We start from the raw sequence: 72,089 nt of genomic DNA, 5'->3' as shown, positions 1-72,089 counted from the left end.
GGCAATTAGAGAGCAGGAAAGTGCCGCCGACAGGGAGCACCCAGCAGGGCCTGACCCGGGTGCCCTGGTGATCCAGCGATCGGTGAGCAGGAAAGTGCAGCCTGTAGGTAGCACCCAGCAAGGCCTGCTCCTGGGTTGCCATGGCGATCCCAGAGCAGGAAAGCGTGGCCTGCAGGCCGTCCCTGTGTGTGCCTGCTCCTGGGTCGCCTTGGCGATCCGTGAGCAGGAAAGCGCGGCCTGCAGGCAGCACCCCTACCTGGCCACAGCTCAAGGGAGAGTACAACACACAGTGGAGGCCAGGAGCCTGAGAGATAAACAGAGAGGGGCACCTGCTCCAAGCCTCCACGGTGTGGCTGGGGCAGGCCCCCAGCAGACACACACACACACACACACACACACACACACACACACACACACGGGACGCCTGCTCCGAGCCTCTGCTGCCAGACTGTGGCCGTCAGTCGGACATCCACTGAGGGCTCCCGGACTGTGAGAGGGGCAGGCTGGGCTGAGGGAACCCCATCCCCCAGTGCACGAATGTCGTGCACTGGGCCTCTAGTTAAGTATAAAAGAAAATAGGAGGTTTAAGTGGTTTTGTTCCAATAATATTATTGTATCGATAATGCCAATGCTTTCTGAAAAACAAGGAAGTAACTCTCTTAAATATTACAATGTAGTGTGTTATAATAATCAACCAAGAAAATCTTATTGTAGGCACCCTGACCTTTGAACAAAGAAAGCATTTGTAATACTTATCAATGCAATCTCTGGGTGGATAGTATGAGCAACAGAACATATCCACGGAAGAAAAGGTCACCCAAAACTGAAGTCAAGTAAATGAGATGTTAGGACAACTTTAATTCTAAATGCGTGGGAACATTTCACATTCAGGAGATGGGCTTGTACCGAGGAAAGAGAAGGCAGCGGGTGTAGCTGGTGCTCTGAGCAGCCCTCCCTCTGCGTCTGGGTGAGAGGCTGTTGGGTGAGAGGCCGCTGGACAGGGTGACCTCTCAGCCAGTGCAGCAGGGTTGCCTCTCAGGGCAGCCCACACTTTCCTGGAGCCCATGCGCCAGCTAATGGGAGGAGAGCTGTAGGCCTGGGAAAGTGGAGGAGGAAGGAGGACAGAGGGAAGGTGAGTGAGAAGCAAGTGAGAGAGAGGATGAGCCGAGTGACTACAGCCTCTGCTCAGGTCCCGTGTTTCTTTAAGTGTTTTTCCTCCACCACCAAAGGGAGAAAGCAAAACCAGCACCATTTACTCTTCCTTTTTGTCTATCCCTTACTTCCCCTTCAATCCCTAACTGGTAAGGGCTGGACCTTGGTTAAGCAAGCCCGTCTGTTCCACTTACAAGAGGAAGGGCAGGGGTTGCTTAGACAGAGCTAGGTATTATTTCCACCAGGGCCAATCTTTGCAAGTCATACATCAGAAAGAAAGGGCAGTGGCTGTCCTCGTCCCCATCCAAAACTGGAGCAGGAGAGAGCTTGCCATGGTTGACTCCCCTGGGTGGACTCATACGGGTCGCCCTGTACAACAGGTTTGACTGGAGAATAGAGGTAGTGGAGGAAGAGTTACAGCCCAGCACTGTACTGCAGATAATTTAAAATTTAGTGCTAGTCTTCACAGCTCTGAATAAAACTCTCTCAACAACTGGATCTTCTGCTTCCTGCCCTGCTGCTGGGCTTGTCCTTCTTCTACTGGCTTCTAACCCCAAACTTTCATTTCATTATTATTTTTTTAATTAGGGGCCTCTTCGTCACCTCCAGGTTGTCTCCTTACAATCCAAGCTCTCAGGGCCTCCCTCTCCGTTATTAAGAGGCTCATCAAGGTATTTTTCTAAATAAAGACAGTAATTTCTCTAGAGGAACCAGGTAAAACAAGAACCTACCTCCTCAAATACATCATAAATAACATGAACTGCACTTAGAGTTTCTGTAGACATAATTGATATTTATGATGTATTGATTTTTGTGTGATTAAAAAATAGAGAGAAGCCAGTAATTTACCTCAGATTGCTTTTATAACTGCAATGGCATAAATTACTCTAAATGTAATTTTTTGGTGGGAACATTTTTGGTTTTCAATCAATTACTCTGGGAATATTTTCCCTGCTCGGACCCTCTTTGCCCATGTTAATTAATTAATTAGATTGATGCTTAGGGCCTGAACAGTTATTGGGATATGCTACTAATCAACATGCATTGTTTTATATCTGTAGCTTCAAGCAGTTTGCAAACATAAATCAGCAATAATCTTTGAAGAAAGCCAAGCATCTTAGGGCTTCGAATGACCCCAGCAAGAGGAGGGATGGTGACACCCACTTCTCCGAGTCAGCTTGCCTTGGCTACTCTGTCCATTGGGCAGCACGTGGGTTTTGGCTGGAGCACACCTTCTAGTGATTTTGAGGTCCAATCTGTGGCCCTCCAACGGTGGCGTCTTCCCTCAGTTTTCTCTTGTAGTTAGGGCTAAGGAAATTCGTTGTTTTAAATCTCCATTCAGATTAGAGCCAGTTCCATGATCACCTGGGAGTTTAGCTCTTCTTTCAGCCCCTTCCCTCCAGTTCATTGCTGCCACCCCCATTCTCTTCAACCACAGAGCTCCCTACCACTTCTTCCTTCATCAACGTTTAGGATTTTATATATGTCATTAGTGTGACCTTTAACCTCCATCAGCAGCCCCAAGGTTACTGGCCTTTTAATGCCATGTCTATAACTGAGAACAGTCATTTCCCTTTTCAAGAAATTGCAGACATCAGTGATTAAGTAAGTGCCATTTTTTGAGGGAAAGGAGCCTTTCCTGGCTGCCCCTGCCTTCATCACACATTTCCTACTCTGTCAATGTCTGTTTCTGGGCCTTTATCACTGGAAAGAGTTTTGTCACTAGTTTCTGATGGCCTATAACTGTGCTTCTCAAACCTCTCTTTTTCAGGTACCCTTCAGGATTCTAAAGGTGTGGTCCAAAGCAGCTCACCGTGGGTGCGGAATTTTCTCTGGTGCCTTATGCTTTATTTTATGCCTGATTATTTGGTTACATACTTGCCAGGCTTCCACAGCTTTCTACCAGACTTATAACCTTATCTGTAAGTATTTTCCAAGAACATAAAGATGCAAGACACGAAGGGATGTTACATTGGAAACACAATATGACAAAACAATTTTAGGGGAAAAATGTGTTCAGTTTTGTCTCTTGCAGGAAGTCTTAGCACTTTCAATATGCAAATATATATTCAGCTTCTGTGATTTCAGATTTTTTTCTTTTGTGTTTCCCAAACTTATTTGGCCAAGGACACCCTTTTAGTATTTAGGCATATCCAGAACACTACGGTCTGCTGAAGACAGTTTGGGGAAGTGTGAACACTTCCTGCTGACCAAGGTTATTTCTTTTTCTGTTTTCACAAGGTGAACCTCCACTGGGGGTAGAGTGTCACTCAGCCCGCTTTACTTGGTCAGCATGTTTCCTTAACTTTTTCTTTCTTCTTGCCATGAGAGGTCATCTAGACTTCTTGAAAATTTCCCCATTGTTTTGCCATTTGGTATTTCACTAGTTTTTTTTTTTTTTACTAATGTCCTTTTCTGGCCCAGGGTCCAATCCTATATACCAAATTGTATTTAGTGTCCTTTTAAAAAATTTTAAAAGAGGAAAACTAACTATATGAGCCAATTTGATAATAATATCAAATTTCTCAGGGACTCTTTTCATAAGGTATAATGGCCTCACTCTAAAAATTTAGAGTTTGTAACATCCAGATTCTCCTCTTTAGTTTTTAAAAATTGTTTAAAATTTTTTTTATTGATTTTTAGAGAGAAGGAGGGAGAGAGAAAGAGAGATAGAAACATCAACGATGAGAGGGAATCATGGATTGGCTGCTTCCTACACAACTTCCACTGGGGATTGAGACTACAACCCAGGCATGTATCCTGAGTGGGAATCAATCTAGTGATCTCTTGGTTCATGGGTTGACACTCAACCATTGAGCCACACTGGCTGAGCTCCTCTCTAGTTTTTAGTGATACCAGTGTAATTTTCTGTTCTTTAAACTAGGGTAGTATTACACACAAAATCCAACATTTAAAAAGAAACAGTTTTGTTGTTGTTGTTAATCCTCGCCTGATGATATTTTCCATTGATGTTTAGGGAGAATGGAAGAGAGAGGGAAAGACAGAGAGAAACATCGACATATATGTAATGTTGATGTGACTTATATATGTAATATCGATGTGAGAGAAACACATCAATTGGTTGCCTCCTGCATGAGGCCTGACCGAGGCTAGGGCCGGAGAGGAGCCTGCATCCAAGCCACCTACCCTTGACCGGAATCAAACCCGGGACCCTTTGGTCCACAGGCTGATGCTCTATTCACTGAGCCAAACTGGCTGGGGCAGAAATAATTGTTCTTTAATTTGAATGAATAAAAATCTAATTGAATGTGTAATTCTTATAAGTGCATTGAACTCCACTCCCTTTAAAAGCTGTGTTAGTGCTAATAGCTACTATTTGTTGCATGCCTGTTACTGTTTAGTAAGTGCTTTATATGTGATTTTACAGTTATTCATCACACCAATGCTGAAAGGTAGTTACTTTTTTGTTTGCTTGGCAATTTTTCCCTTTATGAACCATCCCTCTCCAACTTCAGTAATTCTTCATGTGCTTTCACTGGCCCCCACACCCCGCACCAGGGTTTGGATACAGTGATTAGTCCAGGAGTGGGCGGGTGACTCCAGAAGTACTGGTCAGAAGCCTTTTCTGGGTTTGATGTAGAACGTTGTTGAGAGAGGGTCTTGTTCATTTTTTGGAACATGAGTTATAAGAACCATGCGAGCTTGGAGCATCTAGTGGCCATCTTGTTACCACGTGGAGAAAGGTTGTCTGAGAATAAAACTAAGCAGAGGTCTTCAGATTTCCAATCATATCATTTGCTTCTTGGATTCCACCAGAGCTGAAGGGATTCTAAGTACTTGGATTTTCCCATTAAGCAAGTCAACAGAATTCCCCAAATATTTGTTTGTTTGCTTATTTTTTATTGTAATTGGGCTGATTTCCTCATCCTGTCAACTAAATAATTCACAAAGGTATTATTATCTCTATTTTAGCCTTCAAAGTTACCTGGGTAATAAGTGGTTGAGCTGGGATTTGAATCTAGGCCTGCCTGTCTGTTAAGCCCATAGTCCTTTCAATATTCCATGCTACCTCTCATTTATTAACTCAGACATTTAAAATGTTTATTGATGTTAGTGAGAGAGGACAGGAGAGGGATAGAGAGATAGAAACATGGATGAGAGAGAAACATCCATCAGCTGCCTCCTGCATGCCCTGTCCTGGGGATTGAGCCCACAACCTGGGCATGTGCCCTGACCGGGAATCAAACCAGTGACCTCTTAGTTTATGGGTGATGCTCAACACTGAGCCACACCGACTAGACTAATTCAGACATTTAGTCATTCATTCTACAGACACATATGCTAGATGCCAGGGCTTTAGAGACATGTGACTGACTTATAATACTAGGTTTGTGTGTCATTGTGATAATCAAGGTTATTAATAATGAAAAGATAATGAAAAGGTCTCACCAATTGAATTACTGTCTAGTCTGATTCTTCCTTTACCCTGATCCCAGTATGGTTGGTTATAAAAGGCTACCTAATTGTGGTGTGGTGACTGTGAGAGGGGCATGCACTCGGAGACAAAGGACAGAGTCTCCAAACCCACCGCCACCGTCCTAGCTATGGCACTTCATAGGCCTCACTTGGTTGTTTGCATGAGTTCTTTACCTTCCATTTACTTACCAAATATTTATAAGGATATGGTATGTGGTCTAGCCCTGTGGTAGGGCTAGGGAACTCATGAAGACTATGCCCTCAAGAAGTCGGCAGCTTGACTGAAATAGACATACCAAATTAGAGCACAATGTGGTCTGTGCAACGATAAAGATGTTTGCTGAGAGATGGAGGACTATAGAGGAGGGCAGTTTAGCACAGCCTGGTGGTGCAGGCTGATGCACTGACAGCAGTGAAGACAGACTTATAGCTGTAATATCTGATTTAATCAACTTTTCATAAGTGATAAGTTGATCCCTTTGAGGAATGGTACCATATTGAGAACTCAGAATCAGTCCTTAATACTGACAAGTCAGACCTGCAGCAGCAGCAGCAGCAGCTAGATTAGCTGTAATTGGGCTCATGAATAGCCGTGATGGCCATTACCATGCCATGTTGTTCATGGGCCCACTATGTTCATGAGGTAGGTGAGGACAGAGACTGGCTGACCACCATTGGATGTGCATCACCCCATCCACACTGGCATTCAGTGCTGCCTCCTCAGCAGATGTTTTCTTTTGGGAATTGCCTGAGACACAAAAATCCATACATTTTGTGCTTACTTGCACAAGTTTATTCAGGTGCTACTTCCCCTGACCTCATAATCTTTCTATCTTGTTCCCTCCAGACCCCGATGAACCAGTCAAGTGACTTGTGATTACCCAGGGATGTATGCATATTCTTACTTAAGGTCACTTCCCCCTCCAAACTGAGCTGATGACTGCTTACCATCATCCCCATCATCATGAAACGCACTATTCGATGTTTGATGTTCTCCTTACCAGAAGCATTACCTCTCTCTACTGTCTTCACTGGATGTATTATCCTCGGTGAGGCTACAGTTCAGAGGCAGTGAGCGAGGCGTGCATGTTCCCTCTTTATCAGTGGGAAGGAGAAGAATATGCCACTTTTACGTAAAGAGTATTTTGAGCTGAAGGCAATTGAGGAGAAAGAGAGACAAGAAAAGCTCTCTGCCCTCTCCCTGTTTGCCTAAAAACAGGACATAAATTTGCAAAGGTGTTTTTCTTCCTCTCTCCACCAAGAAGGACAGAAGTTCATTACCAGAGACAACTCTAGACCTGTATTAGCCCAGAGATACCACCAGAGGAATTTATATACAAAGGTTTACTAACTAGTCTTTAACTTCCATCAGTTTCCCAACATATTTTCCTTCCTTAGAAATTTAAAGTTCTTTTCCTTTGTCTTGTCACCTGTCTAAAAAATTATTGTTCTTTTGTTCAGATCCTATATAAGCCCAACTTCTAACTATCTGTGTAGGATATTGAGATAGTAACAAGATGCATGTGTGTTAATGAAACTTTGTTTGTTTTTCTCCTGTTAATCTGTCTTTTGTCAGTCTAATTTATGAGCCCCAACTAGAAAACCTAAAAGGGTAGAGGAAAAATGTTTTCCTTCCCCCTCTGCTTTAGTCATAGAGAATACCACAGGCTGTAATTATGATCTGGGGGAGAGGCATCGGTGCAAAATGTGTAGGTGACATAGAGGTTTTGGCCACTTATTCAAGTAACACGTACTTTCTGGACCAGCTCTCGTCTGAATGTACCGTTTCCATCATGTGTGTTTTTCAAGCAGTGAATAGTTCCGTGCTACAGAATCCTAGAATCCTGGAGGTCTGAATCTAGAATCTGTCTGCCTTGTGACTCTTTTTGGGGCTTGCTTAATGTTTGAACCTGCAACAAAATTACCTCGCTGGATCAGGGCCCCTTTTAAATCTGGCAGCCTCGTAATTCATTCAGTTACTAGGCCAGAATGATATCTGCCATCACAAAAGTCTAGGCCAGTGGTCAGAAAACTGCGGCTCGCGAGCCATATGTGGCTCTTTGGCCCCTTGAGTGTGGCCACGAAGTTTCAATTGCACTGTATGTGCGCCCCCGCACGTGATATTTTGTGGAAGAGCCACACTCAAGGGGCCGCAGTTTGCTGACCACTGGTCTAGGCTCCTTGTGCCTATTTCTTAGTGGTGGGAGGTAGAAGATGCAGTAGCCTGCCCTTCACCTGGGAGCGGATACTCTGTAGGCCCCAGACCATTGGAGCCAATATTCATTGGAAGAAAAGAAAACTGGTAATACTATACCATTAATTAACTAATTCATCCTCCCCACCTAATTTAACTATCATCTTCATCCTAAATTAAATGATCTTTATGCACTGTCATGTAAATGTCTCCAACTATCCAAAGACACGTGGACAAATTAAAAGCAAGTATCTAAATAATATGTTTAACGTTATTCTATTTACATGAACATATATTTAAATGTAAAATATATGGGTTAATGGTGATATCTTTTGGGGAAAGGAGGGCAGTCCAATAGAGAAAAAGGGAGATTTTCACTTTATAATAATTAATAAAAGCTAACATTTTTTGCATGTTCCAGGCCCCGTTCTAAAGCTTTTCCTGTTTTATTTCACTTACTCATCAAATCCCCATGAGGAAGACACTAGGGGCTAAGAGTGTGGGCTCTTTCTGCTTATAGATATTTCAGAGTTTAAAATATTTCCCTCATCTTAGAAACAGACTAGCTGAGTGGCTGTCACCTTAAAACAAATTACTTAAATCCTCTGTGCCTTTAGTTTCCTCATCTGTAAAATGGAAATAAAAGTGATGCCTAAATAATAGGGGTGTTGTGAGGATTAAGAGAGATATAAAGTTTTTAGAACAGCCCTTAACACATGCTATTCACTCATGAAATTGCTTTATCATCATCATCATCATCTCCATTTTACAGTTGAGGAAAGTGAGGCACAAATATTTTAAGTAACTTGCTGGTGTGACACTAAAACTTATGCTCTTAATTATTTAGTCCAACTGCCTTCTCAATTTCCCTGCATTATTGAATTTTTTTGTAAGCATGCTTATGAAGGCACATGTTAGGTATCTTGGAGAAATTAAAACTGTGATAAGAAATATGAATGAAAAATCAGTAATTTCCTACAAGATGAAAAAATAATTTTTAACTACCACCTATACAATTTTTAGGAGAGCCTTGTAAGTGTTTTTTTTTTTTTTAACAGCATTAATGAGATATAATTTACATACCATAAAATTCACCTGTTAATGGTAATTGTTTTTTTTTTTTTTAAACAGAGAAATCTTAGAGTTTTGTTTTAGCTCATGGTAGAATTTTCAAACTTACTCTGGCATTTAGTTGAATGTCCAATACTTTGGTTTAGTTCACCCCACTCACAATTAAGCACCTGCAGAGAAGTAGGCCCTGGGGCTCAACAATGCATGTGAAAAGTCCCCGATCTTCCCTTAAGTATAATAGCTGGTGCTTTTTGATAATTTGCATTCAATTATTTTTGGCCTTTTTCCCCCTCTTGATGTAAATCATGATTAAATTAGAAATCATGCCACTACTATTTTTGGTACTAAATGCAAAGTGACATTTGGTAATAAATGCAATACTTTTGCTATCAGGATTTTCTTTTGCCGACTTCTTTGTTTTCATGAAGCTGCTTTCACTTACAGTGAAAAAAAAAAAAGGCTTCTCTCATTTTATTCTATCCTTTGGAAGTAACTTTAACATCATGTTTTATCCTGGTCATTCTAGTCTGAGAATTTCCCAAGGTATCCCCCTTGGTTAATATAAAACCCACCAGTTTTCTTTTCATCACTCCGTTTCCCACAACCCACGTCCGGCCCTCATTACAGTCTGGCCTAAGCTGACATCATACCTCCATACATGTTATTTTGTGTAGGGGATAGTCTTTTTTTCCTTAGGGACCCGAGTTAGGTCCAAATCACCTTAATAATTATTTATTTCCCAACAACTTAGAGGTTATTTGAAAAAAGAATACACATACATGGGAAGAAAAAAAATGATATTTTAATTTTATTCTTAAATAACCATGATTTCTTACTAGTGGAATGTGTGCTCCTATTGGAAACTGCGCAACTTCTCAGTTTTTGAAAATCAATCCATATTAATTTTCATATAGCACTTGCCTTTTCCACAGCAATTGTGGCAAACCCAGTTTTGCCAAGTTTGATGACCTCTAAGGAAGGTAGCAAGGTAGCGCGCTCTCATGGCGGAACTGAAAATTAGCTAGAGCTGCTACTTCATGCAGTCTCCAAACAAGGTCAAGGGTCACTGCATCTCCCTGGAAAATTTAAACGCTCCTGGGAGTTCACTTGTGCACCTTGAGGTCCATTGGCATGAAGGTTGGGAACCCTGGGGTTGGGAGACTTTCAGGGCAGAAATGTTAGAGGGATGAAGGTAATAGTGAGTGCAGTGCCTGGAACATCAAGGTGCTCAGTACGTGCAGCTGCAGACATGTGCTTGATGAGGGAAGGAGAGAGGAAATAAGGCCCAGAACTTGATCCAGTAATTATTCCTCCTGGAAATAAATTACCCTCTACAAACAGTCCTCTCTGGACCCCTTCTGCCCCTTGTAGCGACATCTGCCATGCTGCATTCTTTCTCTTATGTGCGTGCGCACATGTGCCACTACCCCTGCCTGCTTTTCTCCAAACCTCAAGCAGCAAACTCCACTGTCTTGAAGATTTTCCTACTTCCTTGCATAACAGGAGACCTCCCCATTACACACACACACACACACACACACACACACACACACACACACACACGGAAGGCAGCACACTGTAGAAAGCCTGGGAGTTCTAGTCAAGAGATCTGGCATGCTGGTTCCATTAATCTCTAGGGAAATTACTTAGCCTCTTTAATCCTCAAGTTAAGAGGCAGCACATATTAAAAAATTATGTTGTATGAGGACACTCAACTTGTATTGCATTGCCAACCAGTGCTAATTGCCAAACAAAACTCAGCCTCAGGGTTAGGATGGTGCCGCGGGAACTGGTGACTACATGGACTGGAGAGCCCACAGGCAGTCGAGCAGCGGGACTGCTGCTCAGCTGCAGCTCATTGCCACCTGACTTTCTAATTTCTCCAAAGATGCCAGAACATATTAAACCTACATGAAAATCCTGATTTTTTTAAAAAATATATTTTATTGATTTTTTACAGAGAGGAAGGGAGAAAGATAGAGAGCTAGAAACATTGATGAGAGAGAAACATTGACCAGCTGCCTCCTGCACACTCCCCACTGGGGATGTGCCCGCAACCCAGGTACATGCCCTTGACCGGAATCGAACCCGGGACCCCTCAGTCCGCAGGCCGACGTTCTAACCACTGAGCCAAACCGGTTTCGGTGAAAATCCTGATTTTTTAAAGTCTTAACTAATATAAATAAACTAGAGGCCTGGTGCACGAAATTCATGCACTTGTGGAAGGGCGGTGTCCCTCAGCCCGGCCTGTGACCTCTCACAGTCTGGGAACCCTCGGGGGATGTCTGGCTGATGGCTTAGGCCTGTGGGGAGTGAGCCTAAGCCGGCAGTTGGACATCCTTAGTGCTGCCATGAAGGTAGGCTCCCGCCACCGCTGCTGCACTTGCCAGCCATGAACCTGGCTTCTGGCTGCAGCGCTCCCCCTGTGGGAGCTCACTGACCACTAGGGGGCAGCTCCTGCATTGAGTGTCTGCCCCCTGGTGGTCAGTGCACGTCATAGCGACTGGTTGTTCCACCATTTGATCAATTTGAATATTAGCCTTTTATTATATAGGATAACAACACAAAATGGACAAACACCATGCACTTTAACTAAAACATGCCTTTTAGTTAGATTTCACCTGTGGGCCACCGTTTCCAAGTGCCAAACCAGCCCAACTTCTTTACCTCTGGTTGACAGAAGCCAGAGCAAACCTAGTGTATATGGCCCATGAGTGAGTCATTTTTTCAGACCCTCTTTCTCCTTTCAATTATAATCAGGAAATGAAAAGAATGCAGAAAGAAAAATTGTCAGTTACTGAATATTTTATATATAATGATGCTATGAAAACAAATAAAAAATATAAAAATATTTGAATATGTGATTTGACCATAGTCACTTGCAAGGAAATAGCAGAACCAGAGGTGAATCTTGTTAGTCTATCCTCAAGCCTGCATCAAAACTGTTATGCTAATCTGCCTTTCTTCTTTCAAAGCAAAATAAGACAGCGTTCTCACTTTGAAGGAGTCTGTAGTCTAGTAGAGGAGCCAGCACACTTTTCTGGTAAAGGGGCAGAGAAAAAAAATATTTTAGGCTTTGTGGCCATGTGGTGGTCTCTGTTGCAACTATTCAGCTCTTCCATTGTTGCATGAAAGCATAAACAATACGTATACAATTGGATGTGCTGTGTTTCAATAAAACCATTTACAAAAACAGAAAAAGGGGAATATTGCATTAATGTTGAAAAGAGAAAAAACACCTTTATTCCCCCTAATAACCTATCATAATAGCGAATAACATTACGGTTTTTCTTTTTGAGCTAGAACTCTATAATTGATCTTTGTGTATTCATGTTAAAGTTTGTTAATTGAAGAACATTTTTGTTCATTTTAATTTTGAAAAGTTTCTTTCACATGGAGCAAAAAATATACAAATAGTCAGGAAAAGTCTTAGACTTAAGAATAAGCTTGTCAGAGTCATTAAAAAAATCTCATTTTATGTCAATTACAGAAATAACAATGCTATACATGTTTGTTTCTTTTGGATTGAGTTTAACATCTTTCATATGTCTCTTCTAATGAAAAATTTAAAATACAAATGAAAACTCCACGTGGTCACAGGAAATTACAGAATTGATGAAATTCAAATTCTGTTTTCTCATTTTTATAACCCCATGCTTATTTTGAACCTACTGGTTAAGCCCTGGATTACAGAGACTGGAGAAACAAATGTGCCAGAGTGAGCATGAACCATTACCAACTAACTTTCAAGTGTCTGTGTGTAGCTGAGTCCTCGCTTGTCCAAGGTTCGCTGTTTAGCTAAATGTTCTCTGAATTAAGTTCTATGCGGGACACAGTATCTATTAAAATAAAGAATAAAAATGTACTAATTTGAAGGATACATATGCATTATTAAAATTCAATAGTAACTTGAGCATTTGTTGGAACATAGACTAATACAAGATTTTTAGAGGAGGAATATTTCATCCATGGTATTTTTTAGAGTTGCTGGCACATGGTGATGGATAAAGAGCAGACTGAGATTTAATCAGTCTGGAAAGATGAAGCAAGTCATCCGAGAACATAGAGCTCGTTAGCAGAAGACCAGGACTGGAACGCAGATTTCTTGTTACCGAGCACTGGCTACTGAGGGGGATCAGAATGAGCCACTCCCTAGATGTGCTTCTGTGGTATGTGGGTTGTTTTGAGCTACAAGCGATTTTAGTGTCAGGCTCAAGAGAAACTTCTGCCCCTCCCTTGACTACCTGGGAGAACATGAATCAGGGGCCTTGCCGTAAGAAGGCCAGCAGACGTAACCTCATTGTTCCACTGCCCTTATGTCCCCTATTCTGACGTAGTTTTTGGAGGGACTTGGGATATGAGGTTAATGCAAAGAGGTTAGATACCACTTGGATGTTTGACTTACTGTCCCCTGTATTTTGGAGAAACATAATTCGCTAAGGACTTGGGATTTGAAGAGCAAGGTTTAATCATTCTTCCGGCATTTTTGTATTACACGAGGCAAAAATCTCAACCTTTGTGGGCTTCAGGTACACTGCTTGCTAGGTGAGAGTAGTGACCCCACCTCCTGAGAATTAAACTCTTGGCACAGAGGAGAGGAACAATAAGTTTTTTCACAGAGACCGTGGAAATAAGACCCAAATATCTCATAGGTAAATATCATGCATCTTGAAGTTAGAATAGTGTTTTTAGATTGCTGGGATATTCTTTTGAATGTGATGAGCGTTTGTTATTGTTTGACTCCATGTCTTTGCTGCTTCCTGTGTTGACTCCATAATCCAGAGGGAAGAGTGGAGGGAAGAATTGTTGCATCCTTTGATATGGACAATCCTTAAGTTAAGCTTTGCCTGGTGTTGGAGATATGAATCCTCTCTCGGAGACCATGTCCTTGAGAAGAATTTTACCCATGAAAGAGGAGGAAAAAGTCTCAGCTCTGACCTTTGACCAGTTAGGGAGGAGATGACAGTGTTAGGTGCTCTCCGACCTACAGACTCCTGGGACAGGAAGGCGCAGTGATTTCACCATGAAACTAATAAAACCTGAACTGAAAACTTTGAAGTCATTAAAAATAAATGCAGAGATCTGGGCCACCGCTGAAGTTGGAAGCCTATCATGGACAGTTTTGAGAACATCATTTGTGGCCTTTTGATTATGAAATCCAGGCCCAGGAACTGGAAATGGAAGCAACGGAAGCTAAATGGATCTGTGTGATAAAGCAATAGGATTTTCCTATGTTTCCTGGTGCTGCCAAGGAAGTGTTCAAGGGTGTCTGAATTTGGGGAAGTGGAGGAAGGGAGAATACAGGCAAGAGGAAAGACAAGAGTCTACAGCAGCTGCGAGATTAGAGAAGAGAAACAGCCAGGAGAGGATACTGATTGAGAATGGTCAGGAAATGTTACCAGAGAGCTTTGAGGTTCAGCTGTAAGTTGTTTCCTCTTCTGTGCCTAAGCTTCCCCTTAAACCTGCATTAAATCTGCTACTCACATCAGCACTGTGCACGTGAGGAGCTGGGGTCTGGGGAAGAGGGGCTCTGTCCATGCTGGAGAGGACAGCAGGCCCAGGGAGGGTTACAAGGTCCAGGTGGCCTTGGTGATGCTCGGAGAAGAGCTTGGAGAAGTGATGATGGGGACAATTAAGAGATGATAGGGAATGTAAGCACCCCTCCCCCAACCTGGAAATTCGCAGAGGATCTGAGTGGTGATGGCGTTTGGCAAGAGGCAGGGGCCATGGGTGGTGATGACTTGAGGCCCAGTGCAGAATCCGGGCTCTCATTACTGTATTTGGATGTTAGAGAAAAGTGTGACCTCAAAGGTGGAAATGTGGAGACATTTGAGCTGGAATGCAGCAGTCTAAGCTGGCTCAAGGAAGTGTCTCCCCAGAGAGTAAGGCCAAACCGACTTGGATCTCAAAGAGGCAGACTGAGTTTCCCAGAGTTTCCCTCCCTCAGGGGAGTTCAAGAATTTGAAGAGGGAAAACCCAGTGATCCATGCACAGCCGCCTGTGGGCTCTGGAAAGGTGGTCAGGCAGCCAGCAGCTCAGAGCACCCATCCCGGGGTTTACTTAGAAGTCTGCCAGGCTCAGTTCATCAAAGAGACCGGCATTTTCAGAGGAATTCCCACCAGAGTGGTGGGAATTAGACCTGCACCAGGGGAATGAGGAAGAGGGGAAGAAAATCCCACTCAGAAACAACAAACAGCCAAAGAACAAAGGGTGCAGTTCCAGGAAGAGAGAGTAATTTTCTCTCCTGGGAAAGGTGAAGTGTGGGTGAAAATCAGCTTTTCATTTAGAGTCCTGGAGTCTATTGTTTTAGAGACAGAAAAATCAGACCCCTCACCACCAAGAATGTGGCCTATGCACAAGGCTACACATGCTGATGGCGGAGTGAGCCAAATCCCAGAGCTCAGACCTCACTGGTGTGTGGTCCACCTCCCAGCCTTGCCTAAGACAATCTTTCCCTCCTCCCAAATCTCTCAGTCCTACCCCTGTCTGCTCCCATCAGCTCTCAGAATATCCTCTGCAGAGCTGACAGCTGATTTATGCAGAGGACTAAATGCAGCTCTACCTTTATGGTATTATGAGGAGTATTTTTCTTTTAAAAAAATTTATCTTTCAACTACAATTGACATTCAATATTATCTTATATTAGTTTTAGGTGTGCAACCAAGTGATAAGACATTATATAACTTAGAAAGTGACCCCCCTGATAATTCTAGTACCCACCTGGCACCATATATAGTTATTACAATACTAGAGGCCCGATGCATGAAATTCATGCAAGAGTAGGCCTTCGCAGCCTCAGCTTCGCCCGGAAGGTCATTCGGAAGGTCGTTTGGACCATTGTTCCACTGTTTGTTCTGCTGCTTGGCCATTCGGTCAATTTGCATATTATACTTTTATTATTATAGATTATTGACTATATTCCCTAATGAAGTGAATTTTTGGATTGGAACTCGGATTCTTTGTCCACCGGAGACAAAGAATAAATCCACGGACAGAGGGTAGTATAGCAAAAGTGGAGATTTATTGAAGAACAAGTACAGACTCCCATGTGGGGAGGGGGAAAGGGTCCCTCAGACTTCCTGTTTCCATGGTTTATAAAGGCTGCAGTTCCTGTGTCCTGATATCCCCTCTGATTGGTCAATATTCCCTTTCGAATTGGTTATTATAGTAACTCTTGAGGCTCTCCGCCCTCATTGTCCTCCCATTCCTTCTGGGCTTTCTTCCTCCTACTTTATTTTGTAAATATAGTCCCTTTTTTTTTTTGACTACTTCCAGTTCCCTTGTCTTATGGAAATGTAGCTGCACTGGCTTCCTTGTGTTATGGAGATGTACCTTCTCCCAGTCAGTAGCCCTGTGTTTTTCCATGGACCCCAATTCTAAAAATTCCCTAAACCTGCCTATATTCCCCTAAAATTCCTGTTTCACAATGCTGTAATTTACATCCCCTTGACTGTTTTGTAGCTACCAATTTGCATTTCTTAATCCCTTCACCGTCTTGGCCCATTCCCCCACCCCTTTCCCACCTGGCAACCCTATGGGGGTTATTTTTCATATGTGTTTGCTCTGTGTGCACTGTAATTCTTCTCAGGGAAGGCTTAATGGCTAAGCGCACCAGACCTGACTGTGCCTCTTTTCAGCCATATGACTGGGGCAGGTTCACTTACCCTGAAAATGGAGATAACAGTAATACCCACCTCACTGAGTTGTGAAGATTAAATAAAACAACACATGGCCCTAACTGGTTTGGCTCAGTGAATAGAGCATCGGCCTGCGGACTGAAGGGTCCCAGGTTTGATTCCGGCCAAGGGCACATGCCCAGGTTGTGGGCTCAATCCTCAGTAGGGGGCATGCAGGAGGCAGCCAATCAATGATTCTCTCTCATCATTAATGTTTCTATTTCTTTTTCTCTCTCCCTCTCCCTTCCTCTCTGAAATCAACATACACACACACACACACACACACACACACGTGTGTGTGTGTGTGTGTATATATATATTTATAACACATGTAAAGCACTTACACAGTGCCTATCATATAACAAATGCTCAATAAAAATGATGTTTCACTAGAGCTCACACACTGCTGGGTGGAGTGTACATTAGGACAACCACTTTTGAAGACGATTTGGTGGTATATTAAAGCTGAGCATATGCGTAGATTATAACCCAACAATTCTCCTGGTAGGTAATACCCCTCCCCCATTGTCTTTTGTTAGCTTATAAGATCATTATCATAAGAGATATGTTCTGAGTTCTAAAGAATTAACTAGCAAAGTTTTCAAATATAACCCGATTAAAACCTGGGAACTGAATGTACTACATTTTGTTAATAGTGATGTGGTTTGGTGCTCTTTGATACTTAAATTCCTGAGCTTCACTGGTCTGAAGTTCTTGGCACACCATGGCCAGTCACGTGGTCATATTTGGGAATTTTGGGCTCTGTTACGAGAAGCATAATTAAATCTTGGGCAGGAGTTGGCTGACTTCTCCAAATAGACAAGGGTAAGTCCCACGATGCCAGGCCCCTAGGCAGGGTTTCTTGGTATGACAGGTATTACATTGAAATGCTTAACCATTTTCACTATTGAGAACATTCTTACTTGCTTAAGAATTGCACTCTCATTTAATTTTTATTTGGTGAAATGTAACTCAATGTTCTCTTAGTCTCTCCTCAGTAGAATTTTTTTCTTTTCTTTTTGAACTTCATTTAAAAAAATTCTTTATTGTTTAAAGTAGAATTTTTATACTTGATTACAATGTTTTATGATTAGGTCTTACTAAAATAATTTTTGGCGCAATTTGACATTGTCAGTCAATTCTACTTCTTCCTTCTTCCTTCTTTATATCGTCTCCTCTGTAATTGGCTTTTAGATAATTCATAAATGTATATATATTATAGGCGCACTTCACAGGTGACTCTTAGTGATGGCATTCCCAGTTTGGAAACTTGTTGAATGATATTGTTATGATAAAAAGTTTGAGTTTAAGGCTCACCATCTTGAATGCCTGTGTGCTATGGACCAGGGCTATCTAAAATGTGGTCCACAGATTATCTGCAAACTGCTTCCTTTCAGTCTGGGATGACATATCTAATAGAACGCAAGAGTAAACATTTATAAACTCTTAAAAGTACTTTCTCAGAGTAATTTTTTGGGACTACATCTGCAATAATGTCACGTGCTGTTGGTTCTTCTCCTCCTTCTCTTCTCCTCCTCCTCCTCTAGATATAAAAGTCACATAAGGCACATAAACAATTGCTCCTCTCCGTTAACGCAATGGTAACGTAGTTGGAGGTCATTTAGAGGATGTGACCGCTGGTTGACCTTGGGGCTGGACCCTGGCACTAGAGGTTCTTCCTCCCCTAGCCCCTCCCCGCCTTGGAATGTACTTCTTGTTCCTGCCCACCCTTCCTGAGCCAGGAGCCAGTTCAAAGATGCAGCATTGAGAGAGTAAGGAGTTTCTGAGACCATCTGGACTTAATAAGTAACTGAACTCAGATAAGGCCTCTATGTAAACTTTAAGATGCCGGCGGGCACCTGTGGAGAGCTACCCGTTTGTTGTTGGCTAGGATAAGCCGAAGTTCCCTTGCCTATTAGACCTGCCACCCCTCTATCTGGAGTGGCCTGCCCCTTTCCTCAGTCTCTCCTTGCCCTCTGTGTATGGGGGCCAGTTTCAAATTTCACCCAGGGACCTCCTGAGGTTAGGAACCAACAACCATTATTTAAAATACCTCCTTTACTCTGTTAGCTCAGTTTTAAAAAAGAAAGTTTACTTTGTAAACTGCATTTTTTTGTTGAATAAAGTGAAGTTCTTCAACTTGATTTTTAAGGATCTTGCACAGTGTAAGTCCAATATAACGGTCCCAACTCTTTACAATTCTTTTATACAGTTATGTTATTTTGTCCTTATTGTCTATTTAAACCATTTCTCTTTCCAGAACGTTTTCTCTGCTTATTTGTTTATTGACTTACTTACTTATCAAGGGTAAAAATGTCAAACTTCAAGGGTATCTTATGTTCTCGATAAAACTTTGGTTGTACCCAAAAACATTTGATGAAAAAATTTTATTTTGCATTGTACTGCTTCAGTAATAGATGTATTTCTGACTACTTGTCAGGTGTGGGCTTTTTATTTTTTTTAATCCTCACCTGCAGATATGTTTTTCATTGATTTGAGAGAGAGAGGAAGAGAGAGAGAGAGAGAGAGAGAGAGAGAGAGAGAGAGAGAGAGAGAGAGAGAAACATTGGTGTTGAGAGAAAAACATCAATCTGCTGCCTCCCATACATGCTCCAACTGGGGATCAAACTCACAACCTACATATGTGCCCTGGCAGGGACTTGAACCTACAACCTCTGGTGTATGGGACTATGCTCCAACCAACTGAGCCACCCAGCCAGGGCTAAGGTGTGGCTTTTAAGGCTGGTTTCTGGGTAAATACAGGCAAGGGAACAGCTGCTAGTCCCTGTCTGGAGGCTCTGGACCTGCCTGCATTTTCCCAGATATGAAGGATCAATAGCTACCACATACCAAGCACTGTGTTCAGGGGCTCAGATGACTTTCCAGGGGCCACATCAGCTATTCTGCTCCAGGAAGTGTCCCTTCTCTCGAATGTCCCATCTCTCAGTAGCTGTACCTAATAATAAACTTTCCGAGGAATAGTGTCTGGCCAAAATGGGAGGAGAAAGCAATGTTTTGACTTAGAGGACTGTCTTTTGTTTAATTTTAAATATGTTCATTTAAGTTGAAATTATTTTTATTTTGTAATTCAGTATAAAAGAAATAAAAAAGTAAACCCAAAGTTCCACCAGCATATTAGAAGTTAATATTAGAACAAACTTTCAAATAATGGCGAACTCTAGTTGAATGCTTATGATTACCAGCACCAGTGCTGGTTTTCCTTAGCCCAGATGGATATAGGTAGGCAGACTGCTGGCTCCTGCTCCAGCTGATCAAAGAATTCATTATATAGGACTGAAGACATTGATGTGGGAGACTTTATTTTTAAAATTTATTTTCAATTTCAGAAAAAATGATCAGACTTGGGAAGCATAAAAAAAGAGAGGATTGAGTGTTCTTTCCATGAGTTGTCCTGAGTGTTGTGTAATCCCCTCCAGGGATTATTCGATCCATTTAATTCTTTGAGTGTCTCCAGTGGACTACGCTATTTTATAGCTCTGCAAGGAGCGCGTGTCCCTCAGCCCGGCCTGCACCCTCTCCAATCTGGGACCCCAGTTGGATATCCCTCTTGCAATCCAGGACTGCTGGCTCCTAACTGCTCACCTGCCTGCCTGCCTGATTGCCCCTAACCACTCTGCCTGATGGTCTGCTCACCCCCAACTGCCCCCCCGCCAGCCTGATTACCCCCATCTGCCCCCCCTGCCAGCCTGCTCACCCCCAACTGGCCCCCCCTGCCGGCCCCCCACACAGGCTTGATCATCCCCAACCCCCTCTCCCCCACACCAGCCTGATCACCCACAACTAACTGCCCTCCCCTCATGGCCCCTAACCGCCTCTACCTCGACCCTGCCACCATGGCTTTGTCTAGAAGAACATCCGGAAGGTCTTTTGGAAGGTCTCCCAGTCTAATTAGCATATTACCCTTTTATTAGTACAGATAGAGGCCTGGATCATGGGTGGGGGCTGGCTGGTTTTCCCTGAAGGATGTCCCGGATCAGGGTGGGGGGAGGGGTGGCCTGGGGGAGGGGCTGGGGCAGTTTGCAGGCCAGCCATGCTCCCATGGGGTGAGGGTCCCTGCTGGGATGCCTGGCCAGCCTGGGTAAGGGGCTGAGTGTAGTTTTCAGGTTGGTCACACCCCCTTCAGGGTGGGGGTCCCCGCTGGGGTGCCTGGTCAGCCTGGGTGAGGGGCTGATAAATGTTTGCAGGCTGGCCACGCCCCCCAGTGGGGACCCTCACCCTGGTGTTGGTGTGGCCAGCCTGGGTGAGGGGCTGAGGGCCATTTGCAGGCCCCTCCTTTGGCAGCCAGCCCAGGTGACCCAAGCCTCCTGCACGCTCAGCCAGCTCTGAGGCCGCCGCCCACAGGCCCATCCTTCAGCGGCCAGCCCACGCGAGTGGGAAGCTTGGCTTCCTCCATCGCCAGGGGTGATCCAAGCCTCTGATCCACTTCAGCTGACTCCGTGGCCATCGCCATCTTTGTCCTGCTAATTTGCATATTCCCTCCTGATGGGCTGTGGGGCGTTTTGGAGGTATGGCCAATTTACATATTTATCTATTATTAGTGTAGATTCTTGTGACTAACTTGTAATTAGCAAAAAAGAGAAAGAGATAGAGGGAGGGGTGGAGGGGGGAGAGACAGAGAGAGAGAGAGAGAGAGAGAGAGAGAGAGAGAGAGAGAGAGATATTTGATTTTCTAGTTGTGTTTATGGAAAGGTAGAAGTCCTGGGAGTTAAAACTGAACCACTTAGAGAATTCATGTTCTGAAAATAACAATTCAACTTTACATTCATTTGTAGGAAAGAAAAATCCAAGCTTCCTTTCCTCTTTCCTCCTCTCTTGCCACATTTCCCCTATTTGGGTTCCTGTAGCATGTGTGGTCCATGCCATTCACTTGGCAATTAATTAGCATTGATTTTCTTCTCTGTATGTGTTCATATAAATGTCTAGTTTTATCTGGGTAGGTAACTGTGGAAGCAACAATAATACATCTCAGCAGATTCAGTATGCAATGATGATTGACATGTTATGGCCCTGAATATAATTCTGGGATACCAGACAAGTGATCTAAGGGTCATAGCAGGGTTAGAAATCTGTGGATTGGGAAAGGAAACCAAGGCAGGGTCCTGGTTGCACACACTGGGTCAGGCAGGAAAGGGTAGACATAACTGGAATTCATCCTTGCCTTGGTGTACTGGCCCACGGGAGAGCAAGATTGGCCCTTTTGATACAAGCTCCACTGAATGGCTGGACTGAAGTTCCAGGCATCACTGTTGTTTTAAAGATTGATTTGAGTGCTGGGAAAGGCCTTGACCTTCAGGTAAAGGCACAGAGAGTCTGGTGTTCAGATAAACACGAATGAATGTGGTAGAGACCTTGCTAGTCACAATCTCTGTAAGGCTTGGTGAGATTACACAGGTGTTTTCACTGTAAGAATGAAATGGATTTAAAAAATCTTGAAAGTTCTTTTATCCTATTTAATAAATTCCTAGACTACCAACAACTTTCTTCTAGAAGAGCAATCCTTAAGATTTTGTATTTTCCTTTGTGATTTAAAAAAAACTTTTGTTGTAAGAAATGAAAAACCGAGAAAAAAAAATCCTTCAAAACCTCAAAAACTCTCATTGAAAATGAAACCAGTTGCTCAAAGGAAAGGTGAGGGTGGGTGGGAAGAGATCAACCAAAGAACTTGTATGCATTTTATGCATAACCCATGGACACAGACAATAGTGTGGTGAAGGCCTGGGGTGGGGGGTGGGGGCAGGCTAGAAGGGGTCAATGGGAGAAAAAGGAGACATATGCAATACTTTCAACAATAAAGATTTTTTAAGAAAAAAAATTAAACCATGTTTTTGACGAGGAAAAGAAACATGGATTAGTAGATTGAATGCTAAATAGTGATTAAAAACTTGAGATTATTTTTAGCTGCTTCCTTATTCTTTTATAAGTGATTTTGGCTCCAATTTTCATGGAAGTCTGTATGTGTGTAGGGGGGAGGGGTGCTCAAAAGGTTGCAAATAATAATATAAGGACTATGACTCCAGAATTTCTACCTCCAGCTCCAAATTCTTCCTTGAACTCAAGCCTTTATATTTACCTACCGAATCGGACACCTCCCCAGCTCTCACAGATGGGCTCTTCCTCTAGTCCCCCTCATTTTACCTCCACGCTGCCACTTGTTTCGGCCAAAAACTTTGGAGTCATTCTTGGCTCCCTTGTCTTTATTAAATTCCACATGCATTTTAGGAGCAAATCCTATTGGCGTTACCTGGAGAATTTTCCTCAATCTGACCATTCTTAGCAGCTTCCTTGATACTTCCTCGGTCAATGCCATCATCATCTCTACCCTGGAAAATGCCGCTGCCTGGTCTCTGCATTCACTCATGGTGGTTTTACGAGCTGCATGCCACCCAGCAGTCAGGGTGACCCTTTGAAACATAAGGGAGATCATGTTATCCACCTGCGCAGAGACCCTTCTTCTCTCATTTGCATGAAATCTGATCGCCTTAGGTGGCCCACCAGGCTCTCTATAGTTTGGCTGGCTTCCTCTCTACCTCACCTCTTTCTACTTTTCTTTTCCCTCACTGGCTCCAGCCATAGTGGCCTTCTTGCCGTGCCTCCGCTATGCCAATCCCTTCCTACCTGAGATCTCACACTTACTGCTTTCTCAGCATGGAACCTAGACACCTTCCTTCCCTTTACTCACCTCTCTAGGGAAGTATCCCCGACTCAGTTTCTTCTTTCCCAAAATGTGCTTTTATAAAATTACACCCTGATGTCCTTTATCCTCTTCCCGCCTTTTACCCCCCAAAGCATTTCAATGTCTTTCATTGTACTTACATCTACTTATTCACAGTGAATGTCTCTTCCATTAGAATGTAAGCTCCTTGGGGTTCACACTAGAGAACTAAGTTGGTGCCTAAGTTGGCGCCAACAGAAAGTAAATGCTTAATAAGTATTTTTTAATAAATCAAAGATGAATACTGAGGGTGGATATGGTAGGGTACCTAGATTCCTCAAAAAAGATTGATTATTTGTGGAAATAAAACTATTTTAGGGAAGAGATAAAGTCTTTCAAAAGAAACAGCCGATAATCTCAACTTCAGAAATTGCCAGTTTCTTTATGGATTTACATGTAAAATTTAGCAGTGACATTACAACCATTGGGCTGTCTGCAAGTCACGTGGAATGTGCTCCAATAGGACTTTTGATATCTCATCCTTTATAGAGGCAGCTATAAACACATTTACTGCCCAGCATCAAAAGCTTACATTATTTATCATTGCATTAAGGGCCTGGGATTTTCCAAGAATAAACAAATTGCTATTTCTACAGACCTGGTGTGTCCCCCCTACCCGCCATTGCAGATGATCTAAAATGGATTTAAATGTTACATTTCTCAACTGGTTTTTTGCAACTATTTTCTTCTTGACTTCCTCCAGTCCTTTTCTGTTCTGATCACGCCTATTCTCAGAACAACACTCTGCATTGTGCAACAAAAGTTTAATTTCATCCCCAACCATTTAATATGACATATTGAATTAAAGGAAAGGATGTTAGATTAAGATTAATGGAGAAGAGATTAAAATAAGAGAGAATATGTGCATTAAAAGAGTTCTCTTTTGGATCTCAAAGTCATTCACTAAGTTCCTACTTTAATTATTTTTTTGCCAACAAGTTTTCCAATTCTATTTAAGTTTTGAGTCTAGGCGGTCGTAGCAAGGCAGGGATCAGGCATCGTGGCATTTTGAGTGTAACAGGATGCACTTTAGTCGGGGCATGTTGATAAACCACTTGGGGATGGTAATGGGACCAAAGATAGACTCGGGAGATGAAAGGTGATCGAAAGATGTGGTTTCTTCCTCTTACTGAGGCCTGTATGGGGGAAATGCTGAAAATCTTTGGCCTTTCCAATGCTTCATTATGGAAGTAAAAAATGACAACCCATTGACCAGCATTACCTATTTCTTCTCAAATGGCACTTCACTGGGTAATTTTAGCTATGAATATTCACAAAGAATCTTCAGTATCATTGCCTGTAGACAGAAATGACTGAAAACAGGAATGAAGAGAAAACACATGGATAATATATAAACGAAAGCACTTGAAGACCGTGTGGTAACTTAAAAATACATCACACAGAATTCCAAATAAAAGACTGCAGAGTTCATCTGGCATTCCAGCCTCAGGGAACTTAGTGTGGAGCTGCTAGGGAACTCCCCGCCCAGGCCCATCCTTTCGTCCTTAGTAACCTCACTAGTGCTTGCCCAGGGCTCTGGGCCACCCACAAATAGGCACCACTGAGGTTAACAGGACAATATATGGAGGTCATCAGAACACAAACCCTGATCCCCAAAGGAGCAGTTCAACCACGCTGTCCTCAAAACTGTTATTTAACAAAACATTTTTGCACTCAGTTTCTCTGAGGCCAAGTGGGGAGTCTACGTTGTAAATTATTTCTGTACAAAATTTGTCGTTTCAAATGAGCATGTAAATGTTCTGATTGAGTTTTGACACAAACACAATCACTGTTTCTTATGCATTAGGAAGACTCTATCTTTCCAAAATATGTATAATTATATCTGGGAACCAACAAAGAAATGATGATTTGTAAGAATTATTTTTTGGGAAATTAAATCAATAAAATTATTTGATTATTGATTTAATTTGGAATTTGGGAAAAAAAGTTCAGGTCACTGGTTATTAGTTCTTGTGGTGCTACAGCTCATCATGTCTTCAACTATCTGAAAGGATATATACAAATCCTCCAAAATATCTCAAAGTTAATTCTAATTGCTTCAAAAACAACAATTAGCCCTATCTGGTTTGGCTTGGTGGATAGAGCGTCAGCCTGCGGACTGAAGGGTCCCAGGTTCGATTCCAGTCAAGGGCATGTAACTTGGTTATGGGCACATCCCCAGTAGGGGGTGTGCAGGAGGCAGCTGGTCAATGTTTCTCTCTCATCGATGTTTCTAACTCTCTATCTCTCTCCCTTCCTCTCTGTAAAAAATCAATAAAATATATTTAAAAACAAAAAAACAACAACAATTATTCACTCATCTACTGATGGGCACTTGGGCTGTTTTGAGAACTTAGCTATTGTAAGTAACGCTGCTATGAACATATATCACATGATCTCATTTGTATGTGGAAACTAATGAACAAAATAAACTGATGAAAAAATAGGTCCAGAGACATGGATACATGGAACACACTGACAGATCTCAGAGGGGAGGGGTATGGGGGACGGGAAGAGAGTAACCAAAGAACTTATATGCATAACTCATGGACACGGACAATAGTATGGTGAAGACCTGGGGTGGGGCAGGGACTTGGTGGAGGGGAGAAGGAGGGAAATAGGGGACATCTGTAATAATATCAATAATAAAGATAAACTTAAAAAACAAAACAAAAATAAAACAAAACAACAACCATTATAAAGCCCCCTGTTGGGTACTAGGGACTATCTAAGAGCTTTTCATGTTTTGGCTCCTATACAGGGTGGACAAAAGTAGGTTTACAGTTGTGAGTATGTGAAACACGGAGTTTATTTTGTTAATTATTTATTAATTATTGTATTAGAACAACTGTAAACCTACTTTGGCCCACCGGTGTATTTAAGCTTCTAACTATCCCTAGGAGGTAAGAACTATTCCTATTCTAATTTTACAAAAGGGGAAATTGAGACAGTTTCGGGAACTTGACCAACATCACACAGCTAAAGATAGAAGATCTGGGGTTTGAATCCCGTCAGTCAGATTTCAGAGCACATGTTTTTTTTGGTGTTTTTTTTTTAACATTAATTTATTTAGTGAGGTGTCTAAAATGTGCATGTTCCTGGGTCAGTGCGCAACACAGGAAGACAACAGGTTTATTGAGATATAATGCATATACCATACAATTCATCCATTTAAAGTGTACAGAGCTGTGCAACCATCACCATCACTTCTAGAACATTTTCACCACTTCACAAAGAGATCCCATAGCCATTGGTCGTCACCTCCCATTCCCTCTCCCCCAACTGACAAGCACTAGTCAGCTCTCGGTCTCTATGGATGTTTCTCTTCTGAACATTTCATATGAATAGAGTCATATACTATGTGGGCTCTTCTGTCTGGCTTCTTTCACTTAGTGTAATGTTTTCAGGGTTCCTCCATGTTGACGTATGTATTCATCCTTTTTTATTGCTGAATAATATTCAATTGTATGAATTTACCACATTAAAAAATCCATTCATTATTTGATGGACATGTTTCCACTTTTTAGTTATGGATAATGCTGCTATGAACATTTGTGTACACATTTTGGATGGACATATGCTTTTGTTTCTCATAGGTATATACAGAGGAGTGGAATTGCTGAGTCATATATACACATATATATATTAACTCCAGGTTAGCCTTTTGAGGAACTGCCAGGCTGGTTTTCCTCCTTGTTTATTAATATTAAGAAGTTCTCCTCAGCTGATGGTTTTTGCAAAAGTGACTTTTCTAACTCTATAAAGGCAGTTGACACTAGAAAACAAGCACAGTAGACTTTTCTTCATCATCAAAGATTCAACATGTGAGCTGTAAATAGCCACTTTCAATTAAGGAAACCAATGGAAAGCTTAGAGTAACCTTGAGTAACTGCCCCAGAGCTTTTATTTTTATTGATATAATTTTTTAAAATTTATCTTTATTGTTGAAAGTATTACAGATACCCGCTTTTCCTCACCCATTGACCCCCTCACCCCTGTCCCTCGGCCTACCACACTATTGTCTGTGTAGCGTATGAAACAAATTTAATAAATGATGGTAACAATAATAGCTAACATCTGTTGAACACTTCAGATATTCCAGGCAGTCTAGGAAGCATGTTAAATGTATTTTATCATCTAATTTCAGAACCACTAACATGTTTTAGAATCCTTACGTTCTAGATGTAAAAAAAAAATCATAAGAATGACAGGCAGCTATGTTTTATCTGTATTAATGACTAGGTAGAAAAAAAAAGAGTTTAGCTTGAAGTAACAAAAACAGAAACAAAAGATGAACTCCCTTAAATGAACAAGTGTTCAGAAGAGACTCACTCATTGAGGGCATTTTATTGTCAAGAAGCAGCAAATAGAGTGAATTACTGTTATTTATTCTGGCTCTGTATACTCACATACTATCTCAAGGTTTGAGTTTTTTCTTTTTTTTTTTTTTTACAGGTACATGGAATTTGTTGCCAAGTAAAATGTGATAGAAGCTAGTAAATATTAACTGAAAAGAGAAATGAAAAAATTGTTCTTATAAAACATTTTAATTGGCTTTTGTTGAAAGTTTTCCTGTTGCAAAATGCCTACCTCTTGACTCGTATGAAAATTCACTTGAATAGGTTTTCCTGCCATAACCTACTTCAAAGACCAGTGAGTACACATAAACGAATAGAAATGAGAAACAAAACGTACACAGTCTTTTGTTTGTGGTATGTTTAAAGTACAGAAGGATAAATTCATATTCATCATAGCAAACGTTAAGGCCACAAAAGCCACAACTTGTAAAGAATAATTATAATTTGTATGGTAATGGCCATTTCCTACAAAAAAACTATAACGTATGTCAGGGAGGCTCTTCTTGGAAATAAAATCCAAAGTTATCAATTTACTTCAGGATATTAGGTAAGAAAAGAAATAATGAGTGTCTAACTGAAAAGTACACTGGGTTGATTCTGATTTTGTGTGAAGTTGACCAATAGGAATTTCTCATTTGGATTAAAATTATGAATCCACAACTATGAAAAAAAATGTAGAAGCATAATTCTTTTCAGTGAACTCTAAGTTGCCCTTAGAACTGAAGGCCATGGGAAGAATCCCTACCCTAATTTCTGCTTTAGTCCTTCAACCCAGTTATCGGCTGCTTGCAGTCTTCTTCACTCCTTAGGAAAGACTAGACCTTTCTCTTTAGCAACCAATCCAGGAACTAGATTTCAGCACACTAACCACATCTTCCTTTTCTGTGTCATACTTGTATGCTTTTGGTCCTGAAAAGAAGTAAATGTAGCCTAAAAGAGACAAAGTTGAAATTGTGGTTACTGAAAATGACTTGCAAATGTGTAAATGGGAGGATGCGTAACTGTCATTTTTTTGAGGTGGCACCAAAGGGGAATTGGGAATGTGTCAGGTGGCAGTTAGCAAGCCCTCTGCACAATTCTCACTGAGCCCTAGGACCGGACACCTCTAACTTCTCAATCATCTCTCGTCTTCTCTCTTGCAGCCAGGTCCAGCCTCCTCCTTGGGGTCATCTGATGTGTCAAGTTCAATGATGCTTGGTGCTTCTGCTCAGGCTGTTCCCCTCCAGGAAGTCTCCTCCCCTTTCTTTCCCTAGTCAAACCTCTAGCTGAGGTCCCACCATGAAATCTCCAACTATGAATGCTGGTTCTGATCTGTTCTTTCTCAGATCACCTCTCGCTATTATTGTGAAGACTACCACATGATTCAACACCAAATTATAGATAGTCTTGTTTTCTAGCAATTTAATCTGTGTTGGGTAGAGGGGTTTCCCAAAGATATTCACCATTCTGTGAGAGCAGAGACCATATCTGGAACTGTCTTTACATTTCTGAAGTGCCCAGCTCTGTGCTATATTCTTAAAAAGAATGTGTTGACTGGTTCAAAAGATTCAATTAAACGTATTCAACCCAGTTCAGTTCAAGTCACCTTCCCAAACTATGTGTTGAATTTCAGGAGCTGAGGGATGGAGTGGGGAAAGACACTGGGAAAGTTGAGAGTATGTGCATTTTAAAGATAAACATGATAATTTTGACCAGGTAAACTTGATAATGTAGCTGACTAATGGACTGAAGCTGTACTTTTAAAACTTTCCTTTCTCAAAGAGAGAACCACAACAGCAGGCCTTTTACAGTTATTCTTCCTGGGGGGTTGATCTGGTTAGCTAAATTTATAAGGGGCTCGGGACCAAAGATAAGAATGAAGGACTCCCATTTGGAAACCCATTTTTTCTGTTACGTCAAAACCCAGATTTCTTGTTACAATTCCACAAAGAAAGTTTTTTTGGTGAAAATACTCACCATTTAATTCCACAGCAGCATCTATTTGTCCATTTACTCCTGAAAATTCCTCTTCAGTATTCTTTGGATAGTCTTTTTCCATTTTCCTTTTTCGTTCATCATAGCTGGAGGAAGTATTATTTCATAAAAGAGGTTTTTATTGATTGTAGTGACATTGTATAGTCAGGCATATTTAGCCAGGGCTGTCTTATGATTTACTTTAAATCAATCTCTCTCTCTCTCTCTCTCTCTCTCTCTCTCTCTCTCTCTCTCTCTCTCTTTCTCTCTTCCACTCCCCCCAGGTTCTTGAGATTCTGGGACCACTAGCTTTTTCTAAAGCAGCGGTTCTCAATCTATGGGTCGCGACCCCTTTGGCGGTCGAACGACCCTTTCACAGGGGTCGCCTAAGACCATCCTGCATATCAGATATTTACATTACGATTCATAACAGTAGCAACATTACAGTTATGAAGTAGCAACGAAAATAATTTTATGGTTGGGTCACAACATGAGGACCTGTATTTAAAGGGCCAGAAGGTTGAGAACCACTGCAGAGTTTCTTTAAAAAATTGTCACATCTATTGTTTAGAAGTAGTTATTCTACTAGTATATATTATAGCAAAATGTTCCCATAATTTAAAAAATGTTGCCTTTCGAAAGGAACTCTACATATATTTTCATGCTTTATTTACTGTTTTAATTATTCTCTCTCTCTCTCTCTCTCTCTCTCTCTCTCTCTCTCTCTCTCTCTCCCCTCCATCCCCACCCCATGTATGAATTTCTTGGCTCACCAAACAGGTGAAAGTCCTTCAGAGAGGCTCTTATTCATGGGCTTCTTATTATTCACCCATAGAGGTGGGACTGAACAAATAATGCACAATGAATGAGCAAATGTGTGAAAGATCAGTAGGTAAAGATAAGAAACAAGAAAACCGGGAATAACTGAGCTCCGCTTTTTAAATCAATTCAATTGAATTACATTGCTTTTGTTTTCTGGGAAGATTATATGACTGACCTAATAGCTTAGGTAACTTTTTCTGGATCAGCAACCACCATTCAGCGATAACTCTCAAGATCGGTCAATGCATCTCTTTGTGATCAAAATTACTCAGCTTGTAAAAAAGACTGTGACTTGCATGAATCACCATATGAATCATTGTATGAGTTCAGTATGTAAGCAGAGCAGACTCTCATCTCGTCAGGAAGACTTCATTAAAGTGTAAGGAAGTCCCTTCTTCATCAGCACAGAACTCCCAGGGATGACATTCCTGGGGTGGCCACCCAAGTCCTTTCCCACCAAAAGGTTAGACAATTTTTCCCGGTGTCTGAACCACTGGGCAGTTGCCTGTGGCAACAGATAATACCCACTTTCTCCTGAAATGTCCTTCTCCTGTGGCTAAGAAGACACAGGCCAGTGGCAGATCTCTTAGGATACTGAGTAGAAGTTAAACATTGGGAAAAGGGTCAAGCTGAAACCAGCCCTGTTGATATGGGGCTCTGAGGATGGGAGTGACAGCTAACTTTCCCAAACTCCCTTTCCAGGAGAGCCACGAGAACCTTCACTGCAGCACAAATGAAAATAGGAACCATTTACAGTATTTCATCATCTTCGGACAAGCCAGCTCAATGAGAGGGAAGGAATGACTGCAAGGTATCAGGTGTGAAGTTAGGGAAAAAATGGAGACAAAAAAGGAACAGTCCAGGCACATTGGCTCCCTCAGGGCCTAGATTTCTTTTGCTCACTTTGTTCCAGAATCTGAAATCTGGAGCTCTTCATTCAAAACGGAGCACAGATGTTCACATGGCAATCTCTGTTCACCAGGTTGTTTTCCTTCTCCCACTTCCCTGAGGCAGTCCTACTGAGGAAGTGGAAGCTTTGATGGGTAGGAATAAGGAAGATCATTTTAAAGCTGAAAATATTTGGGGGATGGAATGCAAAAGAATGCAAAGCTGCTACCAGGCATTTGGTATGTCTGTAGATATGGAGGGGATCACAGTGGGAGGGTAACAGATCACGTACCTATTTTGAATTCTTTGCCTAATGTTGACCTATGCTCAGGAAAAATGGTGGAATGACCTTCATATCTTTATCCTCTTTTGTCTGTTCTGATACAGGATTCGAAGCTGAACTGATATAATTACAGCTCCTTACATCTGTGTATGTTTGACAGACATTTATGAGTGATTTTGAGAACTTAATCCCCATTTATATTGCTTTATGGTAAATTCTGCCTCAGTTCCGAACAAGTGACTGACTAAAGAATATTTACAGGGAAACCTAATACAAGTTGGGATCTGCTTGTATGATATTAAAACTGGATGGAGAAGTCTGGAGAGTAAGAAAGGACAGAGCAAAGATCTTTCTTGAGAATAGAGATAAAGCTTAAATAATACAGAAATACATTTTCAAGAAAAAAGATGACTATTAATTCAACAGAAAACCTGAAAAAGAAAAATTTCTATTTTTATCTGTCTTAGTTCACTGAGGTGGGTAGTGGTAACATCTAAAATCTTATGTATGTATAGAGTGTCCCAAAATGTATACACACACTTTGAATAATTATAAAGGCAGTGTTTATTAAAATACACTTCATTTTCAAAGTTATCAGCTATTAAAGTGTGTATACATTTTTTGGGGACACCCTGTATATTCAGAAGATAACAAAGGTAATAATACTATATGTCAATAAAATTTCAGAAGAAAAGTTAGCAAAGCAATGTCCAGTTGCAAATTTTAATTCTCAGTCATATTTATAAAAACCTAGGCAAAGTCCTTGGCAAAATTGTGAAATTACTATTTCTTTCCTCCAGCTCTTCTACCAATGATATATTCCTTTCTGCCCTCTTGCCTCCTGTCCTATAACTACTTTCCAAAGAGTATTACTCTCAACAAACTCCATTTCAAAGTACCAGCCTGACACAAAAATCACCATTTTGCATGGATGGAATTGGAGAGCATTATGCTAAGTGAAATAAGCCAGTCAATGAAGGAAAAATACCACATGATCTCACTCATTCATGGATAATAAAGACCATTATAAACATATGAACAAAAATAGATGCAGAGGTAGAGCTGCCTCAAACAGACTGTCAAATTGCAGTGGGAAGGCCGGGGAGGGTAGGGGGGCAGAAGGGAGGGGGGGTAAGAGATCAACTGAAGGACTTATATGCATGCATATAAGCATAACCAATGGACATAAGACACTGGGGGGTAGGGGAGGCCAGGGGATTGTCAAAGGTGGGGGAAAAAGGAGACATATGTAATACCCTTTGTAATACTTTAAGCAATTAAAAAAAATAAAAATAAAAAAATCGCCATTTTGAGATTATCTGATAACATATTAATATTTCATTTGAATCTTTTATGTAGACATATGTAGACAGGGCCTATATAACTAATACAGGGTCACCTACTTTTCATTTTACCAAGTAAAAACATTACCATCCAACCATCAAAATTTACCACCTATTTTCATTCTCATTTCACACAGAAAAGAAACTTTAACACCAAAAAGTCAGAAAGGACATACTCTCAGAATAAAAGATGGTTCTTGCCAATAATGTGTCTTTATCCTGACATAGCCCCCACTCCCCAACATGCATAATATTGTGATGTTGTTCTTATTTTGTTATGGGCTTATAAAAATGTTATGATGAGCTAGCCCTTGATTTGTGGACAAACGTTTGAGGTTTTCTGTTACAGAGCAAAGGACACAACATGTACAGTCAGATGACTCTGTTGCAGGCTCTGTGATCAGGGGAAAGTGCTCAGAGCTGTGAGCTCTGGCTTCCTTATCTGGATCATAGTGGTCCTGAGGATGAGAGACAGGTTACACACACACACACACACACACACACACACACACACTATACAGTGTGTCCCCCCAAAAAGTGCATACACACTTTAATAGCTGATACCTTTGAAAATGAAATTTATTTTAATAAACACTACCTTTATAATTATTCAAAGTGTGTGTATACATTTTTGGGACACCTTATATATACCTAAGATTTTAGATGTTACCACTACCACAAAATATGTAGACACACAAGCCATAAGATGTGGTTTATTTTGGCACCAGGAACCATGAACTCTGGCTAGTATGAGGTTAAGTGAACTTGTGATCCAACCTGGGATTCTAAATCATCAGTAAGTTTAATCTTTACCTAATCTTTAAACACACCTTATCTGGATAATAGTTTGCAATGGCAGGCACGGCTGCAGAGAGGTGGAGAAAAGAGGGCTGAAGAATGTTGGAGGTAGTCCAGAGAATTTAGCAAGAAAGGGATTAAGATTAAGAAGATCTGGGTGGGGGTAACGGGGAGAGATCAACCAAAGGACCTGTATGCATGCATATAAGCCTAACCAATGGACACGGACAATGGGGGGTGAGGGCATGAATGGGGTGGGGGTGGGAGGGCAATAGGGCGACAAGGACACATATGTAATACCTTAATCAATAAATTAAAAAAAGATTAAGAAGATCTACTGGTATGTTGAAGATTTTACTGAAGGTCAAAGGAAATTATATAATGAGGTAAGAATCATGGGTATGGGTATTTTAATCGACAGTAAATAAATAAATGGTTAAATGAATGAAGAATGACTATATGTGGTGAATGGGGAAGACCTCTGAATTTGGATTCAGAAGACATGAAACATTGCCTCGGATAGACTGTATTTAGCTGTGTGACCTTGAGCTAATCACTTAATCTCTCTGATTCGATGTTTTTACCTGTTAAATGGAGATCGCAGTACCTGTGTCTCAAGATTGTTTAGAAAGCAGATGGGGACATAAGAGAAAATACTGAGCCTGGCTTATGTGTTAGGATTCTGTGTTAAATTCCCAACACATAATAAATTATCAATAAATATTAGATGAATTTAAATGTTAAAAAAGAACTGAATTTGTATTATGAATTTACTGTATACTAACTACCTGCTGAAATCAATTGCATATGCTTTCTCATCACTGAGGTCTTGTCTGTGAAACAAGAAATACCAACTAAATTACCTAAATGCCAAGTAAAATGAAGTGACCTAGAATTATTTCATCATTTAATATTGATTGATGTGTATAGATGTTAAAGAAATCATTTCTGAGATTTAAACTTCACTAGCAATGTCATGGTGCCACAGATGTTTCCTATGGTATTTTGAGACATATTACCCTGCTCTCCACCTTCGTAACACAAGGACTGGGGGACTATTTTGGTAAAGTGTGTGTTTAATTTTATGCTCAGAACTCAGATTTGTTAGAATTTTGATTGTGATGATGTTTGTAACATGTCAATGGCAACACTGCCTCCATCCTGCCCCCTTTAAAGAACCAAACGAGGAGCTGTGTCTGCTAATGGATGCTTTAAAAACATGTGAGGAAGGATTGCAAAAAAGGGAATTTTTTCATAAAGTATCTAAGATATGTATTTTCATGAAGTTTCTTCAAGGAGATTTTTTTCCTCGTGAAATGGAAAACTGGAATCTCCTTTGCAGTTAATAATCCACTTCTAGCCAAGAATCATATGGCTGTCATGGAGGAAGGGGCCTTTGTAATCTACAGCAGTGAAGGGTAGAGGGGAGAGTGGTCCGAAAGAGAAGGGAGAAGAGTGAGAAGCTGCCATGTCCCATCCCAGACAAGAGTTCAGGAACCAGTATTTGGAACAAAGAATTAGTAACAACGTGGAAAAATACTGATGGTCTCAGTTACTACCTGACTGTATGATGAGTCCAAGCTCATCTCTCAGCCTGAGTTCTCAGAGTTTAAGACCTGTATGTCCACTCTCCTGTGGACACTTTTATTCCTGGATCCCACCAGCACATTCTTTCCCCCATTGAATGGCCATAGCATCCTATCAAAAATCAACTGGCCATTGCCCGGCCAGTGTGGCTCAGTGGTTGAGCGTGGACCCAAGAACCAAGAAGTCATGGCTTGATTCCCAGTCAGGGCATATGCCCAGGTTGCAGGCTTGATCCTCAGTAGGGGGCGTGCAGGAGGCAGCTGATTGATGATTCTCCTCATTGAAGTTTTTCTCTCTCTCTCCTTTCCTCTTTCTAAAATAAGTTAAAAATATATTAATGTATATATAAATTAAAATAAAATCAACTGACCATGGATATGAGTTTATTTTTGGACTGTCAGTTTTATTCCATTGATCTATAAGTCTAGCCTTATGTTAGTATCACCTATTACTTTGTAGTAAGTTTTGAAATCAGGAAGTCTGAGTTCTTCAACTTTGTTCTTTTTCAAGATATTTTGGCTCTTCTGGGTCCTATGAATTTCCACATGAATTTTAAGGTCAGCTTGACAGCTTTTACAAAGAAGTCAGGTGGTATTTTGATAGGGATTGTGTTGAGTCTATAAAACAATTTGGGGAGTATCACCATCTTAAAAATATTAAGGTTTCTAATCCATAAACATGATATATTTTTTCCATTAGGACCTTGTTTATTTTCTTTAAACCATGTTTTGTAATTTTCAGATTATAAGTTTTCAACTTCTTTTGCTAAATATATATCTAAGTGCTTTTCTTTTTGATATAATTGTAAGTGAAATTGTTTCTTCAATTTTATTTTTATATTTTTCATTGAGGTGGCTAGAAATAGAATTGATTTTTGCATATTGAAATCATTCTCTGCAAATTTGCTGAATTCAATTATTAGTTCTAATAGGTTTTTCTAAAAAAAGAATTTCTTAGGTTTTTCTATATAAAATTTATGTGACATACAAATAAATATGGTTTTACTTTCTTTCCAATTTGGATGTCTTTTAGTTCATTAATTGTTGCTTAATTGTCCTAGCTGCAATCTCCAGTACAATGTTGAATGGAAGTGGTGAGAGTGGAAAACTTGGTCTTTTTCTTGACTCTAGGGGGAAAGTATCCAGTTGTTCACTACTGAGTATGATATCAGCTAGAACTTTGCATCAGTTCTTTTTATCAGGTTGAAAACATTTCCTATTACTAGTTTGCTGAGTGTTGTTGTTTTTTAAATCACACAACAGTGTGAGGTTTTGTCAAATGCTTTTTCTGCATCTATTGAGATACTTATGCTTTTTAAATTCTATGGTATATTAACTTTCAGATGTTAAACCTATCTGGCATTTTCCATAGGGAAAATCCCACTTGCACATGATATGTAATTCTTTCTATATGTTGCTGGATTTGGTTTGATAGTATTTTTAGAGAATTTTTGCATCCATATTCATGATAGATTTTGGTCTGAGGTTTTATTTTCTTGTGATGTCTTTGTCTGGCTTTGGTATCAGGGTAATGCTGGCTTTATGCAATGAGTTGGGAGGTGTTCCATCCTCTTCTGTATTTTGGAGGAGTTTGTGAAAAATTGGTATTAGTTTTTCTTTAAATGTTTTGGCAGAATTCACCAGTGAAGCCATCTGGGCCTGGACTTTTCTTTGTGGGTAGTTTTTTTTTTTTTTTTAATTTTTATTATGAATTCAATCTCTTCACTTGTTGTAGGTCTATTCAGAATGTCTATTTCTTCTTGATTCAATTTCATCATTTTGTACCTTTCTGGGAATTTGTCCATTTCATGTTATCTAATTCGTTGGCATGCAATTGTTTATAGTATTCCTTTATAGGATTGGTTGGAATGTCCCCCTTTCGTTTCTGATTTTAGTAAGTGGAGTTTTCTCTGTTTCAAAGGTTAATTTACTTAGAAGTTTGTCAATTTTCTTGGTCTTCTTAAACAGCCAACATTTTTGTTTTGTTAATTTTCTCAAATTACTTTTTTGTTATCGATTTTAGCTTTTTCCACTGCAATTTTTATTGCTTCCTTCTTTCTGCTTGCTTTAGGTTTAATTTGCCCTTTTCTCTTTTGGTGTCTCAACACGGAAGGTTAGGTTACTAATTTGAGATTCTTTTTCTTTTTTAATATAGGCATTTTATATCTATGAATTTCACTTTGAGCACTGCCTTCCCTGCATCTATAAATTTTTGTATGTTGTGTTTCCATGTTCACTCATTTGTAAGTATTTTCTGATTTCCCTTGTGATTTCTTCTTTGACCCATTGGTTGTTTTAAGAGTATTGTTATTTAATTTTCACATTTTTGTAAAATACCCAGTTTTCTTTCTGATATTGATTTCTAACTTTATTTCTTCGTCATTAGAGAACATATTTTGTGTGATTTCAATTGTTTTAAACTTATTGAGACTTGTACTCTGGCCTAACACATCACCTATCCTGGATAATTAATGTTCCACATGCACTTGAGAAGAATATGTATTCTGCTGCTGTTGAGTGAAGTGTTGTTCTACAGATATATGTTAGTCTAGTTGGTTTATAGTGCTGTCCAAGTCTTTTCCTTATTGATATTGATGTTTAGTTGTTCTATCTATTATTGAATGTGAGGTATTAAAATCTTCAATTATTATTATTCAATTGTTGTTTTCTCCCTTTATTTTAATCAGCTTTGGGGTTCTGTTATCAGGCTCATAATTCTTATATCTTCTTGGTAGAGTGACCCTTTGGTCACTATCAAATGTCCTTCTCTATCCCTAAGACATTTTTTATTTTAAAGTTTTCCCCCCCTGATATTAACATAGTCACTCTTCAGCTTTCTTATTGCATATATATATATATATATATATATATATATACATATATATACACACATACATATATGTATATATGATATATTCTATCCTTTTACTTTCAAGCCATTTGTATCTTTAAATCTAAAGTGTGTCTCCTATAGATAGCACATAGTTTGATCTTGCATTTTTAATCTAGTATGATAATCTCTGCCATTTGATTAGATTGTTTGATCCATTCACACTTAATATTATTAATGTAATTTAATATTATTAATATGATTGAACTTACATTTGCCATTTTACTTTTTGTTTTCTACATGCCTCATGTCTTTTTGGTTCCTCTATTGACTTTTAGATTAGATTTTTATTTTTAGATTTTTATTTTATTAGATTTTTATTTTGCATTAATGAAAAAAATTTTAATGTACCATTTTAATTCCTTTCATAATTTTTTCACTTTTTAAGTTATTTCTTTAGTGCATACCATATACATCTAAATTTAGCATAATCATCTTCTACTAACTTAATTCCAGTGAGATATTAAAGCATAACTCTATATAACTCTATTCCCTACTCCTCTCTTTGTGGTATTACTGTTAAACATATTACATCTGTATATGTTACAAACCCCAAAATATATTGTTATAATTACTATTTTATATAACTCAATGTCTTCTAAAGAAGCTGGAAGAAAAAAGAGAAAATATATTTACAGTGTTTGTTATTGTAACCTCTTATTATCTTTTCTGGTTCTCTTGTTTGTGTGACACCAGTGTTACTATCTGGTGTCATTTCCTTAGCTTAATACAGTTTTTCTTCTACCCAATGCCTTTGTGCTGTTATTGACAAATATATTTCTATGTCATAAAGGCCTAGCAATATAATTATATACATATTGTTTTATACAGTGAATTTTAAATCCATTAAGAGAAGAAATACACATTGATGCTATCTTTTATAATTACGTACTTACATTTACTGGTTCTCTTTTTAAAAAAAAGTGGATTTAAATTACTGCCTGGTGACATTTATGTCCAGCCTGAGAAACTTCCTTTAGTATTTCTTGCATGGCATGTGTACTAGCAATAAATTCTTTCAGTTTTTGTATATGTGGGAATGTCTTTATTTTGCCTTCATTTTTGAAAAATAGTTTTTCTTTGAACACTTTGAACACGTTTTCCTCTACTTTCTGGCCTAACTGGTTTAGCTGACTTTCAATCTTGCCCCTCCCTCCCCCTCAAATTTAGTCACATTGCTGCCAGAATGGTATTTTTTATAACATAAATCTTGTTGGATTCTTCCTTTATTTAAAACATTTAATGATATCTCTCATCTCAAGAAAATAAGACCTATGATCTTCCTATGAAAACATAGGTCCTCCACGATCTACACCCGGCTTATCCTTGGGCCACATCTCTCATTCCAGCCCATGTTTTAATCTCAGTGAACTTCTTCAGGGTTTTCCCACACACACAGGCTCGTTCACACATCAGTGCCTTTGCTTCAGCTGCTCTCTTTGCCTGGAAGCCACCCCCACGCATCCCGCTTCCTGACTGGGAAACTCCTACTCCGCTATCAAGATGAAGCTCAGTCATTGCTTCTGCTAAGAATTATCTCTTGGCTATTTCCTCTTCGTTTTGCCCCCCTGGTCCCCGTACAGTCTTCTATTAGGGCACTGGAATTGTTGTTCATTATTTATCCATACATTTGCTCTCAACCGTGAGACTTGCTGAGGGCATTAATAGCACCTAACGTGAATTAAGAACTTATTATATGATATGCATTTCACATTTTTTGTTCATTCATCCTCACAAGTCTATGAAGTAGATACTATTTCTATCTCCATTCTGAAGATGATGAAGGAGAGACAGAAAGGTGATCCAAGTTGCCAAAGGACTGATGGCTGTTAGAGTTGAAATTAACACTCTCTCACTCCTGCCCAGACTCTCCGACAGCAAACTGTGCCTCTCTTGGTGTCAGTTTCTAGTACAGAGCCTGACACATAAGTATGTCCAATATATGCAGGCTGAATGTGGTCGTTTGGTAATGTATTTTTTAAAATTTAAGATTAAAAGACAAGATTTGATCCCTACTCCTTCTTCTTGTTTTTGTTACTTATTTCTCTATGATGACTGACTATGTAATCCTTAAGTATACAGATCCATTTCCAGTATTCCTGGGCATTCAGGAAGGAGAGAATGTGGAAGACTGTGTCCTACATTGCATTAATCATGCCTTTAGTCTGTCTGTACAGAAAGAGTGATTTAGGGGTGAAAAGGGGCTGAGATCTGCAGATTTGCAAATCGCTTTTCATAAAATTTAGAAAACATTGACCACCTCAAAGAATGATGGCATTGATTGATATACCCCCAGAAGCTCCTTAGTGTGGCTTCTACTCTGCTATTGGTAGGCAAAGGAGAACAGTTACAGGAGAAATTAGCCTTAGGTGATGGGAGCAATGTAAAGAAGAAGAAGAAAAAAAACTGGCTGTATCACTGGGTTCTGCTAGAAAGAGGAAAGGAAGGAATAAAAGTAAATGGATGTGTGGGGAAGTAGCCTAGTTGGTAAATAAAAACCCTTGGACCAAAGTGTGCCCTCCTTCTTCCAACCCAACCCTAAGTGCAGTCACTTGCTTAGGATATGTTTTTGCTCCTCTCTTTTGCAGTCAAGGGGAAAAAGCAATGCCAAAGTGAGAACTGGGAATATAGGGGAGGTGTGCAGAGGCAGAGCTTGGCAAAGAGTGTATTCATCCTTCAACATGAATCAGTTAAGGATAGAAACTCAGTAGGTGAAATGAGATGTGACCCTGTGTGATTGGCTGACATATGACACCTTATTCAGATCTGCTTATTAATAACCCCCAGCAAAACAGGCAATGGAAATGATTAATAATTAATTTTGGATAAAAAGAATCTTCATGTTCTAGGTTGAATAAAAGGACTCAGGAATAAGACCTTTTCCTTTCAGCAGAACTTTCCTATAGTCATAGGAAAGAGCCCATAGTCATAACCATGTCCTATTGCCCAAAATCAGAGTATTCTGAAATGCACTGGTACTCACATAACGGGGAGCCAGTTCTCCTCCCAGGCATTCCCAGTGGGTAGTTATGTATTTGGGGGTGCCGCATCCACTCTTTTAGGTCACTGGGGGTCCAGTTAATGAGTGCATTAAAAGATCAGGATGTTTGGTGTCCTAGTGCCCAAAGAATGATATTACTGAATTAACGTTTCACTTATCATTTGGATGGCTCCATATTTTGAAGACAGTGTCAACCCTCAGTAAATGGCCAAGAGTCAATGTGCCTGTTGCAAACTCGCCTTGCATTTATGTCTGCAAATGTTTTTTCCTTTCCATTGAATACATCTGGGCAATAGAAAGGAGGAAATGCATACCTGTAGTACTCATCGCCCACAAAGAAGAGAGTCTTCTGAGCATCCTTGAGATAGACGGCGGCATCTATTCGCTGGACGTACCTTGGAAACCCAAAGTCGTAAATAGTCCGAGGAGGACCTTGTATGTGGAATCCTCTTGTTATCCAGTAGTGGGGGCCTAACAACAGAAGTTAAAGTTTACAAAAACCCTGTACCACTTACTGTGCACTTCACTCACGAGGATTTCTATGCTGGTCATAAATGGGACATTTCTGGGATATTTGCCATGGCTATAACCCAATAGGAGAGAGAAGCCTCTAACTATTCAATTCAGTGAAAGACTTAAAATTTGTCCTGGAGGCATCTCCCAACCACAAATAAGACAAAGGTAAATAAAATGCCCTGGCAAAGCTATAGCAGCAAAGGTATTGCTCTCCTCACATTGGGTTCCATGATGGCTTTTGTTAATTAGAGGCTCTCAGGAGGGTATGCCAGGCCACTCTGAGAAGAGGTCCTAGGGGGCAGAAACCAAGTTTCTAGCTCCCTAGGCACTGTCCCTTAGCACAAAGCCTCACTAGGGTAAAGGGTTGGCTCTGAGAACAGTTCGATAGTCATTGTCAATTCTGTCATTGCTACAATACGATGGGTGGCATTTCATACCCCACCTGAGGAGAAGTGACCAAAACATGCTCCATGATCACTGGACAAACGCGGGCAGTGCTACATGTTCCAAACACACTGGGCACTGCAGCCTGCCATTCTCTCTTCGAGGAACCGTAGGGTACCTTTAAAGAAGTAAGCGGTGCCCCTCTCAGCCACTTCGTAAGCTGCATCCACGTTGGACATGAGCTGTGGGAAGGAGCTGGTAATGGTGCTGGGCCGGATCCCTGCCATCAAGTGAACCTGCCGCCGCCAGAAAATCCTATTGGGCAACCCCAAAGAAATAAAGGTCAAGGTTGATTTAGATCCAAAATTGAGCGGAAATGTACTGCAAGCCACACTTCAGAGGCCGTCGCTACATGTCTCTTGCCCTTGTCTTATTTTTAAGGTGAATATATATTTTTTTGACCTTGGTAAAGAGTTTCTTCTCCCTTTCCATTCTGTTAGCATCTCTACAATCTCCTTTCCTTCATTGATTTAAGGATGGGTAAAATACTGAAGGATATAGCAAGGAAACCGCATCAATTATTCGCACACTTAAGCTATGCACCTTCCTATTTGCAATATCATTTGATACAAATTTCCTTTTCCTATTCTGATCTTTTAAAAATTAAAATCTCACAAAGATTAAATGTGATCCAGGTGAGCATTATGAACATATAAATGAGCCCAAACTTTGTGGTTGGAAGGTGCTCATTATTCCCAGTAAAAACACAAAAATGTTAAATTATCATGCTGCTTATATATTTATCTATTAAAAGTATTTGTGCTTTTGAACTGGGTGGCTAATTAACAGAAAATTGGGCAACACACAAATTAACTGAGGGTTTATCAACTCATGAATCCACTTACCCAATATTATTTCCATAAAATATGGCAGGAAACATGAGGCTTGTGAATTGAAACTTTCAATGTATATGTAGTCCATTTTGATCTTTCAGATAAAAATTATTTTTATAAAATATGAATAGTTGACTCCATAGAAGCTAGAGTCAATATGAAAAATTATCTGTGGATGGGAAAACTGTAATAAAGTTTTGACATTTAACTTTCCATGTAGTGACTTAAAGAACTCCTCAAATTTTATGTTGGGTTTGCCTATTCAATTAATTCAACCAATATTTATGGAACATCAAAGATGAAACATTGAACAAGACCCAGGCTCAGCCCTCAAGAAGCTTGCAATCTAGTAGTTGAGACAGATAAGCAATTAGAACATTCTAATTCAGGGTGATCAGTTCTACAAAGAGTTAAGTTCCGGATGCTCTGGGAACATACAGAAGGGATACTTAGGGGTTTGGTGAAGGCATCTCAGATGAGGCAATTTGCACTGGTGATGAAATCTAAAAGAGAACTATACTAAGAAGGGAAAAACAATTCTTTGTGTTTCCTAAATGGCAGAAAGAAAAGCACATTGTGTTTCAGAAGGTGTAGGCTAGAGCTCTGACTAGTGTCTCTTCGGTTTCATCATGCAAATGATGCGATTAAATGCAAATAATGCCTGGGCTAACCCATGAGATCACTGAGAATCAAAGGAGATAATGCATATGGAAGTGCATTATAAACATATTATCTTATAATAATAAAAGCATAATATGCTAATTAGACCGGATGGCTGAATAACCTTCCGGACGACTTCTGGACAAAGCTGAGGCAGCCACCGTGGCTGAGAGGGCCAAGCCACTTGCATGAATTTCGTGCATCGGGCCTCTAGTATTTTATAATTATAGAAATTATGATTTACTTAAGCCTTACCTATCCACTTACTGGGCACCCACCATAGACCATACGCAGGGGGCAGGAGTCCATTTTTAGGGTATCCTGCATCGCCTCAGGCCCTACACTTATCTAGAACACATAACCAGATGAAAAACTGAGACCCAGAATGGCTGAAGGGCCCAAAGTTCATCTGGTGGTTACGGGGAGACGGACCCGAATTAGGCTCCAGCTGTCCTGATTTTCATCACATACCTTATCTCAGCTAATGCTCATTCTCAGGCTGTGATCCTTGGTTTTTCTTTGTTTATAATTTGAGCAATCAGGCCTAGCTTTTTCTGAAGGCAAGAGGGACTGCTTTCTCTTGTCTTTTTTCTCCACCAGCACAAAATGAGCACAGGTTTGGGTATCCAGACAATTTTGGTGTTACAACTGGGGCTGGGCAGTGCTATTGGAGTCTAATGGAGGCCAGGGATGCTGCTAAACATCCCACAATGCACAGGATAGCCCAACACAACAAAATATCAGTAATACCAAAGTTGAGAAACCCTGATTTAAACACTATTACGACATAGTATAATGTATACACTGTATGCATAAGATAGAAATAAACTCTAGTCATCACTTAAAGTATCACAAGTTCCAAAGGAATCCATAGTCATGAAAATTTTCAGTACACTAATGAAAAAATATTATGTCTGGTGGGTAATAAAACAACAGAGCACATACTCAGAGGATTTACAACCTTAGAGCTATAGATTACAATAATAAATAAATTAAAATTGACAAAAAATAGTAAAGTAAATAACCTCCTAATACATCTGTAAATGGATTTAAAAAATATAAGCTCCACACCTCCAAATCCATGAGCTAGTTGGAAAAGAATAGCTGCAGGATGTATTGAAACTGGTAATGAAAACAGATAAATAAATCATATCAATAGTCTGTAATCTGATCTTTGATAAAGAAGACGAAACAATGGAATTTATTGATTTTGTGGACCTGCAGATTAGATATTTAGCTTCACTGTTTATCTTTGTGGGCCCAGGAGCAACACTGTACCTGGCACATAATGAGGGCTCCATAAATATCTGTGGGTGAAATATATTGGTGCCAGAATGTTGAGCAGAACTTATTTGATCATTAATTTTCATAGTCTCTGAAAGTTTCATTCCCTTGTATGAAAGAACAGCAACTACTTCATGATGTTTGAGATTAGGCCACTTGTAACCTTCACCTGGTCCTTTGCAGCTCTAAGCCAGTCCTGTGAGCTCCTTGGGGGCAGGGTCATGTATTAGCCATCTTTTAAACCAGCGGTTCTCAACCTGTGGGTCGCGACCCCTTTGGGGGTCGAATGACCCTTTCACAGGGGTCGCCTAAGACCATATATAATTACATATTTTTTTGTGTGATTAATCACTATGCTTTAATTATGTTCAATTTGTAACAATGAAAATACATCCTGCATATCAGATATTTACATTACGATTCATAACAGCAGCAAAAGTACAGTTATGAAGTAGCAACGAAAATAATTTTATGGTTGGGGGTCACCACAACATGAGGAACTATATTACAGGGCCTCGGCATTAGGAAGGTTGAGAACCACTGTTTTAAATCTTGATTTAGCAGAGTGCCTGGCACATGATCCATGTTTGTCAAACCTTTGTTCCTTTTGTGATACCCAACCATCTTCATTCCACCTCCCTAACCTGATCCCATCAGCCTTTCATTTTTAGGAGATGCCTTCATCTCCGATTTGCTGGACTGTCAAGGTAATTCAGCACGAGCTGAATGGACACCTTGATTTTCCATCCTCTTCAACCTTTTACTCTCCTTGACGCTGTTCTCTGTTATTCTGTTCCCCAGTTTCAGGGGGAAGAGGTGTCTTTCTTCTTTCTTTCTTTTTGATGCTCACAGTTGAACTGCTGCTCCTCTGCCCTGAGCTTGGGCGATGTGGTGCAGTGACAGAAGCAAGGAATGCTTGAAACCTTGTTTCATCATCCGTCACTTAATTCGTCTGAGACTCAAGTACCTTCTGTTAAATAAGAGTGAGAGCGATGATAATATCTGTGCTAATACTTCAAAGGATCAATTGAGATAAGGCATATGGAAGCGCTTTATAAACTCTGGACTACTCTTTATTTAGAAAGACAGGTTTTCGCTCTATTTATTTATTAAATGATGACATATACTACATAAACTTAGAGCTTATCAATAGAGTCAAATTTCTTTTTAGTAAAAGGCGAAAGATTTGTGCGATCTGAAGAGAAACCAGAGTATCTCAAATTTCTTTTTATATATGAAACTTTGAAGTACAAACTGCCACCTCTGGCTGAGCAGCCATTCCTTCTGAGTGTTCACTAACCAGGTTTGCTTCTATCAGAATACTGTAGAGGCCAAGAAGTCCACTGCCGGAAGCCAGTTCTAGCATGTCATAATTTCAAGAGTTTCATCAAAAGGTTGATTGAACTTGGGGACTCAACAGGGTTGAGTCACACATGTAGTCACCTGTTGGGAATGGCTGAAGGCATTTCCCCAAACCTGAATAGGATATAAAAATTGATTGCTTGGCTGCCAGACAGCCCAGGGCATCTTAATCTACATGTTATTGCCTCCTACTGGCCAAACACCTGAACAGCCGTAGGCTAATTCCCCCATCTGACAACGGATTCTGTATACGAAATCCTGACCCTTTGAAGTGTATATCCCTGCCTTGCCTCAGGACAAATTGTGTTAATAAAAAGCATGGGGTCCTGAGATCAGGAGAACTTAGAACTTAGATCTTAGTTTCCTTTAAGCTAAGCTCCTCTGACCCCCATATGCCTTTCAAAATTATGCTGCGTCTCTGGACTCCTATTTAATCTACGCACAACCTTCTCCAGATTTCCTGAGCCCTTCTAGATGCTGGGACAAGAACCCCGGCAGTCCACCATGCAGCATCTCATGAGCCCAAGCAAAATACAGCTTATAAAATTAAAAACCCATGTTGAGACAGTGCTGCGGGTTAAAAATAGTCAAAGCTGTGCATGGTGCCCTTAAATTACCTGTCTATAACCATCTGAGAAGACAGTGGGGAACCATATTTACAAGCCACAACTTCAGAAGTAACAATGAGTCAGGGATCTAAGCCTGTAGCTGATGGTGATATTCTTTTTTTTTTTTAAAAAAAATATTTTTTTTTATTGATTTCAGAGAGAGGAAAGGAGAGAGATTGAAACATCAATGATGAGAGAGAATCATTGATTGGCTGCCTCCTGCACACCCCCTACTGGGGATTGAGCCCACAACCTGGGCATGTGCCCTTGACCAGAATCAAACCCAGGACCCTTCAGTCCGCAAGCTGATGCTCTATCCATTGAGCCAAACCAGATAGTGCTGATGGTGATATTCTCGATTGTATCCTTAACATGACATTGTGTAAAACTCAGAATATATCTGAGAGATGCAAATATCATTTTGGTGTGACTGTAATTCATTTACCTCTTCTCTTCCCTAAGTGCTTGAGGAAATCTGGGATAGTCTCAATATATCTTCATCTATTATAAAGAATAAAATATGTATATTAAACATATATGACTTATTACACCTGAAGTTTATTTCTCTCCAAACAGAACATTTGAATGTAGCAGCGTACCTTTATAAACTATGGAGACTGTGAAACATCCTCACAGTGACTTTACAAGGTACTGCATTCCATCTTGCTTTGGAAACAAATAATGTGGTTATTACATCTAGCATCTGAAATGTCTCATCAGCAGACAATGTTGGTGATGGGAAATTCCAGGCTTGCGGTTGGGAGAGAACAGACGGGAGCCCTTTCATAACGGCCCCCAGGTTGCCATTGTAGCTGTGACTTGAAAGAATTCTTTGTTCTCTGCCTAGGCTTAGCAAACGGTTTGGGACTTTTGGCGACAGCCGGCAAGGGATCAGCGCTATAGAGTCATGGGATTCTTTCTCTGCAGGACACAGTAGGAGGCTGTACAGCAAGGCAGTTAGGAGCACAAGCTCTGCCCTAGGACAGTGTAGGTGCAGGTCCCAGTTCCACCCCTCACTAGCAACGTGTACTCAAAGAAGTTGCTTATCCTTTCTGTATCTTATAAGAAGAGAATAATAATTCATACATCACCAGGGCTGTTGTAAGGATTTGATAGCAAAGTGTTTAGATAGTAAGTACTGAACACACTCAAGTCACTATTAATTTCAGGTAACACCTCATTTTAAAATGAAGGAAGAGAGGTTCAAGGTCCCATGGTGAGATAATGGCAAGCCCAGCGCTAGGACACCACTCACAATCCGTCCCTGACTCATTTCTACATGTCTCTTGTATCTATGCCTCCCTTTTTATTCTGTTACCACCCTCAGTATTTATACCCAAGACTTTGTCAAAAGGTGTAGCTTCTTCAAATAGTCATTAGGAATCGCTAAATGCTCGTAGTTCGATAGAGCGCTTAAAAAAAAAAAAGCTTTTTAAAGAAAACGATTATAATTGCATGGAAAGGCATAATATCTTTAACTTCACTGTATCCTTTGTCCCTACCACAGTCACTGATATTTGCCAAAGAATAAGCTACATACTACTGGGTGGCTAGCATCTCATTTCTTTGTCAGGGAATGAGTGCTACATGCACCTCTCCGGGTAATGTAAAATCTGACAATGTTGTCCCTTCAAAACCAGTGTTACTGAGCATGGTGTTCCAGGTTCCTCCTGCTCTGTCTCTTGCCAATCACTCCTGAATCAATGCCCACCAATTCTGTTTAGTTTTACTTTTGATAATAGTAAATAAAAAGTCAATAATCAATGCCTTAATAAAAAAATCAATGAAATAAATAATAATAAATACCTCAAGTTTTTAAGCCTCAATCCATTGTTCATAACTTTTGATTCCCACTCCTAAATATTTATTGTGATCACTATGTGTTTGGCACGTCACTTGCCCAGGGTCAGAATTTAAACCAGGGGTCCTCAAACTACGGCCCGCGGGCCACATGCAAATACAAATATTGTATTTGTTTCCGTTTTGTTTTTTTACTTCAAAATAAGATATGTGCAGTGTGCATAGGAATTTGTTCATAGTTTTTTTAAACTATAGTCCGGCCCTCCAATGGTCTGAGGGATAGTGAACTGGCCCCTGTTTAAAAAGTTTGAGGACCCCTCATTCAAACCAACTTAGCCTGATGAGAAAGCCTGGGTTCCTGGGCTCTGCTTTATTTTGCCTTTGAAAAGTTGATGCCCTTCCAATTGTTAAAGATTTAGTTTAAACTGGTCTTAATTTTAAAAAACTAGAAATAAAAAATTAGAAATAATCTAGATGTTCATAAATATGGGACTGCTTAAATAACTAATAATATATCTATTCATTGGGATAATATACAGAGAAGGGCCAAAGTAGATTTGCAGTTGTCTGCATGGAAAAGAATACAATAATTAATAAATAATAATACAAGAATAAACTGTTTTGCATACTCATAACTGTATACCTACTTCCCCCACCCATCCTGTATAAATAAGATAAAAATGAAAATTCATTGACATGGAAAAATAAGGTGTTGTTGAGTGAAATAGTTTATAAATTATTTTTTAAAATATATTTTTATTGACTTCAGAGAGGAAGGGAGAGGAAGAGAGAGATAGAAGCATCAATAATGCGAGAGAATTATTGATTGGCTGCCTCCTACACGCCCCACACAGGGGTGGAGCCCACAACCCGGGCATGGGCCCTGACTGGGAATCAAACTGTGATCTCCTGGTTCATAGGTCAACCATTAAGCCACTCTGGCCAGGCTATAAATTATTTTCTTCACACTTCTAGGACAACCTCATTGTCTTAAGCACATTTTAGGCTTACCGGTCCCTGAAGAGTAGAAGCTCCTTCCCCAGCATTGTCACCGCATCAAAGGATGAGCTGGAGTCACAGAGGTCAGGGTTGGACGGGTTATGAGGAGGCACATTTGGCACAGTGGGCTTCCCTGGGAATGGTTTCCGAGGTCCTAGGATTCAAAGCGACTTGGTCAAATGGCACTAGGAATCGAGTTTGTACACTTCTGCTCCAGAGACCTCACTGCGTTTGACAAGGTGATAAAGAGCATGTCTGTTGATGGCTTGCATCCAGCCCTGGTTCGCATCCAGCTTCACTAGTTACTGAGTGTGTGAAAAATGTGCAAATAATCAAACCTCTCGAAGCCTAAATTTTCTTACTAGTAAAATGGGCGGTGCAATAATACCTACCTCAGGTTTCTGTGAGAATTCTAGAATGCCTGACAGTACTTAGTACAGAGCTTGGTTCAAAGAATGGTAGCTATTGTTTTATTATTAGACACAACTTCTTTGATAACTATAGGTGCTCTAAGTTAGAAATTTTAAAAGTTGCCAATGATTGTTTCTTTGTAATTAAGTACTTCATTCTCAATAAGATGATAAATTTCTTATGTGTTTTCATATTATTTTCAGCCACTTCTGGGCATCCTACACTATGCATAAGTATTTTTTTAGGCACCTCAGGAAAGACTAAGAATTCTTGTGCATGGAGGTACACTGAAGGTGTTTGCTATTTAAAGGCATCATCTCTGATATGAGTAACTCGCAGGCCAAGAAACATCTATGCAGAGAATAATTTCCCCAAACTTTTGATCCATTATGGATAGAAGTGAAGCACTATGCAATAAAAGATATAGAATCTAGAAGAGGCCTGTACATTTGTGTCACTACATGGAGAAGAGCTATTCAACAGTCATACTATATGAACTGGCCTTTGTATGAGCAAGGAATATATCTTATTGTGCATTGCACTAGGCCCCTGAGTTCCTGGAGGTGTTTATTTCCATAGCCAGGGTTTATTATTCTCACTAATACACTTTCCCACACCCCCTGCCATATACACAAGAGAATAAATGGTGGGAATAGGCGTCTTCTGCTGGACCCACCCCTTGGGAGGACTGCTGGTGGTTTTTATCTCCCACGCTGTTCCTGAGGGACTATCTGCCAGCAACAGAAGCATGAGCTGCCTGAGTCATTGCCTCTGGGGACAAGTCAAGTCTGAAAATCCGGCTCCAAGGCCTAAGGGGAAATCAGTTTCTAGAATTTTCTGCCTTTTATGCATCAAAGAAAAAGTGTCAAGGTCTAACAGTACATCAAGATTCCTTCTCGTGAATTAATGGATTTGTCTTTTGTTAAAGAAGTTGGGTAGAGAGTTTCTAGGAATCCTTTATTATGTTGAAAGAATGTTAACATGAGATAATTTTGAATATCTTGGGATACTTACTATCTTTGAGCCTCAGCTTTCTCAGCTATCAAAGGAGAGAAACACTTCACATCCCACAGGCTGGTCATGAGGATGGTGTAGGATGACTCATGACAGGTTTTTGTAAACATGATAGGTTTGTGCAAACTGCCTGTGCAACTGAGCAATGTAGTTATCATTATCATAATTGTTTTTAGAAAAATAAGGTCACTTATGCCCTGGAGGAAAGATATGAAATGTAATTGCACATCTTAGAGGAAAGCAATATCCATTTGGTAAATAAGCTCTTCACGGAGAGGGCAGAGTTGGGGCTGTGGTCTCTAGCTTGATCTTAATCTCTGCAGGTAACTCCTGGCAAAGTATATTTTCTCTAAGTTGGAGACCAAATGCTTGTGACTTTCTGAGTTAGTTGTCAAAGAAGTATAGCGATTGTACCGTACAATGCCTGGATCCCTTTCACGTCATCCTTGGGGAGGTGGAATCCATAGGGATGCTGGTACTTATAAGTTGGGTACATCAGCGCCGAGGGGTCTGTGGAATGGGCCAGGCCCAGGGCGTGGCCAAATTCGTGAGCAGCAACGGTGAATAAATTGAAACCTAGACAACACGAGAGAGAAAAAGGCAGCATCAACACAGGGTTTTATTTTCAATATCTTCTGTCGTTACAGGATAAATTACACTCACATTACAGTTAACTTATTTTCTTTCCATAACTGGATCATTCCCATGTTAGTAGGTTATTCTGGCATTTAGTTTTGCTTACTTTCCTCTAGTTCTTTCCCCCTTGGCTAGGAGGGGTTGCAGGGTGGGGGAAGAGGGAAATGTAAATCAACCCCTTTTGTTCATGGTCAGTGATGCTCTGGCAGGTTGATAAACAAGGGTCTAATCAGAGCCAATAGTGGTAAAATGATAATAGCGGCAATAATATGTAGACATAGGTCACAGACGCTTTACTGGTTCCCTGCTATTACAGCCTTCTCATTTTTGTTTTTTGTTTTTTTTGTTTTTTTTTATTAAAATATTTTTTATTGATTTTTTACAGAGAGGAAAGGAGAGAGATAGAGAGTCAGAAACATCGATGAAAGACAACCATCGATCAGCTGCCTCCTGCACACCCCCACCGGGGATGTGCCCGCAACCCAGGTACATGCCCTTGACCGGAATCGAACCTGGGACCCTTCAGTCCGCAGGCTGATGCTCTATCCACTGAGCCAAACCGGTTTCGGCACAGCCTTCTCTTTCTTATCCTCACAGTTTCACACTGAAGAATTCCAGATGGCATGCATGATGTTCTGGAGTTTCATCCCCATCCCCATCGCTTCTCAGGAGAGTCCTGACTCCCTCAGGCCATTTCTGAATGCAGCCTATTTCCAAGTACAAGTAAAAGACAATACATACTATGGAGGTGAGGAAACAGAGCTGTGTGCGGAGGGGGAATTGCTGCTTCTTGAGATTATATGCTATGAATCAGAGACCAGACAAGTCTACAGCACAACTGAGGGAGGGTCTTTCCTTTTGGATTTTTGGCTTACTTGTTTTTCCTAGCCAGCCCCCCTAGTTAAAGGGTGGCCTGGGGCGTTGAACCTCAGGGTTTCATGATGGAGGCCCAGAAGAAGGTACAATATTTTTCCAGGTTATGGTGAATTGTGCATATATACCATTCATTCCCATAGTCCACTTCTCAGCATTGTCGAAATGTGTATCTCCTCCCAGGCCTTCTCCAGGTGCAAATGCATGGGCTAGCGTCCCGCGGGGCCCATCGAATGGGTAGGAATCCCCATGATCTAAACAAGTGAAGAAAAATGCCAACAGTGTTTAGTCCATCTGGCAATGGTGGGATACATAACATAACTTTTTGAATAGCACTGATACTTCTCGTACAAATGGATTTTTAATATTCATATTTTATAAGAAGTTCGGTGTCAATGAGTAATCTGTCAGTTGGAAAATTAAAAGGCTTTTTTATATTTCAAAGATAGTAAGCATTAAAAGTAAAAAATGTACTCCTGTTATTGTCTTTACTGTGATATCTATTAGTTGACGCGTGGCAGACTGTGAATGGCACCCACGCCACAGATTACAAAAGGAGAAAGCACAGATGGTCATTTGACAGTGATCTCTTCCGCTGACTGGCATGTGGATGCATTGGTAGAGTGCAGCTTTCAGCGTATGATTTAGCTAAGACACGAACAGCAAAGTGAGCATGTGTGTGCTTCCTGTTTGAATAGCACAATACAATCCAATCCAATTTAAGGAAGTGCCACAAATTTCTCTGTAATTTTGATAGACTTTCATGTGTAAAACTCATGACAGTCATAACAGTATTTATAAAACCCCAACTTTTAAAGCTTCATATATTTTTGTTTTATTATCTATATTTAATTAACACTTCTTTACAAACTTAATAGAAAAGGAGGAAGAGTAAAATGAGGGATGGTGTAGAAGCTATGTTTCACAGTTTATCAGGATTTTAGTGATGAAACATTTTATTAAAAAACAACAGATGTGGGGAGGGATCAATCGGGGGAAAAAGGAGACATATGTAAAACTTTAGACAATAAAAAAAAAACACCCCAAACAACAACAAAAACCACAACAGATATGCATACCCCGTTGGCACAGACACCAGTGTGGTGATGGCCAGAAGGAGAGGGGGCGGGTTGGCGGAGATGGGGAAAGGGGTGTAAATAGGGATGTCTGTAAGAGTGCCAACAATAAAAATTAAGTTATAAAAAAGTAAAACCTCAAAACAACAAACAAACAAAAACAACACCACCAAATTCTGGTGTGTCATTTCCCAGGTTTAGGTGCACTGCAGGTTGTGTGACCTGAGGCACCTAATGAAATGGCAGCACAGTCCCTAATAGGCTTGTGTTTTAGGGGACAGGGTGCAAGCATGAACGACGTTAACTCCATCACCCCAAGCTGCCCTGGCCACATTGTCCTGCCACTTGACTGGGGTGGCCTTGGTCCTCTGGGAGCGGAACCCACCATGGGCCATCTCTAAAGGGCTTGTGCTCAGGCAAAACTTGCTTGATCTTCTCTCTCCTAGCTTCTAAGCAGGGTTCCCAGTGACATCAGATTAAAATTAAGATCAAGAGTTGGAATAAAAGGGACACTTAGAAATGTTATCCTTGGAGGGTAAGAGGCAGTGGCGGCGATCACTTACCTTGTTTATAGGACGCTAAAGAGAGAAAGTCATTTCATGGCCTTTCCTTTGTCTACTAACTAGATAAGGTTTCTCTTGAAAAAGGTTTAGAGAGCTCCACCAATCTCTGCGCAAAGTTATGCCTCTATTGCTTGCCAGGGTGAGAAGGGATGGAGAAGCAGGCAAGTAGGAGGCAGGCCTAGTGATTCCACAAGTTGTCTGCAAGTGGGGGCCAGACGGCAACCCCACTCTCTTACCCACTGAAGGAAATAAATTTTACTGTCAGGGCCACTGTAAAATTTACTTTCTTCAGTGAGAATTCAAAGTGGGAGATTCTTGGCTAATAGGGAAGGGGATATAAAGCAATGAATACATCACGGGAATGGTATGAGGTCATGTGGCCACCCAACCAATGGGAAAGCTAAATCTGACATTCTCTGTCCCTAATGGGGCAAAACCATAATGAACACATGTTACACGGAGTCCATTCTACAGCTCAGTCTAATAAAGACAAGAAATGTTGAGAACTCCTCTGGTTCTATTTTCTGGCCAGATGAAGGTCATGACTTTGCCATGATCTTCGCCTCTGCCCATCACACTACTGCACCAAGAAGGATTGTGCTGATCACTTGGATTAAGTATTGTAGAAGGAAAAGTATTGGAACATTTCTCCTTTGAATTAGCAGACAAAACCCAAGAAGCACCACAGTACCTCCTGTTTCAAAAGATATCATGATATCTGCTTCTCCTGAATTTATTTTCACAAAGTTCAGAGGAACAGCGCTACTCCAGGCCTGCAAAGCCATTTCTACCGCCTTGTCTACATCAGCAGAGGTCATGGACGAGGTGTATTTGGATATTCTGTGAAATAGAAGGAACATGTTTTTCTTTCAGTAAATGTCCCTAAGTGAAGAAGTCAAGAAATTATATTGTCTGTATTAAAACCTTAAATAGTGAACATAAATTTACAGTGTAGATTTTGTCCTCCAAACAATAATTCTTATTTTGCTTTCATATTCGTTAAAATACTGAAACATGTTAAACAATAAGAAAAATAAAGTGAAGAAATGAAAGAGTTGAGAGTTTCTGGTGCTGAAAGAGTTTGCCTTTCATTATTACTATATTTTCTCTAATTTTGAAGAATCATACTTTGTGAAACATGACAAGTACCAAGAAGTCCATTTTCCCTAATGTGGTTTTAATTGAGAAGAGCTCTCTGTTCCCCCATAAGGGACGACTGAGAATTTTCAGTTGTAAAAAATAAAAATGTGGAGTTGGAAAGTTTTGCAAACTTTCATTCAAAGGCCATCAGGATTTCCCCAGGGCCTTGTGGGGAATATTTAAATGATGCATTTTAAAAGAGGAAGTGCTCTCTTGAACTGGAAAAGGCTTGAGTCTTTCATCAAGTCCTGGTAGGACAGTGACATCTGCAGGCAGAAAATTAAGGAGATTTTTTTTTTTTTGGTGATGGTGGGGACGGGGAGGGGCGGGGGTTTGGGGGGGTGGTGGAACAAACAGTTGTAGAGAGAGACAGTTGGTTTTCTAACACATGCTGCCCTGGAGCGGGGTGGGGGTGGGGGGGTTGGTTTCTGGCAGCATTCGAAGGAAGGGCTGGAGAGAGGAACTTCACCTGGAGACTTGCTGGGATGGAATTCAGATGCAGAGTGAGGGACAACCCTGAGAGCAGGACTGAGCCTACTGTCTCTCTTTCTCCAGCTCCTAGTCCAGTCTTGCACACAGTAGGTATTTAGCAAATATACTTGATAAATGGATGAACTGATGAATAAAAGTTAATGGTTTTTAGGGCCTACTTGGTGGTTCTCAAATTTTAGTACCCATGATAACTACCTATGGAGATTTTTAAATATATAGGTGTAATCCAGAAATCTGCATTTTTGCAAGTGTCGTATAGGTTATTCTGATGCAAGTGGTAAAATCTCAACCAGAAACCATGAGAGGTAATCCTTAAAGGGACCATTTCGTGCTTTCAAAATATGCCAAGACCCCTATATAACAAAAATCAGTGGTTTAATCACAATTCTTTGTAGTTAGCACTTGAACTTCCCTTACAGTATGGACAAGTCGGCCACATCTTTGAGCCAACTGTGTGCTGGGCTGGAGAAGGCAGAGACACCAGGAGAGAACAAGAAAAGTCCTGGCCCCAGGTCTGGAGATTGATAAGCAATAGTGATAATAGCTAATATTCTTTGAACACATACTATTACACTGTTCTAAGCACTTTTTTAAACACGCGCCATAAAATTTTCACAACACCTTCAGGGTTAATTATAATAATCTACATTTTATGATTCATCAGGATTTGATCCCAGTTCTGACTTCAAAGCTTATGCACACAAGCACTGTGATATATTTTGTCTTTTAAAATCCTCTGGAATCCAGTAGCTATGTAGACAGAGTACTAGGCCTTCCGTGATGGGGTAGGGAGTTATTCAGGAGCAGGCGTGGATGGGCAGTGGGAGTTTTGAGGCTGTTTTGGAGCTGCCCAACTTATCACAAGAATATTACACCTCTCCAAGTCCCACATTATCCTGATCTATGTCCCTTGTTTTTGCTACGCATATTCACAGACTAAAAGTCTACGATAAGTTTAAGAAAATGAGGGGGAAAAATTCCATGGGTTTATATAAATTTTTCCTGTCTTATCCTAATCACCTCATAATCACTATGTTCATCCGCTTATCAATTGTTTCCCATAAGGGGAACAGATGCTTTGATTTTTGTGATTCTTAAGCTGAAGCCAATGACTAATAATTGTGTTCAGAACGCCACCTTATGGACTCAGAAGCTCATAGCAGCTAATTAGTGGCCTTGGTTTGCACCCTCATTTTGATCACAGTTTAACAACTGGCTCTCTGAAGAGAAACTTTGGTTTGTAGGGTTTGCAGATTTTCATATTCTAAACACTCTCATTATGACTAACTTCTAGTTACCAACTTGTCACCATGGAACACAAAGTTGGGAAGAATTGAGCAGTGGCAATCATTTCCCCATACAAATAGAATAGATGTCAATGACTTCGTGAACATAGGTAAATGTAGTACAGTATAATAATTAAAAAACAATGGTTTGATTACCTCTGTTTATAATATAATTTATTTAATTGTAAGATCATATAGCTTAGTTTTTAATAATGGCTCTGTTTAGCAACCAGCTCACAAAATTCTTGGAAACTTAACAACTGGCTGCAACACTGCAGAAAATGTCAGGATTGGCTGCTGTGAGCTGTTAGTAGCCAGCTCCAGCGCACCATCGCTGCCACTGTTTTAACAGCCCAGCCTTTCTCCAGGCCCAGATATCGACCAGACGTGCTCCTCCAGACAACGAAGTCTGATCCTGACCCTGGTCTGGCTCTCGGGTGCCCTGGATTGAAGTCCAAACTGCGTAGCCTCCTGTTCTAGCGCCCTCCGCCCCCTCCATCCTCACTTACCCTCATTGCTCTTCCTGCGCCCTCTACTCCTCCGCACGCCCTGCCCACTGCCCTGCCGCTCCAACACCAGGCCATTCCACTCCCTGCGGCTATTTGCTTGGCCTGCTTTTCTACCTGGAAAACCTCTACATTTGCGAGGTCTTTGGCAAAGATAGAAACAGGAGCTGCCCTTTTTCCATGCCGCCTCTGTCTGGCATGTAAGAGGCCCATAAGTCCACTGGCAGACTGCCTGCTTCCCACCCCACCCTCAGGCGGGGGGATGGGCACCACGCGTGATCCCTCCAGCGGGCCTGGGAGGGAAGCCAGCGCTGACCCCAGGCTGCTGGGATGGAATTCCCATGTGATGACCTAGGGCACAGGGAAGATGTAGGTTCTGGTTGGGCATGTCCCCTCGAACTACACAGAATCCTTGCTCCGGGCAGAAGGAGGCCAGAGGGTGGGAGTGAATGTGGAGGTGGGGAGGGGGGAGAGGGGGGTGGAGTCGGGGGAAGGGGAACCTGGGGCTAAGGGCCCACAAAGGACAAATTTATTTTCAAAATTGAATGCCTATGATAGGTACTTAATAAGTCGTCAATAAATGACTTTTTCAATCCATGAAAACAATGAATTTACCGATAGGGGAGTTTTATCATATCCTTTTGATTGAACAGGTTGTTTTAAGAACACTGGTGGATACTGTCAGCTTATTAACTCTAGGCTAGATTCTTTTTCTTTAAAGATAAATGTGTTGTCTCTAACTGGTAAAATTGTAATACCTAAGATGGCCAGCAATTACAGCAATCCTGAAATCATATTTTCTAGTGAATTTTCCATTGTCATTGTCTAAAGATTGAGCCTAAACAATCTTTCTTGTGCTTGTGATGAGCCATGATATTTATACAGAACAGAAGGAAGATTTTTTTAAAAGAAAAGAAGGAAAGAGAGAGAGGTGTTTCTGTATGAATTTGGAAAGACTCAGATCTCATTACCTGTATGTCAAGGTATTTTTTTTCCACTTGGGTTCACCTGGGAAGAGGCGGTAGTTGGCCACGTCAGGGACTCCGCAGCGAGGCCTCTTGATCACGTCCATTGTGGACCGGTCTAACTTCCCCGTGACTTGAAGGCCAAAGAATGCTTGCAGCTCCTTAATCTTCTTTACTATGGAATTGCTTCCTCGTACAACCATCTCACCAGCCTGGTGCCCTCCTTTCTTTGTGTAGAACTTGTCAAGATATGCCTGAAAGGGAGAGGCGGGCTGACATACCTACAGCACAGTCTTGGGGAGTACTCATGCTCAGGAAATATTTTCTGGATATATGAAAAATAGTGCGCAGAGTATATTTCCATTTTTGAAAAAATTTATATATATTTGCATAGGTAAAGCTTAGAAAGAAATACAGTGTGCCAAATTACTAACAACAATTATATTTTGGTAAAGGGAATTTTAGTTAGTTAGTTCATTTATTTATTATTATTTTTTGCTCACCTGCATTTTATAGTTTCCCTACAATGAATAGGTATTGTAAGAGAGAAAAATAATGGAAGGAAAAAGAACATTCCCTCCCCCCCCCCCCCAATGAATCATTTATTTGTCCTTGACATCTGTACCCAATTTATGAAACAGACTCTCCTAGTCCTCTGGTGAGCAGTTATTGGTATCATATTTTCCTTAGACACCAATGTTTTTAACTCTCAGAGGCTTTGTGCTCCAGCCTCTCACCTTATGCAAAGGCAGAGGTTCAATCCATTTTCCTGCTGAGGCTTTTAATCAGTTCAGGTGTGTTCAGTGTGTGGGGTTGAACTTGTTTCTGTGGGGCAGCTTTCCTGGGACAGGCTCTTTGTCCCTTGAGACAAGTAAAAGTAATCAGCCTATATAATAAAACCCTAATATGCAAATCAACCTAACTATAGAACTACCAGCAGCAGAACGACTGGTTGCTATGACACACACTGACCACCAGGGGGCAGACGCTCAATGCAGGAGTTTCCCCCTGGTGGTCAGTGCGCTCCCACAGAGGGAGTGCCACTGAGCCCAGTGGCAGTGGTGGGAGCCTATCCTGCCTCTGCTGCAGGCGGGCAGTAAGGAGCGAGGGGTCCCACACTGTGAGAGCCCAGGACTGGCAGAGGGATGTCTGACTGTGGCTTAGGAGGAGATCAGGCCCAAGTCAGCAGGCTGACATTCCCCGAGGGGTCCTGGACTGCGAGAGGGCACAGGCCGGCCTGAGGGACGCCCCCCCAAGTGCAGGAATTTTGTGCACCGGGCCTCTAGTACATTATAAAGATTTCATTTGCACATAAAGCTTAACCCTCTTATATATCATTCAAAATACTTTTCTATGACTGCTTAGGTGAAGTGAGTGAGGCAGAGTCACACAAATGCAGAATCAGAACCTGCTGTTGATCCAACTTATTTCAGGAAAATAAACAAGGAACAGTTAAAGATTTATATATACATTTTTATTATATATAAAATTTTATATTTATACATTATATATAAGGTATTTTATTGCCTATAAATAGCATTTATTTAGATATTCCATGAACTATACACTTACTTATATTCTACATAAATTATGTATGTTTTAATTTGCATGTTATATATACATATTTACATATGTAAATAATAAACCATTGGCAGCAATCTTAATGTTTAACAATAGGGGGTTTGTTAGATATAGTATTATATATTCATGTGCAGTAACACTAGTCCTCGGGTAACGTACCTCCAGGGTAATGCTGGCTTTGTAGAATGAGTTGGAAGCATTCTTTCCTCTTCGATGTTTTGAAATAGTTTGAGAAGGATAGGTATTAATTCTTCTTTAAATGTTTGGTAGAATTCACCTTTTGAAGCCATCTGGTCCTGGACTTTCATTTGCTGGGAGTTTGATTACTGCTTCAATTTCACTTCTAGTATCAATCTGTTTAGATATTTTATGTTTTCCTGGTTCAGTCTTGGAAGGTTGTATGTTTCTAGAAATTTATCCATTTTTTTTAGATTGTCAAATTTGTTGGCAAATAATTGTTTGTAGTGTTCTTTAATGATTCCTTGTATTTCTGCGGTGTCTGTTGTTATTTCTCTTTCATTTATGATTTTATTTATTTGGGCTCTCTTTTTTTGTATTGGTAAGTTTGGCTGAGGGTTTGCCAATTTTGTTTATCTTTTCAAAGAACCAGCTTTTGATTTCATTTATCTTTTCTATGGTTTCTTTTTTTAAATTTCTATTCCTGCTCAGACTTTAATTAGTTCCATCCTTCTGTTGACTTTAAGTTTTGTTTGTTCTTCTTTTTCTAATTCCTTTAAGTGTAGAGTTAGATTGTTTATTTGGGATTTTCCTTGTTTCTCAAGGTAGGCCTGTATGGCTAGGTACTGTTCTTCTTTGAAGAATTATCCAATGTTCTGAGAGCCTAAATAATTCCAGAAATTTCTTGCCAAAATTATTGATAAGGTTTTAGCATAATTTTCAGGGTCAAAATATTCAATTAGGCAAATAGATGTGCACTTAGAATTGTGTGTGTGTTAAATCTAACACTCATGCACTGTTGGCTCAACATCTGATTGTGACCCTGGGTCAAAGATCTCAGCACATATCAGACGTGTCCCATTCACCCTCCTCCCTTCCCACTCCCCACTGTTAAATCACAGGGTTAAGGGTCCAGGTGGTTCCCTCTCCACTTCTCTTTCAATGTTTGAGAAATAAAAACAATGGAGTCCCAGAGAGTCTGTCCCAGCAAACCAGCGTCCCAGGTCTCCCCCTAATTCTATTTCACTGCATTTTCCTAGTGTCCTTCTTGAGAATTAAGAGTTTAAAACTCAGAGTTAATTATGCTTCAACACAAGGTGAAATTCAAGATACGGTTTCTTCAACATTTCTTTCTACTTTGGCTAAGTCAGAGAAAGGGAGTTGAGAACTTTTGATGCTGTGTGATAAATCCCAATAGAATATTCCCTAGGTTTTCAGAAATTCCTTTACATTCTTTTGATTTCAGCTTTCTCATCTATAAAATAGGGTTGGTATCTGTCCTACTGACCACAGCAGTGTGAGGATCCAATGAGACCCTCATTGTGAAAAGTGCTTTTTAAAATATATATTTTTTCAATCCTCACCTGAAATGGGAGGATACTTTTTCCATTGATTTCTAGAGAAAATGGAAGGGAGGAGAGAGAAAGAGAAAGAGAAACATCAATGTGAGAGAGACACATCAATTGGTTGCCTCTTGCATGCGCCCTGACCTGGGTCCGGGATTGAACCCACAACCCAGGTAAGTGTCCTTGACTGGGAATCGAACCAGAGGTCCTCCAATGCTTTAATCACTGAGTCATTCCGGCCAGGGCTGAAAATGCTTTTAAATGTATAAAAATATTTTAATATGTATACTAGTATATCCTATATAGTAAAGAGCTAATATGTTAATTAGACCAAATGGCAGAACGACTTTCCTGAACAACCAGCGGGTGGAGGGCAGGGCCGCAGGGCCATGAGGGCCAAGCCCCTTGCATGAATTTCATGCACCAGGCCTCTAATATTTTAGTCATTAGTATTTTACTCATTAATTCCACTTCTGGAAATCTATCCTGAAAAAGTAATCCTTCAGATTAGGTGATGTACAAAGATGTTCATAGAAACATTATTTATATGGAAATAATTTATGTGTCCAACAAAAGAAATTATTAAATTAAAACTCACTTATACAGGAGTGAGCAAAAGTAGGTTCACAGTTGTTCATATGGAAAAAGACATGCATTATGATTATTACAATGATTATTATTAACTCTGTGTTTTGTGTACTCACAGCTGTAAACCTACTTTTGTTCACCCCTGTATTCCGGAATAAGTGTAACTCTTCAAAATAATGTTCATGACAATAGTATAAAAATAAATATTTTCTTGTGACATAATAATTACTGAGAAAGATAGGAACCAAATATAATAACATTTAAAAATATCTCTGTGCACAGAGAGTAAAATGGTAGTAAAGACACCCAAATTTAACAATTTATATTTGGGAAGTTTTTATTTTTTTAATGATTCCATAATAATGTGATAATAAAAATTTATACTATTTTTAAGGACAATTTAAGAACCTGCTTTAAATGTTGTATTGATATCACTAATTTTTAAAAAACAAACAAAAAGAATAAAACCCTGGATTAAGACAAAGTAAGCATTTCATCATCCTTCATTTTTGAAGCCTTTCTGTTCATCAGTAAATCAGAATTGAATGGGTATAAGTGGACATTAAATACATCAACTAAAATCCTGTTCATCTTTTCAGCTGTAGATTTCTATGTTTGTGGGTTTGAGAAGCAGCAGATGGTATTTGGAAATATTGCCTGTCTGTGTTTCCAGGCACAAGAAACCCCTTGTTCTCTCCCAGTGAGTGATCAAATGGAAGGAAGAGAGCAGTGTGGGAGCTGTTTATCCTGACGCCGGCTCCCAGGCCCCAGGTGATCCACTGGCCTTGCCTGTCTCTTGGACTCAGCCAATGACTTCTTCCTGTGGTCTCTCAGCTCTTGCCAAACTAGCCTGATGCTCCTTCACCCCCCAAGATGCTGCACTGTCTATTTCCTCTGCCTGGACTGCTCTGCCTCCGGATCTTCATGGGACTGGCTCTTTCATGTAGCCCGGGGTCATCGCGAGTGCCACTTCCTCGGAGAAGCCTTCCTGGATTACCCAGGTGAAAATGTGCCCCACTGTCCCAGTCACTCTCTGTCAACCTGGTTAATTTTTTTCCAACATCACATCACTTTCTGAAATAATCTTGGACGTTTGTCAATTGACTACGTGTTTATCTCCCCCCAGCACCTTGCCATGCCCTCTAGTATCCCCAAGTAAGCACTGTCAGCCCAGGGACATTACTTGTTTTGTTCATTGATGTTTATCCAAAACTTAAAACTGACCCTGGCACCTAGCACACAGTCAGCAATCAATAAATCATTGTTGAATGAATGAACTTAAACTGTCTACTTTCGTGCTGTCTTATTTGTTGTATTTTAAGGCTGTCAAAGTTATATGATTCTGTAAACCAGAAGGTGGGGCACTAATTTTTGTTTTAGTCACTGGGACCCACATTAGAGGTTTGCCCAGATTATTCTAAGAATGAAAGAGTGATACCTGTTTTTGTTCGGAGCTGATGACTGGGGATTTGGCAGGCAGGAGGTGTTGTTTGCCAGGTGGCAAGGTGTTGACAGGTTTTCTTGGTCCTTGGTCAAAAGTCATTCTGAGGGCACATCATTAGGAAAACAGACCGAGGCTGGCTTATTTTGGAGAAAAAGAAGTAAGGGATCACTAAAAATCCCCAATATTGCCAGGCCACCTGATTTTTCCAAATGCTCCTGCAAGGATGGCTTTTCCCAAATGTTCTAGTCTTCTTCCGGTACAAACTGTTAATTTTTAGGTCAACTAATTTTTTTTTTCTGTAAAGGACTGAAAGTTAATATTTTTGGTTTTGCCACACTCCATTGTGGAACGAAAGAGCAATAGATGACAGGTAAGTGAATAGGTGCGGCCGGCATCTCCGACGACCATAGTTTGTCAGAACCTGTACTAGCATCGCGGTCTCCATCCACCTCAGCTCAGTCAGGCAGCAGTGTGCTCCTCCTTCTGGGGTCACGAAGTCTCCGCTGTGTCCGAATCAGAGCGGCATGAGGTGGGCGAGGCAAAACCACATTTGGAGAGAAGGGACCCAAGCAAGCTAGGTGGCACCGATGAAATGCAATTTAAAATAGACGCCAGTATTTGAGCTATGTTATTTTGGATTGAATTCCTCTAAAAGTGGACTCGAGTCAAAGGAAGTTTAACTCAACAGGCCTGTACTTGGCATTCACTGTATTATTTGTGGGCGGGGCTGATTGATATGCAAAATGTTTAATGGCTGGTTGGCAGGGGGCCTGACCAGTCAGGATGGATGAGTGGTGTGAACAGTCAGTAGGAACAAGATGAGGTACTTGTAGGTGAACATCAGCGCTGCAGGGCAGCTCCGCAGGCAGCACACAGGGGTAGCCTGGCAGGCAGGAAAGCACCCCGGGGGCAGGCTTGGTAATCACAGATGTGCTGTCACTTAGACTCTTAAAAGAGAGGCCCTGGTGCAAAAACATCTCATCCACACACCTTTCATTACTGTTGGAAGTTCCGTCATATGAGACTTGTTTTTTTTTAGGTTAAAGATTGCCACCTTCCTATTAAATGCAAAAGAACAACAAAAACACTTAGAAGAATATATACAGGGGTGGGCGAAAGTAGGTCTACAGTTGCCTTGTGACATTCTTTTGAGTTAATAAAACTATTGTATTGGATGTCTTTTTCTACACAAACCACTGTAAGCCTACTTTTGTCCACCCCTGTACATTGAATACATTGAATCACTTTGAGTCACACGTAGTCTTAGCAAAAATTCCAATAGGAATTATTTGTATCAGATCCCTCCCAATAGTCATTTGGGAGAGATTTTAAAAGGGGAGATACAGAAAATGAAAGCAAATGGGGAAATGCTTTAAAGAGGAAAGACTGTCAAATGAGAAGCAGATAGGTACCCAGGAAAAACTTAGTTCACTTTAGATGTTGATCAAGTTTTCCCTGAGCACAGGCGGACTGCCAGGAAGCCTAGTTACTATATGCCAACTGTACACCTCAATTGCTGCCTTTATTTTCCTCATACATTATTTCTCAAATACTTCTTTGGTCTTTTTGTATGGCATATATTTTTGCAAACCACCTCAAATTCTGTAAGAAGCAAGATAACTAGGTAGATAATTATTCAATTATTTATTTAGTCACACAAACGTACACCTAACATGCACCAGTCAGTCTTAGTTTCACAGCAGATGGAATCTAGTGGCTTTCAATGGACTTATAAGAAGACTAGAGGCCTGATGCACAAAATTCGTGCAAGGGGCTTGGCCCTCGTAGCCCCGGCTTCGTCAGGAAGGTTGTCCGGACAGTCGTTCTGCTGTTCGGCCGTCCGGTCTAATTAGCATAGTATGTTTTTATTATTATAGATTTTAAAACAATAACAGATTTTCCCCTTATTTTCTCGTTATACTCTTAGTTTCCTGGGGTGGGAAAAGGAAGAGGGAATTCTGCAAAGATTCACAAACCTGTGCGAGGTGGTAGTTGTTCCTTGAGGTCCTGGGGGTGGCTGCAAATAGGGAGGGGGCTGCAGAGGAAAAGTTCAAAGCCGTGATGAGGAGGAGAGCGAGGCCAGATGCAGGCAGCAACTTCATCTCCTCAAGGTAGCTTGGTAATTATATCAGCCTCGGGGACGGCAGACAGTGCACATTTGCACTTCGACCTTGAGCTGCTTTTATAGAGTCAAACAGGTCTGGACCCTCAGAGCAAGGATGATTCATGTCTCAAAAGGTAATTATACAGCTCATTTCTCTCCCTGATGACTGGGTAACACAGCAGTACACAGGAGTTAGGGAAAGCTTCATTCTTTGCAATTTGCCAAGCCACAAAAGGAGATAAGCGGTCACTTTTACTGAATTCTATCAGCTCCTTACACAAATTGGGATAAACTTGATTAACTAGAACCCAACTAAACTGAGTCATTTGATTAGTGTCAGCTTGGGGGCCTTTTCCCATTCTGGTTCCAGGGAAGGTAAGTGATTAGATTATAGTTTAATTTGTCCGCAGGAATTCTGGGCTCCCTACACATTCAATCCAATCGTCTGTGTCCTCTGCACCCACTTTGATATGTGTCAGTAACAAATGCTGTTCTTCAGGATGGTTGTGGGGTATGATGGTCCTGAATCATGAGGGAAACGTTACTTTAAACGGTGCTGACTTCGGGTGGAAAGTGAACTGATAACTATTAGAAAGAAAGTGAACACAAGAGAGATGACTTAGTTAACCAAGACATTAGACTGAACTATCCATTCTCTGCTCGCTCTAGTTAACTGAGGCTCATTTTCTTTTCTGGCTCTGACTAAGATTGATCTTGACCTAGAGATAAATCAAGGAGAAATGGTGTTTATGGTGGGAAAAGCACTTTGGCATCAGACAAACTGACATTACATTTTAAGATACTTCCTAGCTGAATAACTTTGGACAAGTAATTTAACCTCTCTGAACATCATTTTATAAAAAAACAACAACCTGCAAAACACTGACTATAATACTGTATGTAAGCTCTTCAGTGTTACAGGGGTAGCATAGCATATTACGTGGTGTCTGCTGGCACCACTTGGCATGCAATAGACAGGTGTTCAAACCCGAGTTCAGAAACCTGTCCATATGACTTCGAGCAGGTTACAGTTGTGGTATTCTCCTCTGTCAAATAGGGGAAACAATATCTACTTTGTAGAATTATCATAAAGGAGTAAATCCTGTCATAACAAAGCTCATAGCAGAGTGCTCAGTGGACATTAGCTCGTATAAAATAATGTCTAGTTTCTCTTTTTCACTTTGGCACCAGGCACCAGGTAGGTTTTTAATAAACGTTTTTGAATGGATGACTTCGTCAATGATTCTCAAAGTGTGATTCCTGGACCAGCATCCTCACTGTCTTCTGGGAACTTGTTGAAAATGAAAATTCTCAGCCCCCGCCCAGACTTACTGAATCAGAAACTCTGGGAACTGGTCCCAGCAGCCTATGTTTTAACAAGCCTTCCAGGTAATTCTGATGGATGCTAAAAGTTGGAAAGCCACTGGATTTGTTGAGTAAATAACAAATTGCGGGGCCCGGGATGAAATGAAAAAAAAATTTATAAAAAGTGCCAAGAACATTCCAGTCACAGAAAGTATTCAATTCTGCCCTTACCCATGCATTTTCTGTGGTGATATACCTGGTATTTGAAAGTCATTTGTGAAGTTCATTGCCAATAATTTATTACTAATACTTATCAAGCCATGAAAGTATAGTAGGGAGCTAGGGAGTTAGATAGGCAGGGGCAGAGCAGGAAAAATGGGCCAGGTGCAGAGGGTCACCGGGGTGGAGAGCCCAGTTGCCTAGCAATGGGCCAAAACAATAAGCCCTTGCACTACCACACCCTTGAGCATTAACCCCTGGAAGAAGACGTCTAGGCTTCAGTTGTGTTTCAGCTCCGGGCCCAGAGAAGCAGCAAAATCAGATGGAGTGATACCATGGCTCATATTAGGACCAGCTGTATTGAATAATGGCTTCCTGGTGCTGACCAATCAGTGGATACCATGAGGGGGCACACCAGGAAAGCTGATGAATGTTCCATTGGGATTCTCTTCTCAGTCCTCCAGATAAAAGCCATTAGGATGGAGGACCCAGAGTGAGGCTCTCTCTATGGAACACACCCTGACCTTCCCACCCCTTTCTTTTCCCAGAGCTCTCTCTCTCTTCCTTAAGATCCGAAGGGCCCTTCTTTTCCTGTAACTTGTTTCCTAAGTCCATTTCTTCTACAGCTCACTTCTTCTACCTCTGTGACTTTCTAAATAAACTTTCTCTGAATTGTTTCTTAGCAAGAACTAGAGAACGGAAGTTGCTGAACCAAGGTTAACAGCCTGTGCCACTTTTCATCACTAACAAAACTATATGAATGGCCTTCACATTTTTATTAGATTCAAGGTTATTCCCATAGTGATCTCTCTCTCTCTCTCTCTCTCTCTCTCTCTCTCTCTCTCTCTCTCTCTCTCTCTCTCATCCTGATATACTTTCCATGTGAAAAAGAAAATAGTGGAGTTACAGCTAATGTATGGGGTCCAGTGAATAATCCCAGGTGCTCAACAAGAGTTTGTTGCACATGTGAACATCATCGCTGCCACATACTCTGAGACACGTAACACATGATTCTCAGAAGAAAAAAGAAAGGAAACCAGAGATCTAGTAAATTCATTCTACTCACTGACTTGTAAGCTTCTTGAAAACTAAATGATACAAAAGTCACAATCAAGCTTGTTTTATAAATGAATGAATGAATGAATGAATGAATGAGTGAATGTACAAACCCTCATGGTCACCTTTTGGTCTAAGGAAAGGAAAAAATATATTTTTTTTTTGAAAGGAAAAAATATTACAATAATCTTTCAAAATTTGCATTGATATGCTTTCCTGAGCTCTGCAGTGCTAACTGTACCTTCATAGCAGCTGCCAAATTGAAGAACAAGGACTGAATCCTTGAAAATTTCTCCACGTGGTCATTGTGTTTCCTTGTTTTCTCCCCAAACCATTGTTCCAATTCATGGTAATGACCCCGGTACAAAAGCAGGCAGAGAGGGGAGCATTTGAGTGGAAGAAATGACAATAAGAAACTCTGGGGCCAATAGGGAGAAGACATCCTCACCTCTAGAATTCTAAAGAGTTTTGCCAACTTCCACTTTTGAAAGCAGATTGAGGTAAATAACTGCCTAAAAGGTGTGATATAGATATTTTTAGTAGGTCCCACTACCCAACCTTCTCATGTATGAATATAATCAATCTCAATATTCCCAAGTATGATACTTTAATTTTTAAATGCAAAAACTGAAGAGGAATAGCAATTTATGTTCATAAGTCACTTAAAAGTTAGTGTAAATAAATTTTAGCTCCAGGCCAGTGCTAGGCAGCATCCTTATTCTTTCCAAAAAGAATGACAAACCCCAGCTGGTAATTTCTCACTAGGTGTTTCCTTTTCTTGATATTTTTCTCTTCACAGGGGAGCAAAGTCTGCTTTCTTTCTATTATCCTTGTATCAAATTTAAATCCAAATCATTCCAACTTAAAAAGATCATATCAAAGCAAGTCAATGACGACAAGGACATGAAATGAGAGACCAGGTCACAGAGAATGTCAGAAAGCATAGTATCTGTAGAAAAACTGGATGATTAAAATAACATACATGAAACAGGAAGTTGGTAGGCTTTGAGCAGGGATGACATTTTGGGGATCCTGCAGACTTCTTAGAATCAAGTTTATTGCAGAGAACTTCTTGCTAGATCCTAGCTGAATTCAATGCCATAGCAGTTCTAGTAAATCTTTCACATTTAGGTTTCTGAGATGGTACCTGCTATCTGTCTGATGGATTGAGGAATAATTATTGAAAAATTAACTGACTGCCTATTTGCCTTACCTTTGTGCAAAGAGCCCAGGCTTTGCATTTAGACAGACTTAGAATCAAACACTGACTTGGCCTTTCTCTATATGTGTTACCAGTCAGTGTTCTTAAGTTTCAAGCTATGAAATTCAGTTCTGGATAATATATGTGAAAGATTAGGTAGCTCAGAGAATTGTCAGGAAGACTGGAGCAGCAGGCTGGAAAAGCAGAAGGACTGAGGTCAGTGGAAACCAAAGCCAAGGAGTCATCTATTGCTGGGGCCCTCGCCTCTTACCACTGGAAAGTATTACAGCTGGACAGTCCAGGCGTTGAGACTAGGCTCTTGTTTCTAACTATCCTAGTTTCACTCCCTCAGCTTTCAGGGTCTTCAGTGGGAGAGTCTGTTGGTTGGGTCTGGGTCATGTGCCTTAACCTGGATGTCCAGAGGCAAGAAGGACCTCTGAATCTGGCCTCCATACTAGGAGGCAGGATACATTGCATAGATACCACCAATTTCCTCTGTGGGAGACATTCCCATTGAGAGGAAGTTAGTGCTGGGCAGCCAAAGAAAAATTTAAAAAACCAAACCAGATATCAAGCTATATTACCAAGCCATGGTTCTCAAAACTGCCTGGTACTGGCACAAGAACAGACATATAGACCAATGGAATGGAACAGAGAACCCAGAAATCGACCCAAGCCATTATGCTCAATTAATATTTGACAAAGGAGGCAAGAGCATACAATGGAGTCAAGATATTCTCTTCAATAAATGGTGTTGGGAAAATTGGTCAGATACATGCAAAAAAATGAAAGTAGACCACCAACTTACACCGTACACAAAAATAAACTCAAAATGGCAAAGGACTTAAATGTAAGATGGGAAACCATAAAAATCCTACAAGACTCCATAGGCAACAAAATAGCAGACATATGTCGTAGCAATATCTTTACGGACACAGCTCCTAGGGCAATGAAGACTAAGGAGAAAATAAACAAATGGGACTACATCAAAATAAAAAGCTCCTGCACAGCAAAAGAAACCATCAACAAAACAACAAGAAAGCCCACTGCATGGGAGAACATATTTGCCAATGATATTTCAGATAAGGGTTTAATCTCCAACATTTACAGGGAACTCATACAACTTAACAAAAGGAAGATAAATGATCCAATAAAAAAAGGGGCAAAGGACCTAAATAGACACTTTTCGAAAGAGGACATACAGAAGGCCGAGAGACATATGAAAACATGCTCAGAGTCACTAATCATCCGAGAGATGTAAATCAAAACAACAATGAGATACCAAAAAGCCAAACCCAGTAAAGGACCACCACAATCTGTGAAGATTCTTAAACTATCTCCTGCTTTGTAACATAGGGTATTATCTCATGATATTTTATGAGATAATCTATCTCAGAAGGCTGTTGAGAAGATTAAAATGGCTAATGGTTGCTTAATGCTCAGTTCAGTTCATAAATGAGAGCCTTCATAATTGTTTTTCACCATGATTTGTTCCCAGAAATATTGTGATGAATTAATGAAAATGAATATATGACATTTTCTTCTAAGATGTCATTGCTTATTGAATGGACCATTGATTAAAATAACAGTTGTGGGGAAAAATACAACATTATATCATGAAATGTACACATTGACATACTATAGATTATTTATGTGTCTGCTGTCTGTCTTTCTCCACTAAGCTCCATAAGGATAAGGACTCTATTTATTCTGTTCACGGCAGTCTCCCTAGGACACAGGACAGTGTCTGGCACAAACAAAGAATTCAACAAAGTGTTGTTGAATATGTGAATGCTTGAATGAGTGAGGGATTGAATGATTAAAGCTAGGAATAAGGGAAACAAGATTGTCTTCAGAGGGATACATATTAAATCAACCCATATAATGAATCAAAGGTGTGTAGCATTACCCTTAGGTGTCAAACTTTTATTAAACCCTTATTTTATACCAGCCACTCAGCCAAGGACCGTATGTACATTTTTTCATACAACTTTTAAGAGATCTCCGTTCTCAAGTGAAGACGCTTGGCCTTAGGGAAGGTGAAGATTTGTTCACATACACACAGATATTAAGTGGTGGCTCCAAGAGTTAAATCCAAATCTGTTAAGTCTGTGTTCTCGACCCTGGGAGTACAAAGATCTGAGACACTGATTTTATACTCCCGGGGCTCAAAATTTACTACTGCAATAAGATAGAGAATTTAGAGTAAGACCTTTGGTAAAAAAGGACTGACTCTTTGTGACAAAAATGTGCCTTTACACTGCAAATTGGTAGAAACCTTCTAAAAAGCAATTCTACAATACATACAAGGAATTACTTTTTGGGCCACATTCCTAAGAATTTAAGAAGAATGATTTTTAAAAATAACTTAAAAGAAAAAAACCAAGATGTTATTTTTTGCTTAGTTATAACAGC

General features: G+C 40.4%; 1 protein-coding gene across 1 annotated transcript; it reads right to left on the bottom strand.

Moving 5' to 3' along the window:
- Positions 1 to 27,594: 27,594 nt before the first annotated feature.
- MMP20 (matrix metallopeptidase 20) lies at positions 27,595 to 65,891 on the bottom strand. Its single transcript, XM_036324578.1, has 10 exons — positions 65,766 to 65,891; positions 58,660 to 58,907; positions 54,956 to 55,104; positions 52,754 to 52,879; positions 51,531 to 51,692; positions 49,704 to 49,845; positions 42,264 to 42,400; positions 41,500 to 41,656; positions 29,578 to 29,681; positions 27,595 to 28,551 (listed from the first exon to the last, which is right to left on the bottom strand). The coding sequence occupies exons 1-10, from the start codon at positions 65,889 to 65,891 to the stop codon at positions 28,451 to 28,453; spliced, it is 1,452 nt and encodes a 483-aa protein (XP_036180471.1). The 3' UTR covers positions 27,595 to 28,450.
- Between the last annotated feature and the right edge of the window lie 6,198 nt (positions 65,892 to 72,089).

Source organism: Myotis myotis, unplaced genomic scaffold (assembly GCF_014108235.1).
Source record: "Myotis myotis isolate mMyoMyo1 unplaced genomic scaffold, mMyoMyo1.p scaffold_m19_p_10, whole genome shotgun sequence".
Taxonomy (NCBI): domain Eukaryota; kingdom Metazoa; phylum Chordata; class Mammalia; order Chiroptera; family Vespertilionidae; genus Myotis; species Myotis myotis.
The sequence above is the reverse complement of the archived record's forward strand: the minus strand, read 5'-3'. Positions and strand labels throughout refer to the sequence as shown.

Excerpts from the sequence above, each read along its gene's own strand:
- MMP20 (XM_036324578.1), bottom strand. The coding sequence starts at position 65,891 with ATGAAGTTGCTGCCTGCATCTGGCCTCGCTCTCCTCCTCATCACGGCT. Across the intron at positions 42,401-49,703 it reads CTTCTACTCTTCAGGGACCG|GATTTTCTGGCGGCGGCAGG; the intron begins GTAAGCCTAAAA and ends GTTGCCCAATAG. Across the intron at positions 41,657-42,263 it reads CACCGCTTACTTCTTTAAAG|GCCCCCACTACTGGATAACA; the intron begins GTACCCTACGGT and ends TTCTGTTGTTAG.